This window comes from Haemaphysalis longicornis, unplaced genomic scaffold (genome assembly GCF_048455015.1).
Source record: "Haemaphysalis longicornis isolate Haplotype H1 unplaced genomic scaffold, Haemaphysalis longicornis Haplotype H1 scaffold_8, whole genome shotgun sequence".
NCBI classification, from domain to species: domain Eukaryota; kingdom Metazoa; phylum Arthropoda; class Arachnida; order Ixodida; family Ixodidae; genus Haemaphysalis; species Haemaphysalis longicornis.
Genome location: NW_027526445.1, coordinates 139,955,393 through 140,026,938, shown reverse-complemented (window position 1 = coordinate 140,026,938; position 71,546 = coordinate 139,955,393). Strand labels below are relative to the sequence as shown.

Here is a 71,546-nt window from a genome sequence, read left to right as displayed (position 1 = left end):
CACAATCGATGCAGCTCGTTTCGCAGTCGTTTTTTATGACCTCGTGCTGCGCCCTTGACGGCTGCGCAAGCTTCCTTTGTCGTTCATTCCGAAATTGCGATGGGCAGTTATCTACAACAGCGAACTGTTCGAAACTTAGCAGTACGAAGCCTTCTCGGAGGTCAGGCCCAGCATTCACTCCAAGAGCATAGATGAGAGCGAGAAAATGCGGCTGGTCTTGTGGCCCTCGACGGCGTGCGTCCCAAGCGGGCTCGCTGCCTGCAGGCCGAGCGAGGATAGGAAAATGGCGGTCTCACCGGTTCAGACCCCTTCACTTTGGCGCACCTTGCCTAATCACCCTAGTCTTAACGCATCAGCCTAAATGTGAATACACCTGAGATTACTTCACCCACACGCCAGTGGTGTTACCTTCGAGACGTGGCGCCATAGCGTGGACACAGCAACGCAAACTAAGCGTGCAAAAAGGTCAAAATCCAGCGCAATATCCCCACGTTATCACCTAAGTATGAGCCCTCATTCACACAGCCGTCACCTTCTCCGGCACGGCACCGTCACGTCAAGAAACCGCGACGGAGACGTAAACGGGTAGCGTTCGTACTGGAGCTCTCCGTCAGTGTACAGGGTCGTCTGCCTAGTGATCAGTTTAGCCTAGAATTGAGCGTGCTTAATCTGAAAAGTAAAAAAAAAATGGCTTAGATTTTTACGTGTGATCTTTTCGCTAAATTTAGCCGTAAAAAGTTGTTTTCTGATTGGTTGGTTTACCACGGGGCGTAGTCCCGTCACGTTGACGGAACGGAAACGTAGAGCTCGGCTTCCCGTCACCGCCGCACCGTTTTCGGAGAGAAATCGCCAGAGAAACCATCGCCCATGACGGAAGACGGTGACGTGACGGTGACGTGACGGGGTGAAAAACAGCTGTGTGAATGAGGGCTAACGCGTCACTTCGCATGCTATCGCGTTATCGTCCCACATTCCCCCCACCCCTCCCTGCCGTCCGCCGAGTCTCCAGAAACTTCCTACTTTAAGATAACGGGTGACTAGAGGTGTCTTTATTTTTCTAAAAAAAAACTGTTGTTGATTCCTCTGTCATAGGAATAGGTAAAACACGGAAGTAAAATGTGCAGCAAAATTTGCAACTGAGCATGATTTTCGGGTCGGCGGCTGTCTTGTGGGTGTGCTTGGCGAGCGACGTCCTGCTGGCGGGTCGCTTTGGCAAAGGTGTATTGGCGTCATTTCCGTGACGGATATGACGTCAGTGAAATCTTGGGTATCCCGGCATAAAACACTGTCGTGTTAGAAAATAAAACCCGAGAACGAACAACCCGAAGTATAACGTATTGTTTAGTACTAAAGGCTGCTTCCCCGCAAGAAGACCCTGTGTGCAGGGGTGCACCCTTTACAGGCCGCTTGCTTCGTTGTACTGGCGTCACTTCCGTGGCGGATATGACGTAGATAAAATTTTTGTGAATCCCGGAATGAAACACTTTCGTGTTAAAAATAAGGCTGACGATTACTACACTCCCTAATGCGAAATTACAGCGCCGAGAAGACTCTCGGCGACGGCACATAGCTGCTGCTTCGGCGAGTTAGTGAGAAACTATATTTGCTTCGGCGACACGCACCTCTAGATTCTGGCGTCAGCGGCGCTGAGTGTATGCGCGGGGACTCGTTTAGCTGAAACAACAGACGAAGCATTTCCTTCGTCTCCGACAGTGCGCCAGCGAACGCACGACGGCCCGTCTGGCGTTATCTCGTAGAGGTTTACCGCCGCGGAGCACGCCTCACGCGGCCCAGTTTGCATACCTCCTTCCCCCTCACACTTTTGCCATTTTCACCTTCCGCGATTTCCCCCTCACTCTCTCTACGGTGTTGTCTCTACGGCGGCGCAATTGGCATACCTTCAACCTCCTCAAACTTTCGCCATTCCCTCTTTCCGCGCTTTCCCCCTCACTCTCTCTACGGTGTTGTCTCTACGGCGGCGCAATTGGCATGCCTCCATCCTCCTCACAATTTCGCCCTTCTCTCCTTCCGCGCTTTCCCCCTCACTCTCTCTACGGTGTTGTCTCTACGGAGGCATACCTCCTTCCTCTTCATACTTTCGCCATTCTCTCCTCCCGCGCTTTCCCCCTCACTCTCTCTACGGTGTCCTCCTTGTTCCCTTGGTTACGACGGAACCAACGGAGAGGGACGCCGCGAAACCAGAGGAGCGGGCGCTAAAGGCCAATTGCAGTCGAATTATCGCCAACCTAAAAATAATGTCGTCTAATAGTACACATAAAAATAGTGCTAACTACGAAACACTGCGCTTCAAACACGAACGTGGGAGGCGCAAACGCCTCGTGAAGATTGCCGTTTTCGGAAGCGAAACTGGACGAAAACGCGGCCATTACGGCGGCCGGACGTGACGTAGGTGATGGAACGGAAGCGGACGTGCCGGTGCCAGCGGCCGCTGTTAGCAGCCTCCGAATGCGCGTGGTAGCGTCGCCTTGCGCACTGTTACTTCCACAGATGTTCCACTAACATTTTGCCGATGCTAATGACGTAAGGCGCAATTCTGATTCTTTGGTGCTATCAACCGAGAGGAAGTATAACTATCGGCAGTTATTTTTGCCTTAGAATTCCTGCCGGAGTAGCAATCCTAGGCATTGCGAGTAAAGAAGTGGGCCCAGCTTTTCAAGGCTGTTTGATCGTAACATGTCGAAAAGCAGCTTTGGTTAGCAGGAGCTTTGGATGTCAGGCCGGTTTTTTTTTCTTTTCTTTTTGACGGGAACGAACTGCGCACGGGCGGTGATCACTCATAAAACTGCTTGCGATGTGTATTTCCGTGCAGGCAGCTTTGTGAATATTTGTTCAGTAACTTTTATTTCACTGTACATCTAGTATCGAATTGTAAAATCTATTTGGAACCGTATGGCAGCTTCTAAAGGTAAATGAGGCGCTGAAACACGAAAAAGTTACCTATCTCCCACACTTAGGTACTTTCACCGGAGAGATGTGCATTTGATAACATTTTAATTTCAGACAACATAAATTTAACCCTCCCCGCCACGGTGGCTCAGTGCCTGTGGAGCTGAGCCCAACGACGCGGGTTCGATGCCCGGCCACTGCGGTCGCTTTTCTGATGGATGCGTAAAGGGAAAACGCCAGTGCGTTCGAGATTTTGGCGCACGATAAAGACCCCCAGGTGGTCAAAATTAATCCTCAGCCCTTCACTACGGCGGCCTCACCGCCTCTGTAGCGTCGGCGTGTTCAAACCCATAATCAATCACATCTAACACTCATAAAAAGCAAGTTATTTCTTTCTGGAAATAAAAAATGATGTGATTTACCATTTACAGAGGAGCAGTTTCCTCAGCTTCCACATTTCGCCAAAATTATGGCCAATCCTTGTGCGGATATATATTTTCACCAAGAGCAAGGCTGGTTTTAGTTTACTTAGCGAGGGAGGAAAAAGTAGCACTGAATGTTGATACCGGCGCGTAGAACAACTAAAGTTAAGACTTCCAACGTAACTTTTGGGGCTTTCTAATACCCTATTCACGGAAAGGGGGGGGGGGGGGTGATAAGACAAGCTCAGATACAGGAAATATTGCTCACGGCATTGCAAGAGGTGAAAGATTTATAAGAATTTATAAAATATTTTTGTGGCAGATGCAATATTAATGATAAATGGACAGGCGAGTGCGCGTTTAAAGCTGTTTTTCTAAGTAAACATATTATTTCCTAATAAAAAAAGTTTTGCTAACTTCCGAAGCACCGCACGCGTGCACAGTTTGTTTGCTTCTAATATCTTTTATTGCACTGACAAATTGCGGGTATTGCTACCTCTGCGGTTATTTCTAAAACATGTGATGCTGACGGCGGTTCAGCGCGGCGTTATAGCGGAGAAATCACCAGTGAGCACATCCCTGCGCACGGTAGCGCGCCGTGCCAACCCCCCAAGAAGCGCGAGCGCCACGGCACAAATTCCACTTCTCCCTCACAGTCACAGGCCACTCGGAACTTGTTTCGGAGACTCCGCCAGGTGCAAACGTCGTCTGCTCGAGCTACTTTGAACGCTTGCACTTATGCTTAGAAATTCGCCATGGTGATTTTTACAGCATAAAGAACTTATTGGGATCAAACTTGCGCAAAGAAAAATTTGAGTTCAGTTGGCCTTTACTGCGCTCTAAAAAACAAGCGTTAGCGGCCGTTATAGGCCATCTCCGTCGTGCGCCACGTCTTGTCGGTCCGCGGCCGCGCAGAGATCTGCTCGGCCCACTATTTATGCGACCCGGAAAGCGGTCATAAAATCCGCCCAACGCGTGGAATTCAATGGAGCCAAGAGAGCGCATGTTGTTAGCAATACATAATAAAAAGAACTATTTATCCTTTAGAAATTCGCCGAGTGAATGAACCTTGGGGCTGCGCAAGACATCAAGCAATTAGGCAAACAAGCAAACAAACGAGCCAGCGAGTCGACCCGCCGGGTTTACGGCGGTATGAATACGTTCGGCTTTCCGGCGCTCCACCGCCATGCCTCTCCGACAACTTTCCGCCATCGACACGCTGAAAATCTTCGTCGGCTAGGTGAAATGAGAATAAAGCCCAAACGAAATAACCTCGCCTCCGTAGGAGGAAGGAGGCAGAACACAGACGGTAAGCTTTGGGGTGGTTTAATGCTGCGGAGGAATTGTTAAATTTATCATCGTCACCCATGTTGTGTCTACTGCAGAACGACTGTGTTGATCAAAGATGTCAAGCCACGTCTATCGAGTGCTAGTTGAGTCCCCCCACTTGCACCCGAATTCCTGTAGTTCATCCCTAAATCGAGTCCTTGGTCGACCCCTATTTCGCTTATGGTCTGTTGGCAGCCACTCTGTTTAACGGATGTGGTCACACATCCCATGACTTGTCCCGCCCATGCCCATTTTGTTCACTAAAGTTAAGCTAGAATGTCCTCCAAAACCGTCTGTTTCCTAATCCAAGCAGCTGTTTTCTAAGCCCTTTCAAGTCTCTCAGTGAGACTAGTGTCACTAAAATAAGCTTATTTAGTGACACTAAGTGATACCACAAGTTTCTGTCCCACGCTTCATTACCGGAAGAACGCATTCGTTGTATACCAGCTTTTTGAGCGCTAAATTACTCGTTAAATATACATAGGCGTGCGTGGGTCTGCCTGGCGCGTCTCCGCACCGGAAGAGCGGCGGATTCGAGGCCCTCTTACTCAATCCGCAGCCCCGTACGAGGACGCAGATGATGATACCGCTAGTCGATGGGCCACCAAGTCGTGCTGGGTGGTACACACTATAGGTTCTCATCGCAGACCGCGCAATAGGCTTTACAGCTGAACTGACTCGAGTCTGGCGCAACAGCAACACGGTCCACAGAAGGACAATGGTGCACGTGCACCGCCAAACGAAGAGTGCGCTTGAAAGAGACCACCGGGAAAATGCTGTGTATGTACGCCGACGTTGAACATAAGGCGTGGGAGGAAATCATCTCTTATGTCAGGTTCACGTACAATACAGTTCCCAAGGAAATGATGCAGATAAACCACTTCAAGCTTGACTACGGAAGTCAGCCGACGACGATGCTCGACGCTGTGCTGCCTTACGTATACACATGGCGATGATCTCAACTCCGACCACCGAGTATACTTACAACGGGAGACCAACATCTTGCTGGCTAGCGCCTGTACAACGGACCAGCAGCTGGTGGATGTCCCACGCTACGGCATTTGAAGCCGAGACGCCATCCCTGGGATCGGGTGTGCGTTTGGACCGCAATCCGAGGACGCGACCTCAGCAAGAAGTTTCTGCATCTACATTTCGGACCGTACAGAATCCAACGACGTGTTGACCGACTTGTCAACGAAGGTGTCCCCGACGTTAATCACAGGGCATCACGACAACGCACGTGGCCCGACGTCGCCGTGGTCCGCCTCAAGCCTTACTAAGCCACATAACGAACTTTCTTTTGTTTTCTGAGAAATTTCGTTTCAGCATCCGACGATGAGGCCTTAATTGAGGGGTGGGGGTGGAGGGGATAATGGAGCGCTGAAAGCAGGGAATACGTAGGTTCGTTCTGTCATTTAGCCACACCCAGCTTTTCTTCTTGAAAGGAATCTCTGCCACTGTTATCGGTTTCCTGAATACCTGTGATTCTTGTAGCGTCTCTCTCTCTCTCTCTCTCTCTTGCTTTTTTACTTTCTTCTGCTTATCGTGCTTTCATACTTTCTTATCTCTTCCCACCTTCAAACGTTCTCTCATATGACGCGTGGCAAAACACCGAGCGAAAAAAAAGCAGATCTGCACTCGCCAAGACTGTTCTTCTCTATAAGTTACCGATATTGTCTAAGTTATCATGTTACCGATCTGATTGTATGTTTCCGGAGGTAGTTGCGCTTTCACATAAATGCTTGCAGACGCAACACCGCGGAATTCGATTCGCCCACGTTCGACCGTGCAGGTCACTTTATTTGTCTACTTCTTCGACCCTTGAACTTTCGCTCCAGTTTTTCACGGCGCAAGTTTGCCCCGGTAAAGTTTAATTAGCGCCAAAACCTTGCGTCGTTCTCGACTGTGCGTACGTGGGCTAGAAAAAATATAATGCATCCGTTTGACCTTACTGCGTTTCCCGCACCCTATAACGCAGCAATCTACGCACCCTCCGGCTCTCCCGTCGGGCATGCCAGCGCACACAGAGCCGCTTTTAGAGTGCCGCGTAGTAGTATGCGCTATTCTCCCCTACTCTCCCCTACTCTCTCCTCCAGCGGGGTCTCCCGCATCTTCCCGCCCATCTTCCACGCTCCCTTCCCGTCTTCCCTTCTCGCCTCGTTTCCTCGCGAAATCCTCTCCGTGACAGCAATAAAGCGGCGCCCGAGGGAGTGGTTGATGCGGGGGAGGAGGGCTGGAGAGCTCGCGAATCGTGAATCAGCCTGGCACGTAAACTGCGCCACCCACCCGGCCGATCTCCTTCTCCGCGAGCGAGCACGTTGCCGGAGAGACGGAGTTGCGTCCGCGGCGCGCATGGCCATCGATTTTTCTGGACGCCGTCGCCATAGCGACGAGGTAGTGAGCGCGCTTGGGGCAACTGGGTTAGCGGGTGTTGTTATCCCGGGAGCCCTCCGCGATGCCTCTTTCCTCTCGACCAGATGGAGTCGAAGTTCCGCGGTTTCCTCGAACATTACACGCGTACGCATACGCAAGCTCACCGATGATTGAAAAGTGAAGACACGGAAATATGAATCGTAACACGCAAAATGGAAGATTATGGTTCGCGGAGATCGCATGGTGAAGCAGGGTTGTGTATATTTGGAGAGTCACTTTTGGATACTGGAACCATGCGGCAATTTTACTGGCATGGTCTACGTGGTTTAATTTGTTAAAGTGAACCAAGTGTCGTCATCAATGTTAGGCATAAAAATGGTGTACCCCAGGGATCCATACATGGGCCATTGCTGTTCATCATATACATAAATGATCTGTGTCGTATTCCTGACTCCCCAAATTTATCACCCATGCCGATGGCACCAATATATTTTTACAGCATCTTCGCTTACCCAAACCCAATTGCCCGGTTTATATTTTTGCGTTCGCGTTTCATTTGTCTATTACAGTGAATGCTAAGACGAAAATATCAACCAGAACTTAAATAGCCCGATTTCTGTCCATGCAAGGGAAAATGACGGATAGCTTAGCACAAAAACAAAGTTGGGAAATGTGGCTTTCCAAATTACAAATAGACGCCATCATTGAACCTCAACGAACAGTATTTTTCATTCTTCTAACAGCGCCAAGACGACGAGCACAAAGAAAAGCAGCGTCTGTGTTTGTCCTTCTTTCTCTGTCCCCGTCGTCTTAGCGCTGTTGGAAGAATGCAATCATGGCATCTAGCTCGACTTTCATTACTGCCACAGTATTTTTCAATTTTGCGTCGTCTGGTTCTCATATTTTCGTGTTCACAGTTCATTTGTCCATGATTGTATTTACGCGCCTAAAGTACATATTCTCTCGCAGTTGTGGCGTCTTCAGCGAGGCCCGCTGAAGTGTGCGATATGGGAGGTCGTCCCACGCGTGCCTCGGGCACAGGAAGAAAGGGATATCACAGAGAAAAGAAAACTATGAGATATGGAAGCGCCAAATATAGAAACCCAGTCAGGTACTCCCCTCTTCTGTGGTCGGTCGCCTTGCTGGTAGAGCAGCCGTTGGATGCTAACGTGGGAATCGGAGACGAACTCCTTGATCTGCTGATGGCACCGTGCGGATACGACAGTTTCGGCATCTGGTATTAGAGAACGTTTTAGTACGCTTCCTCCTTTATTTACAACCTATTTACACGAGGTTTTATAGACATTTTTAACACAAAGGGTACTTTGCAGCCCAGTCAGGAAGCAGCTATTTCCCTCGGTTTAACATCCGATTGATTGCGGACGAAATTTGGCCAGTTACCCGGTGCACAACGGCCCCTCTCAAGGCGATCATTCGTCGCCGGGGTCCTTGCCCCGTCTCTTCGAAATCCGGAGGTCCACGGCTGCTTGCATGAGGACCCTGCAACGTGACAACGATTTGCCAACGTGGTGCAAATTTTAAAGATGCAAGTTTTAACGAAATTTCGAGGGGGGGGGGGGAGTTTTTACGTATTTTTTTGGACAAAAATATGAAAAATTGAAAAAAAAAACATTATTCCGCACCGATCTAGAAAATTTTTGACATACTTCTTCAGGCTAAATCCTTAGATGCCTCATTAAACGCGAAAAGTGACCGTAGTTGGTGGCGACATACGCCAATGATACCAAATTAAGGTCGCTGTAAAAAGAAAATAAGTAAACAAAACACACAGAAACTTATTTAGGTTCGAATGGGATCGGTCCCAGGTCGTCAAGAGCCGCAGCCAAGTGCGGCAACTACAGTCCTAACCCTGTATTTTTTTTAATGCATGGAAAATTTAGGCCCACTTGCGACCACAAATAACTACTAAAAGACAATACAAAATCTAGCAGGTATCGGTGGAGAAGCACTAAATCCAACTGCGTTTTGCGTCCTTCAAAAGTCGGGCAAGCAGATACACGCATCCAAAAAGATTCAAGCTGACTGGCGGACCATTCTGCGCCGCATAAACACTCTTCACCAACGCAGCCAGCTCACGAAAAATGGACTTAGTTGGCCCAGAAGGTTCCGCATGCAGGTCAGTCATGCGGTACTGCCACAAGCTATACAAACACAGCACTACAAATACGTCATAAGGTACCCTATTAACATCATGAAAAGGCAGGAACCGAGTGGTGTAAGGAGTAATTTCAATGTCCTTCTTGAGAGTCCGCTGCAAAACTTCCCAGAAGAACGCAGCGTCACGGCAAAACACAAAACAAGGATCAATTGTCTCTGGTTGATTGCATTGGCGACAATTACTACTGTGCAGTGCCCCTATAGCTCGCCTGTTTTATCAGTGTACCACCTTAGTTTTGTGCATTTTCTGGTTTTGTGTACGTCCTTTGTACTGCCTTTGTAGTTGCCATAACCATGGCTTGTGCTTTTCCTCATTTTCTTCCTCTCATTTTCTCCTTTAATATGTACCGCTGTCCTTTCTTTCCCTTTCATTTCCCGTATCCCCTCCCCCTGAGTAGGGTAGCCAACCGGACAGTATCATGGTTAACCTCCCTGCATTTCCTGTACTGTTCCTTCCTTCCTTCCTTCCTACATTGCCCGACCAAGGAATAGACGTTCCATTTTCGCGGAGCCACATGTCGTAACTGGGAGTTTGGAAGAATGAAGCTTGAAGAAAAACGTTTTTGCATTTGGGGAAACACGTATACTCATTACACGCTTTAAAACATTGGTTTTCTGATGGCCTAAGTAAGGCTGGCGATAAATAGGCCCCGGGAATAGACTCTCAACAAGAGTGCTCATCATAGTTTTCCTTGACAAGGAAAACGGCACGGTAAGAAAGTTAAAAGATTCCACAAACTTCTCGAGAAATCCTCATGGAGGCTTCGTGTTAACTTCGCCCGTACATATAAGCAAAAAAAAAGGCAAATGGAAACTTATGCGCTGCTGAAGTACAGTAAGTACAAGTGAGTGATCAACCAATTTGCAGAAGAAAAAACAAGACATAAGTTAATGCACAAACCAATGCATGAGCACAACACCCCCTGCCTTTAAAGGAAGAAACAAGCTGTCCCTGCGCATAGGTTCCCATTGAGAACCCCACACAAATGTTGCAAAAAGTTTATGTAGAGGCTGAACTTTTGATCGCGCAAAGTGAAGCACTTGAAGCGCATAAAGGACTACATGTATCGCGCCAGGATGGAACTAGAATTAACCGGATGCGTGCCACGTGACAAGTGAACGTGAAGGCATCGCAAACACGATGCAGCCATGGAAAAATCTTCGATAATCACTGGCCTTCGCCTTCAAATCACTTTGGAGACTTAATTGCCCGAGAAAATTTAATTGTTACATGGTGCATCACAAAAGTTCCACAAGAGCTTCCGCTCTCAAAATCAGCGCTCAATTTCACGTGAAGGCTTTGATTTTAGAAATCGTTTCCTTCACCGCAGATTGGTGGCATCGCAACAAAGTTCTGCGGAGAAGCGTTTTTTTTTTTTTTAATGCGTAGCATTCTTTGCCGAGTACACCCACAGCCAGGACTGAGTAACTCCCTGCATTTCCGCAAAAATGGCGATATCGCAGAAGTTACACCTGTAATCGCTATAATGGCGTAAATGGAGATGACTGGTCGCACGAAATTTTTAAAACTATAAAATAAGATAAATACTAAACAATTACGGAAAATGGCAAGACGTATAACGCATGACATTTCCACAATATTGCCGATTTAGCAGTAGTTCCACTTCTAATCGTTAATTATACTAGTATAATTGGTCGGACAGGATTTAGGAAAACCAAAACATTTGGCTGGAAAAAACTTACACTCAAGACAAGTGCATAAGAACGCCACGGATTAGTAGGAAATTCTCTGAATTTCTGCAGAATTTTTTAAAATATTATCCTGGTTGAAAAAAAACAAAATCTGTTTTATTACTACTGCATGATTTCTGGTTTTTTTTTACAATCGCTCACATTTCTTGGTGCGATCGCCACACCACCCGGAGATGCGCCATACTTCCCATCGTGCACTGGCATTGTTGGTTGCGCCGGGTACTGCCTTCCCTGGGAGAATCAAATGTCCGCGGAGCGGTTGCGCGGGTAGCTCGCAACCATGCAACAATCCGTCAACGCCGCGCAATTCCATCGCATGTTCAGCCGATGAGCCACCCTGCCGTCGCCCGGTCGCCCTACGCGTACAAATTAAACGAAACTATGCGGTTCGCTCTGCTAACATTTTAAAAGTTCTTTAAGGCACATCTTGATACCTCCCACCACCCTTCGTTTTTTCTTTCCCAATGAAGAGGGGGGACGACCGTCCGTGATTGTGAGTGACCGCCGAATCATTTAAGCCACCGTGACGATCTCTGTTGGCCAAATATTAACTTTGCAGTGTTGTAAATCAATCCTTAAAACATTCCTATGAATAAATATCTTAATAGTATAGCGAAAGTAACGCTTATGGACGGGAAACGGTCGTAACGCCCGTGAAGATGGCGGCCTAGCTCAGACTGAGCGGAAGTGGAGTTCGGCCGGGCATCTTACAAGGAGTATAACAGAATGGTAAGCAATAAGCTGGGTGAGGAGTAGGGGACGAGGCTCATTTGCATCCATTAAACGGGTGCAAACGGGTCTTATTTGTTCTCCCCAACGTTTGTGCGTCAAACTCAGCACTATCTCTCCTTATGAGGCGTTTGCCAATCTGGGCGTGGTACGCATCGGTATGTCCTCCACAGCACAACGTATCACACAACAGCATTCACAACCCATTAACATATTTCCTGAAGCCAACCCTCATAGTTCTTGCGCACTGATTTATTCAGGAGTGATTGGTTTATTTTGTTTTATAAAGCGTTTTTAATAAATTGCTGTAGATATGTGCTACTCTATGGGTAGGTGCTCAACTTCAGAGTGTGGGCACAGATGTCTTCTGGTTGACCCTCTTAGTGCTTGCACACCAAAAATTCGGCGGTAAAGAATGCACACGGACAATTAACGCAAGACAAGAGCAGTTTGAAGTACACAGGGGAGGATTCGTCCTGCAGTAAGCATAAATAGGTTGATGATGATTAAATATGATGTTACCTCAGATCCGGCCATGTAGCAACCATCGCTGTAGCCTTTCCAGAATAGGTGATAAAAGAAAGTGAATGAATGACTTTAATTAAAGAAAACATGAAAAGCAGGCATCAAGTTGAAAGCTAGATCATTGTCATGTTCTTCATTACCACCATCATTGTCAGCCGTTGTTCCCAAATGCAGGAACACAGTCCCTCCCAATGACGGCAGCCGCTTTGATCTGTTTCGGCTAAATGCATCCATTTACCCCCTTTCTAACTGTTTTCTCGCATATCGCTTCAGTAATCAGCTTCCTTCGGTAATCACTTTGTTCTTTATGCCAGCAATCGAAGACATCTATAATGCGTATTAGAACTTAGAAGCCTCTCCAAATTCCGTTTATCAATCTAAGTCAAATGCATACCGCTTCAATACATGCTACCTTGATGCGTCCTTCGTGTGTGTTCAGATTTCTGCCTTTTCATGGCATGTTGAGCGTAGGGCTGCTAGTTTATTATGCCCAAACGCTCACAATGTTCTGAGACAAGTAAAACACGTGTGGTCTTCACTTGCTTCCGAGAAATAGATACAAGGATGGGCCCAGACACACCTCTTGGAACGAAGTTATAACCTCTGAGCCGTGTGGACATGTGAAGGCAGTCGTATGGTCATGCAGAGCTCTTAGTTAAAGCGGAAAAATGATGCCGTCAGCCGTTAAAATAGTTTGTTCCAGGCAAAGAAGCTACCCATTTGCTAACGTTCTCGTGGTACTTACTACTTGCTGTTGACACCAATACATAAACGGACGATGTGCGCGAAGTTTGAACACATACTCCGTGAACGGCTAAGACGTATTGTTGGATTTATTTATTCCATTTTTGCTCGGAATTGATGCAATACGAGGTCGGCGTTACTTGGGTGGTATTATGAACAAGGCTACTAAGTGGGATAAGAAACGCCAATTTGGCGAGCTTTTGCGGTCGGCGTTATGTTGTTGAAACAGTCGACCAACTAGTTAATTATAAAGCGTTCATGACAGTCTTCTTTTATTTCTTCCTTTCTTCGTAGACCTCTTCCTAACATCAGCTAACTTTTAGTCTTTTTTAAGATTTTTTTTCTCGCGTGTCTCTGTCTTAAGTTATCTCGTTTGCTCGCGCTCTTTGTGAGTTTTTTGTTTTGTTTTTTTGCGAAAGTGGAGAAAAACATGCCCACCGGGTGGGATCCGAAACCACCATCTCCCACTTTATCCACTTTGTTTTTCCACTTTCCTTCTCTAAAAAGGCAGTAGCTTCCTCAAGGATAATAAATGACGTACCGCATTTTCCCCTTTGCTTTCCTTGGCTTTCTTGACTGCCTATCCTTATTTATGTTCTTATTCAACGAGCCCCTCATTTCCCATTCTGATGCGGTAGAGAAAAATGTATTTACGTATTTGCACTATTCACAGGAGGAAAGGCTGGGCTGCCGCCAACATTCAGAATGGATCACCAACAAAACCTCGTCGTCTTCTTCCACCAACACCCTTCGCTGAACGTCCCGTTATTCATTGTGCAGCAATCTTTCGTCTATTTTCTCCTCGTTTGCCCCGTGCGATATACTTACTCCGGCGCATCACAAATTGCGTTCTTTTGCGTTCTTTATTTTGTTGCTCCTGCCGCCTTATAGTTCTTCCTTTCCGTTCGCTTGGCTAATCTTTTGCAGCTGTATATAAGAAAATAGAAAAAAGCTAGAAACGACAGAATGCAATAGAAAACACACACACACACACACACACACACACACACACACACGCACACGCACACACGCGCGCGCGCACGCACTTACCCAAGCGCTTCCATCTGGGCCAATTTAATGAGTTTTCAGGAATCTGACATCAACAAAATTGTGAGGGGAAACTTGGGCTCACCGACACATTTTTAAAACCCACAAAACTCCGTTTTTCCGGAATACGATACACCTGTGAGCTTTGCTTCTGTATCCATTCCACCTCTTCTTTCTGACCTAAAAGGACATCTGCAAAAAAAAAAAAAGAGAGAGAGAGAGAGAGAGAGAGAGAGAGAGAGAGAGAGAGAGAGAGAGAGAGAGAGAGAGAGAGAGAGAGAGATGGCACTGGCGCATGCCCCCTCCACATCAAACTGGGGGTCTGTTTTCCACAAAACGATTAACACCGAGGAATCGGCGGCCCTCGTAGAGTCCCCCATTGTCATTTTAAAAGGATTCTGTTTCCTTTACTTTTCTCGTTTCTGTTTTTCTCGCTGCTTTATTTATTTCCCATTCTCAATAGTCATTTTTACGGGTGAAGAAGGAGGGATGAAATCGAGGGTGCGCCACTGGCTGCAGGAATATAACGTACAGTCCATGGATAAATGAAATGCGAACACAGAAATATCAACCACAACACACGAAATTGAAAAATAATGTACGTGCCGGCTAAATAATGGCGCGCTGTTGGTTTATATGGAAAGCCACATTTCCCGACTTTGTTACTGTAACTAATACACGCGACGATTTGACTTGCATCGAAAGAAATCACGCTTCTTTTGTGATCGAGTTCCATTCGTACAAGACTGAAAACAGTTATACTTTTAATAAAGGTAGCATATGTTGATGATGTCTCCAGAGAAATTAATCGGTCGCTAAGAGACTCGATTACAAACAATGAGTTGAAAGAAAATTTCTGTTGTTATTAAACAGACTTTCGGGAAAGCATAGCCTAATGCAACGTCCATAAACTATTTAATTTTGCGTAACAGCTGTTGGCGAACATTTCTTTCATTCAGAAAGGTAATAAAATTGAGCGCCGGTCTTCATTACATTTTGGAATAACACTAGGATGAAATGAATCTCCATGTGGACGTTTTGTTGGGTTTTGTGAGTAGCTTGCCAGTTGAAAAGCGGTTTCGTTGTTACATCACTCTGCAGATGCTGAAATTAAATTAGTTAAAAATGGAGTAAAAGCACGGGCAATACAGATTGTTATACCCCACGTTTTCACCGGAAACACGCCATAACCCGTTTTTTAGAGTTAGAAATGTTAAAAAATGTAATTGAAAGTGATGGACACGTTCTTCAATTCCGTTCCCATTCTGATATGACATACGTGGGCTCAGAAACGCTTTTGCTGGAGCGAAAAAACCCGCAAGTGCGACGTCTTCCTTTGTGATATAGTATTCTTCACTGCGCTCGCATTTGTAACTCATCATTCGAAATGTGAAAAACGTCATACATCTCGTCCGGTTCGCACACCCATCTGCACCCGCGGTTGGCGCGCGCTCATGCGCACGTCACATTCCGCCGCAGCGTGCAGCAATGTTCAGTTTGTTTACACGGCAGAGCGTTGACTCGGCGAGTCGCGCACGATGTAAAAACGAGGGCGTCATCTACCTCAACATCTGGTCGACAAACAACGCGCCAAATTTTGGCTCTTCCACCAAGGACTGCTCGTAGCAGTGACGCAACTTCTACAGCGCTTGAGAGCCGTGAGAGCGTGCTCCGGTCACGCAGGATGTGGCGGCGACCACGGCGAAGAGTAAAAGAAAGAAAAAAAGAGCTGGAAAGAGGAGGAGGTGAATAGAAGGGAGGAGGTGGTGGTTCTGTGACCGGTGGCGCGCCCTGGCGAGCACCGAAAAATGAGTCGAAGAGCCCGGTTTTGATAGAAAACAAACATGGAGGATCGCGGTCTGCAAGCGGAGTTTACGTTTAATTGTCGTGGCCAGACTGTGCGCTTCAAGGACTAAATCGCTGCGAGAACGGAGCAAGAACGAAGGATTGGCTTCGGGCGGTGGATTTGACGACGTTTCTGCGGCACTTGGCGTTGCTTAGGCCTAGCCGTGAGGCGAAATGGCTGCTGCTACTTTCTCGCGGAGCTCGGCACGATGGAGTTTTCCGCTCTTATGAGGTAAGGACTGGCGCTTCATCGTGGCGATCATCGGCGCAAATGACACGCCAAACGAGTGACTTGCTCCTAGGCTAAGCCGGGTTTGCGGGAATCGCAACACTGGGCCGTCAACGGAGGCGGAAGAAACGCCACTCGGTGACGTGGTAGGAAAAAAAAATGCTATCGATTTAGCCGTGATCCGATGTTTTCGGCAAGCTCAATCTCTGGTCGCAACCCCTCAAACTTACGAGGAAATGCTTAAATACTAATCAGTGAAAATCTAGTGAGAGGAGTCTGAAAATCGGCGAAGAAAATCGCGAGTTCCCGCTGGCCAGCCACGGCGAACGCCTCTAGCATCCTAATCAGATTTTCCGTTGCGCCTTACCTAACTACGTGCTCCTTGGCATTTAACAGGTAACAGCAGCAGCACTCAGACAACCCAGTTACAAATTTTCGCGTGCACGGAAACAGGTTAGAGTATAGATTTTCTCTGCTTCGCTGACCGACGTGATCCTAATTAACGTGGTAAGCTAAGCGTGACTCCGTCGACATAATAATGACATCTCGCAAAACAATAATACGAAGAAAAAACCCGCGGCGCCTTCTCCGCTGTCTTCACGGCAACTGATCGTTTCTTTCAAAACGGCCTGATGTGTGTGGCGCTGTAAGCCTTTTTCCCAGCGACGGTGATGGCCGAGCGTTCGCGAAAGTTCGAGCTTTCTCCTGTGGCCATGGTTGCAGGGTGCGCGCTGGGCTGTGTTGGACCGACTGGCGACGTTTGAATCAGTTCAGTTGAGAGTGTGGACAATTGTGTCGGTTTGCCGTACGCTTGTTGCTACGGCACCCCCTTTTCTGACATTTCATTCAACGTCACATTGAGGTCAGCCGTGTGCCGTCAGACGTTTTCTTACGCCATATTATACTCGGTAGGCCGAGGTTGCCGTAAAATGACCACGCTATTGCTGCTGTTATATATGCAACATAATTTTGTTATTTGGATTGGTTATTTCATTAGTTCCACACACCGCATTCGCTAAGCTTGCCTTGACAGTAGGGACATTGCAAGATGAATTGGTAACTGCCGATGGGCCTTTCAAAGCTTCAGCTTGATGGGCACCAGAAATAGGCGGAATCTTCTTGCCTCGTGGTAATGTCCGAAGCATATCACTTCTCTTTGACGGGTGGCTTGTGGTTAATCCTGAGCTGTCAAATTTGCCCATACATTTACAGGTTTGTTGCTTAATGCCATTAGCACTGCGGCGACTATACTAACTGCATTAATGCAATCTGTAGCTCAGCACTGATTCCAGAGTTTGTTTTCTTTCTCCAACTGCTTTTCCTTTTAGGTGGATGAAATCTGGAAGGGGCCAGCATCATTTAGATTCTGGTTCCCAACTTAATTGGTATTCAGTCCTTCCAGTTAATGATTTATCACACAAGGATGCCATTCAAATGGCCCAGAGTTTTTAGAAATGTTAACATTACTCTGGGAGCAATAAACACTCGTAAGGTGGGGGCAAAAAAAGTCCATGGGTTCAAGGTATCGGCACACATTAAAGGTCCCCAGGCGGTCAAAATTAATCCGGAGCCCTCCACTATGGCAACGCCTCATTGCCTGTGTAGCGTTGGTGTATTAAACCCAAATCAAATCAATAGACACTCGTGGAACACAAATTTGCTTAAAGAAATCTATGACTATGCCCTTATTTTGGCCTAGAAAGTGACTTGGCAGACGTTTCAATGATGGAACGGCCTGCTCGGTCGGCCAGAAGTTTGGCAATTTAAAGGGTCAGTTTGGAAAAAGTCTTGGCCTGCCAAGTTCAGCTGCACCTTATTTGCCATAAAGTGAAAAATAATCCATGGTGACTGATATGAATGAGAAGCTCTGCCCTATGAAGCACCTTATCGGCCAGGTGCCGATTTAACTACTTATTGTAATAATAATTGTTTAGCCCTACCCTTGGAGAGGGGCCACACCCATATGGCGACAGGAGTGAAGTTTCTGATAAAAGTGCTTGCAAATCGAGTGGCTTTGGAAACGACACATATGCTGGTTTTGCAGCATAAGTCATTCTGCGAGGCAATACAAAAGGGCCTTTTATCATCCAATTGGAAATCCATTATGTTCCATTTCTTCAATTGTAGGGCGTGCTTGTTGTGCACAGTAAAGGTTGCCATATGTTTCATGGACATTACAACCCTTTTGGTTGGTGTTCAAGCGGGTATAGTTTAGACCTGTCATCGTCGTTTACTGCAGGCTTTTTGGTTCCTCTGCCAGTTATAGTAATCCATCTTCGTCATCGGTGGTGAATGTTGCTAGAGCACAATGTTGAACCAAATGTTGCTGAACCCATTGTTGCTAGAGACAGTTGGCAGCCAGCACTCTGGTGTATGGGCTCCTGCCTTTTGGCTGCCTCAGGCTCTCAGCTGTATGGAAGTTATGCCAATAAACTCCTATTGAACCTATTAATATTAAAATCAACCATTAGTTTCTACATGAGATGCTCAGCAAATCGAAAACGTTGTCCCCACCACAAGCGTGTCTTCTCATTTGGGTGATAGCCTTGTCTAGGGTAGCCATTGTCGTCACAGCCCAATCAAGCTGCTCCTGTAGATTCACGTGACTCTTGTTGGAACACAAGTGGACGTTGCTTGTACTCTGCAAGTTAAATAGGTTGTCAGTGTGCTCATCAAAGTTACCATTGTCGCATCGTTAGCTGAATCTAACGATGCGAATCTTGGATAATAATATATAAAAAAAAACTTTGCGGTTTCAACTCGTAGCCAACCTTGCGCAATGAGAGCTTGCTTCTGGGTTAGTTGGTACATTACTTCTTACAAAACACTGCTCTAAATTGACATTGACAAGGACAGAATGGCAGAACGCAATGTTGGGGTTTCGACACCGCGGTATTCATTTTATGAAATTGGCCTACCTGGTTGAAGTTTCAGCCTCTGCTTGTGATTTGACCTGTATGTGTCCAGAGTAGATGCCATTCTGGCCTTTGCCACACAGTGTGAGATTGCTAATTCATTTAATGTGCATGGCATGGGCTGGAGTGTCAATCTTTTGGGTTGCCTATTTTGGGTGTGCATATAACAACCAGATTGGGAATATTTTTTTAAGCTGGAATAGTTTCAGGTAGCATTACTTACCCCTGATGCCATATAATAAACATGTCCACAAAGGCTGCTAAACTTAAAGCTAACTAATTGTTTTTGTAATTCTGTGCTCGCATATAATCTCTGGCTGGGCCAACAAGCCGTCATCAAAAACATTACATGGTAGTGAAACAGCGCAGCGTGGTTGTATCAAGGAGGAAGGATAAAAACAGATTGAGCACCATGCTCCTGCGTCTTCATCCCCCAGTGCCCAAGGAGGCACACTTACGGTGACTGAATGCTGTGGCGTATGGGTGGACATATTCTTGCTTGGAGTCCAACCCGCCGTGGTGGCTCAGTGGCTAAGGCGTTTTGCTGCTGAGCACGAGGACGCGGGTTTGATTCCCGGCCGCAGCGTCCGCTTTTCTGGTGGAGGCAAAAAGCAAAAATGCCCGTGTGTACGAGATTTCGGTGCACGTTAGCGATACCCATGTGGTCTAAATTAATCCGCAGCCCTCCACTGCGGTGCACCTCATCTCCTGCGTTGCGTTGGCGCGTTAAACACTACAATCAATCAATCAATTGCTTGGAGTCCGGTGTACGTTGTATCCCGTGAGGAGAGTGTGGTGGCCACTGTTTGCCAACCTGCCTGACCTTCTTTTCCCCCCCTCTTGTCTTCCCCAAATCCAGGGGCCGGCAGGCGTAGCGGATGGCAGCTCCCCCGCCACTGGTTGGGGGCGCCCCTCCCTCTCCTCCAGGAGGGGGAGGGGGAGGCGACACTGGCAGCCCCACCACCCCCAAAGGCGGAGGAGGGGGAGGTGGTGGGGTGCCGGGCCCGCCCCTCCTGCTGCCCCGTCCTGGGGTGGCCAGCCTCAACGCCCACCTCAGCTGCCCCCTGTGCAAGGGCTACCTGGTGGACGCCACGACGCTGCTCAAGTGTCTCCACTCCTGTGAGTTGCCCCCCCTTGCCCCAAATCCTCACTTAAAGGCTTTGTATCGGGGTAGAACTCCCTGCTCGGCTAGTTGGGCAGTCGTTTCGGGAATATAACTTCATGTCAAGTGGGATTACTTTGTTGGAAGTTAGTGCCAGTCACACAGAGCAAGAATTATTGAGGAGGTGCAACAGGGCTTGCTCCGGCGGCGCGATAAAGTCACGGAGCCGGGCACTTACCAGGCACGGCACCGACGCACCCTCTGTCACGAGGCGCCAGTGGGAAAAGACTCGCCGGTTCACGGTCTGTCGGTGCATAGCCGGCTGCCGCCGTGGGCAGATGGTGCCGACAAATCCCTCGCGCGACTGGACTTTCAGAATCGGTTTGCGGCGGAAATATAGTTGTCATGAGACGAAGGAGTTTTGATTTTTTTAGGACGCAAAACCTACAATAAAAAAAAACGGGGTTGAAAATCTAGGTTGATTAGTTCGAGTGAATGATCGTTCTTCTCCTCTATGCCATTAGTTAATATTTAGACTGTCCTAACTTCGTTGCCTTGCCTGTGCAACATAAAAAGCACGCGCAAATCTGAGAAGCCCGCGAGAGGCGAGAGCGGCGAGAGTAAATCACTCGTGGCGGGAAGGCGGTGACGAATTCTGCTCCGGGATTCCTTCTAGCGCTGCGTTTCAAGCGTGGTGCGGCTTGTAACTAGGGCAGTATTTATGAATAACTGCTGCTGAAATGTCCAGGACTTCTATTTCTTTATTTTACAGAAAGAAATCTGGCAATTCTAGCAGTATATTCGATGCTATTACGATTTTTGTGCGTCGCGCCCGTAGAACAACATGTAAACTACGGCAACGTGCTTGATGCGTCATCTGTTGTGCTGCTCCGCAAGTTACATTTTCTCTTCGCCAGACAGTGACATTAACGCACCGCCCGCCCGCGCTGTCCCAGCCCAGTGGATTCCCGTCCTCAAATACTTCTTTCTCCGTGGCCTGTCCCGTCTAGTGTTTGCCATCCGCACCTTTTCATTGTGTTTCGAAATGATGGGAGCCTTGTGTAATGTTTTAGGGGGTTTTACCTGTGGCAAACAAAGATGGAAAGAAGCAGCCCCTCGTATGTTTTCCAAGCTCAGGTCTGTTGCATGCACCCCTTTTCTCTTGTTTTATCTTTTTGTTGTTCTTTTCCTTTTTTCTTTTTTTGAAACAAAATGTTGCCCAGTGGGAGTGCTGGGTGAATGAAGAGGCACGACTCCTTCGCTTCAGAAACTGGGAAGCCACCATCTGAAAGTCTGAGGAGGGTAGAAGCTGGCAGTTCACAAATCTTTGCAGATTGAGTATCTCGACGAGTTGTTACTGCGGAGAAGTATGTGTAACCTTTGATTATTTTCACGTCTCAGTCAAGTGAGATACGAGAACCTTAGGGTAGCGTTGGAGAGAAACCAACGGACTCGGACGATTTCAATTTTGAGACTTGCGAGTGTGACGTGTAGGACAGGAGAAGGTGAAAGAAGGCATTCTGAACTCGCCCCGCTGTATCTTCACAGAAAGTGGCCCAATATTTCTTTTTTTACAAATGTCATTTACCAGCTGCCAAATTGCTTTTAGCCGTAAGTTACACATGTTGACATTGTTTGGACATTTTTTCTTGTTGGTTGTGTCAAGACAGGCTTTGGGAGAGTGTTTAACAATGTGCTATTGATCTGAATGACACATAGATGTTACAGCAAGTATCTTGATTTTTCACTTCATTCGAATAGTTTGTAGTTGAAGAAAAGTACTTTTTGCAGTATTGCAAATATTTCATCTGCAGTACGATGCATTGATTTTTCACTGCACTGAGTTTATATTCCGTCTTTCAAACACCTTTAAAAATAAATGTGGCGACATGAAGAATAAAATTTGAGAAAGAAATAACAATGCCAAAAAGTTTTGTGAGGCACATAAGGGTGTGGCTGCATCACAAGTGGCTAACAATGTTTTTTGTCTATAGTAAAATGTAAACAATGTTTGTAAACATTAGAATGAACACATTTATGTAGAAACAATGAGTTGTGGTTGTTCTTCAGGGTGTTTTGTTTTCTTTGGATCAATTTTGCCGTGGCTATTGTGAACAAATCGAAGGTTGTCCGAATTCTCGGAAAATGCCGAGGGAGCTAGATTTAGTGGAACACGCAGATAGAGATCAGTCAAAAATTTCCAGCGCTTTCCAAGAGATCCACTTTATACCTACATGTCTATTTTCGCAAGGTATAATATCTGCTCGTGTACCCAACCGTCTCTTCTTCAGTTTATTTTTTCGTCTTTGTTTCAGAGGCAGTAAAAAAAGCAGACAGACGGGTTGTTTGTGGTAGGCCATTTAAAACGCGCGGGAATTACTGGGGAAAAGCGTTTCGCTGCCACTGTAAGGGAGGTTTTAGTGCGGGCTGCTGTAACAATGGCCTCCCATCACGTACGTCAATATGTCAGTAGGAGCTCGCTCACATGGGAATAAACAATGGGTGCCTGAATCAGGTCGTGACAGCTTCTTGGAACAGCGCAGTGGGTCGGGGTCGATGGCACCAAGCATGCGTTCATCTTAGTATTTCTTTTTTGCTCTGCTCGCGATGTTCCAGAGATGGAAATACTTAAGGTCTAAACACCGGAGCACTTTAAGGGAGAGAGGCGAAGCTGTTAAAAGTGGGTAGGCAATTGCTACAAAGAACACATCAGTTGTGTTAATCATTGCAGCATTTTGTTTAAACTCCAAGTCCAGGGGAGCAATCTTCCTTTATACCTCACTCACATCTTGATCATTGGGTTTTAATTCTAATTCTAGCATGCACCGTGTGTCGAAGTGCTTTCTGTCTCAGTGGTTAGAAAAAGAAGATAAAACCGTTAAATTACGAACATTGTGGACATGTGTTGGCGAAAAAAAATCCCGTTAGTTCGCGGTGCTGGGCCTTAGCTCGTTTGCTGTGATAGCTGTTACAGGTGGGACAATGGCGACAGGTGTGATTGAGCTGTGGGCTTTGGAGGGCGCGGATGGTGTAGTTTTTGACGTGTGCCAACACGAACTATCGTAGGTAAGATAAAAGAACACTGATGGGGAAATGAAAGAGTGGAGCCAGGGCACGACAGAGTGGAGCATTCTGTCCGTACACGACCTCTGCACGTGTCGTATTACTCTAAAAATAACCGATACAGAAATAATACCGGCGGGAAGAATAAGAAAACAACGGCAACTGTTCTGTTGTGCGCGACCTCTACTTAATGTTTGAACGTGACAGGTTGCAAAATTTTTTATCTTTGTTCCTGTCATAGGGGATATGCAAAAAATAACAGCATTTTAAGTCAATAAATGAGACAGCCATCTCGAAAGGTCAGAAGCAGCATGTCGCAATGTCGTTCTGCCGTCAGTTGTGACGTAGGTTCAGTTTGTTTTTGCGTCTGATTGCGACAGCCATTTTGTTCTTTGAAAAAGGGTTGGGGCTTGTTCGGTGCGCTCTGGAATCGGGGAAATTTGGTTCAGACTAGCAGCAACGCTCGTGTATTCCAAGGGCTTCATTAGTGCACTGCTTTCTGTGCAACGGAAAAGCTTGAGCTGGCATTGAAGTCATCATTGAAATGGACGAGCAGTCTGTTTAGTGTCTGGTAGGCTAAGAATGTTTGGTCGCGGGATGTGATCATATATAATCTGGCTACAAAGACTTCTCTGTAAGTACGTTCCTTCCATTTGGTATTTCCTCCTTTGTGTAGAAGCCAAGTAAAGCTAAAAAAAAAGCATAACAGCATTACACAGGGACTAAAACTAAATTGTTTTAAAACTGTTAAAAGGATGGTATAAGGCCAAATGCCATGTAAGCATGCATTGCCGTGGTTTGTACTGAGCAGACCATCAGACTAGTGTGCCCCAATTTCTGTTTGGCACAGTGCATCCAAAGCTAGCTCACCTTTTACTTTAATAAAGGAATACTTAAGAAGCTTGGTGTGACATTGACATTGATCCCATCAGCGTTTCGGAGAAAAAAAAAAAAAGATATAAAAGGGCATCTTCAGTTACTCGGAATCATTATTGGAAGTCAAAAGTTGTGTTTTGCATTTGCCCTGCACCAACAAACGTTTCTCAAGATGTTTTATTTTGCTACTGCATTTCATATGCGCTTAGAACTTGCCACATGTGACAAGGTCCAATGCCTCTTGTGGCTTTCTTAACCTCGGTTGCTGCGATGTAGATGTTTAATTCATCTGTCTGTGGGTCTTTAAAAAAGCATTTCTTGTGTGCCGTGATTAGTATGCCGTGACCAATATAAGTACGTTGAAATTTGCCAGTAGTTCAATGACTTTGCACAGGGGATACAACAACTTTTTTGTCTCCTTTTTGAACAATGCTGAGTTAAGATGCATCTATTTGGATATAGCCTTTGATGAGTTTTTCACAAAAGGTTGAACTTTCCTAGTCTTCTGGGAACACCTTTCTTTATACAGCGGAGGGGTGGTTAAAAGGTTGTTTGGGTCTGTCTCTGCTGCATTTTGTGCATAAAGAAATGGTTAAGAACTTGAAACCGTTCTCGTTCAAACAATTTGTCAATAAATTACACTTGGCTCTACTTTTCAAATAATACGTATTACAGCGTTATATAGTGGCTTGAAGTTAGCAGCAATAGGCTTCATTTTCTTTCGTCCGAGTATATTTTAAAGCTTGCCACAAAATACAAAAGGTGTGAGACTGAGCAATCAAAATTAGACCAAGCAAGCATAAGGGTTTAAATGTTGTATTTATAGCGGAGTTCCTCGACGCCTCTTTTCAACTCCTAACGGGCTTTTGGAGCTAAGCTTTGAAATGGCTGAGTTTTAAGGTCGATGAAATTTAATGTATGTGCCGTACCTAATGGGCACATTGTCCTCGTATTCTAAACGAACGGGTTGCAGACAAAGCGATGATAGCAACTTGAATGCGGCTTTCGCAGCTGCGTCATGCCCCAACTCTTTGATTGCTACATTTCCAGTTTGTGTTTGTGGTGATGAGTAACAGGCGTCAATTATTTGTAACTGGCCAGCTTTAATGAAGAAATTAAAAAAGAATCTCGTACTGCGTGAATCTCTTACTACGCAAAGTTGAATTGGGATATTCGTTGATGCATTTTGCGACTTTGTCTCTGCTTTCACCGTATGTGATTGATGAACTAACTTCTGGTGTTGAGAGTGCACAATGGCCAAGAAACGATTGTCAATCGCGAGACAATGCATCTGACTGCACGACCCTAAACATCATCCCTGGCCTAGAAAGAGCTTTTGCACGTAAAAATTTTAAACGTATTTAGTATGCTAAAGGCATATTTACCATTGAATGCTTGGCCATCGGTTCATCACCTTGTGTAACTGGAAGTGTGCAAGCAATATGAGAGAGAGCATTCTTTTCACAGGTAGATTTTAATGATCATCTGTCTAGGGCCATGGATTGGTTCTAGGGCTTTGATAAGCATACTAGGTTCAAATGTATGTAGATTCGCAGGTACAAGTGTGTGTCTTATAGCCTGTGATGAACAAACTCGGTCAAGTCTTGTAATTTGTCATGCTGGGAATGCCTACTGTTTTGGAGATTGTGTGTCCTGTCATTGTAATGTAACATTCAGGATTCTTTAACGTAACAGGTAAAACGTGCCTGCAGAAATGCACACATGCCTTTTAAAGGGACACTAAAGGGTGGGAACAGGTTGGCTTGTATTGGTAGATTGCGGTGCCGAGAATCTAAATACACTATTCTCGCAACCAGCAGTTGTATTATGAGGCAGAAAACGCCATAAATGGAAAATGAGTGTAGACGCCCCATGCGCTTTTGGGTACTGTGGTTTGTGACGTCGCAAAAGTTGTGAACGGCGAGAGCTCATTGGAGAAGCATCTGTTAAGGTTTTCCTTGAACAAACAGTTCCTAAATGGTTGAGCAAACGAAATAAATGTAAATTAAAACTTTCTGTGAGCTTATCTTACTGAACAAGCACAGACTAGAGCCGCTATACTTTGCAAGGCAGGCAGCTTTCCTCGCTATTCATTCAGCCATCATGCTTTCAGTTTCATTTTGGAAAGACATGGGTGCTCAATTAGTGAAGTCAGTAACCTACGATGGTGAATGCACGAACTTCATCAGCAATACCCCCAGCAGGAAGCAGCTAAGGTCCCTTCAGTAGAATCGGCGAAAGGAACAAGATGAACTGCAGGTGGTTAAGCGACCTGCCCGAGCTTGTAATGTCCCGCTCTCTGCACACAGCAGAGGAGGAGGAGGAAAAGGAGGGAAACCTTTTTTAAAATGTTGCTGTCGGTAGAGTGCTTATCTTCCCGGAACGTACCTTATCGCCCACGAAAAGGTACAGTACTTACCTTGGGTAGTTAGCTAACCGATCCGAGTTCGGGCTCTTCGTGGCGAGCAGGTGTTGGTAATCCGTAAAGCGCGTGTCGCTCTGCCCTTGTTATGCCTGGGGTGGGGGGACCGTGGGCAACTACTTAACACGGCTGCCGTGAAGAGAGTTCATTTCACTCTGGAGAAGATAATATGAGACGGCTGCGATGGCCAGGACGAGGTGAGGCTAAGGCGCCAGCCTGAACCGCACTGACCGGGACGCCACGCTTGATATCCGAAACGGCGCTTGTCGCTTCGCTCGCAGCTGGCTAATGGGGCCTGGAAGGCCGCGTGAGCATTATCGTTCCACCATTCAAAAATAATAACAGTCCAAGCCAGCCTCCTCGGCCCCAAAAAATAAGGTCGGGGTCGGCCATGGCTTGGGAACATAACGGCGACCGTCCAGCGTGAGAGCGCCTAGACAGCACCAGTGCGTGGCTCCTACTTTCGCTCCTACGAAAAAATGAAACGGAAACGGGAGAGAGGAATGCCAGTTTTGTTTGCTTATTTCTTAGCAAATAAGGCATCATTGCTTGTCAAACAAAAAAAGCTCGTCGAACAAATAATGGATCGTTGCTCGTCGAACAAACAAAAGCTACAGAATGTATGGTCTTTCAGTTAGACAAAATTTTATTGAGCCTGTCCCTTTAACGATAGCTATTTCATTCGGACACAGCTTATCAGGATACGCAGAAGTCAAAGCTTTCCCAGCTTGCATACAATAAAGTGCCCAGATGAGAGTGCAGAAATTACGAAAGATCAAAACACCCCTTTTGACCTCTCTGGTTTCTTGCACCCCTTACGGATGGACTGGCTATGTATTAAAAGGCAGTTGTGCACTGGGCCCGTTGTTGTGCGGGCGTGGAACTTTTGGAGCGAGAAAGCGTAATTTCAACTTGCCGTTCCACCTTTACTCATGGCCGTGTGTTTTCTCCTGCGTCTTCTGCAGTCTGCAGGTCGTGCATCCTGAAGCACCTGGACAGCGGCCACCACAACTGCCCCGTCTGCGATGTGCGGCTGTCTAAGATGAACATGGAAGGACTGCTCATGTCAGTCTCCCTCCCTTCCCCTTCCTCTTTCTCTTCCTTGCCGTCTGTTTATCTTGCTGTCTCCCTCTCCCTCTGTGTCTCTTTATCTAGTTATCTCTGTCTTCTTTCTAAAGCGAAGCGTTAGTGTCCTCTCTGATCCTGTTGTCTGCCAATATGGCCTTCAGGAAAACCAACTTTCTTCGACAATGATGATGAATGATCGCGGGTGAAGTGGAAGAAAAAACACTTTCCGTGGCCAGAATCAAATCTGGGTCTTTCACGTTATGAAGCCAGCGTCTGCCCAATTGCTCCATTTCGACATGGTCGAAACTGAGCCTGAACTCGGACGACAACCAAGGAATCCAGTTCCTCGTTTCCGAAATGGCCGCCATGCCTGGGAAAACGTAGTGTTATTTATTACGTGCTGCAGGCCCACTTTAAGGACCCAGACAGGAGGGGTGTAACATCAGGATGTTGACATAAAAGCGGAGACACTGATCAAAAGAAACTTAAAAACTTTAAAAAGTTAAGAAACTTTAGAAAACAACAAAGAAGGCATTTCAGCTTCGCTATGGAAGCCTTGTTCACAAGACTTCCGTGAACAAGGCTTCCGTAGTGAGGCCAAAATGTCTTGTTTGTTGTTTTCGTAAGTTTCTTCAAATTTTTTAAAGTTTTTAAGTTTCTTTTGATCGGTGTCTCCGCTTTTACTTCAACATGTCTCCCAACCAAACGGGCTTCCGTCAAACCCTGGACTTCAACATCAGGATGTAGATTAAAGTATGTCGTGGTGGCTCAGTGGCTACGTCATTGCACTGCTGAGCCCATGGATCTGGGTTCGACCCCGGCCACAGCGGCAGCTTTTCTGATGGAGGCGAATAGCAAAACCACCTGAAAGTCGATGTTTCGACACCCATTAAAGATCCCCAGGTGGTTAAAAAGAATTCGGAGCCCTCCACTACGCCACGCCCATAGCCCCTATGTAGCTTTAGTGCATTACACCCTACAGTCAATCAACTACATAAAAGTGCATGTCAGCAAGGAATTTGTTGGATGGCGTCAAGGCTTGCTGGTTCCACTCTGACAGTTCGAGGATATAAAGAGTATTTGAAGATGTTCTCGTAACGTAAGGTGTAAGTGATTCGAGGTGTTTGTGTGAATGGATGGAATGCTGCTTACCTTTGTATAAGGTTTTGGGACCTAGCCAGGTACCGGTGTGTACCTTCTCCTCCCCTTCCCTTGGTTTTTCTGTGTTTGAAAAACCTGAAAATGAATTTCAAATACAGTGGAATCTCGGTGATACGAATCTCAGGGGGCGGCAAAAATATTCGTATCACCCGAAAATTCGTATCACCAGAAAGCGAGAAAAAAATAAAGTTTCTGCCCTTTGAAACGCGCCGCGCACGCGACAGGCAGCGGCAACATGGCGTCGGCTCCTGCCGCGAAGTGGTGCAGGACGCTCCAAACCCCATGCAGCGTATTTTCCGCGTCGCGCGAGCGTCAGCGTCGTTCGGCGTCGACGAGCGTCAGCGCGCGCGCCAAAATGCATGGCGACGCGGGCTGGCGCTCGGGCGACGCCGATATCTACGCTCGCCAGATATCGCGCGAGCGGCGGAAGCGGCGCTGGTGCCAGTTCTTTAGAATGCCGCTCAAGGATCATGGTCATTGCTCATGCGGGAAAGGAGCTGATAATATGGGCGAAAACTGCCCTATAAAATGTCATCCGCGCCAAATATCTGTCGCGGAGGTGGCCCAGCAAGCTCCCCATTGGCGCAAGCCGTAAGGCTCCTCCCACTGCCGCGCGCAGCAACGGAGGCGAAAGCTGCCGTGGTACAGTAAACAGCCGGGGTGCCGAATTGCAGTCAACGCGAGCGTCCGAAGAACGTGCCCATCGCCGACGCACACGTACGAACCTCGTGCAAAAATGAGCCATGCGGTTTACGCATTAGGCAAGGGGCCTACACACAAGATTTATTTCCGCGCAAAGAACTGCCGGATGTCGGATTGCGTCTTCTTTTCTGCCAGGTCAGCCAGCAAAGAATTTTGGAAGGAAAAGAACTGTGCAGAAGTGTTTTCGCGCACAGTGTCCGATGCCACCGCACGCCGGAGAACGTCCAGTGCGTGCATTGTTTCCGCTGCCGTCGGCGGCTGATCGTCGCAGCTGTTGCCGTTGTCTTCGTCATCGCTGCTCGCAACTTCAACCTGCGACGTTTGCACGTCATCCGCAATGTCTGCAACACTTCGCAGGCCGCAAGTGGCGAGGTCGTCATCCGCGGTCACGAAGTCGTCGGCGGTACAGTCCACGCCAAGTTGGTCCCAGTTTTCGATCTCGACGGAATCCGGCTCTTGCGAAGCGGTGGCCAAACAGGATCTGGAGATACCACACTTAGCGAAGCAGTTGGCAATCGTCGTAGGCAACACACGCTGCCAAGCCATCGCAATGAAATGTAGAGCATCGAGGAGGTTGATGTGCAAGTCTTCATCCTTGCGGTCAATTTTCGCCAGGAGACGGCGCACCAACAAGCTCTTGTAGTGGTGTTTGGCATTTTTGATGATGCCAGCATCAAGCGGCTGCAAGTGACTGGTTGCATTTGCCGGTAAAAATACAACTTTAACGTTCTGCAGCGTCATCTCCTTTGGGTGCGCTGGGCACTGGTCCAAAATCAAAACAATCTTCCTGTTTTGAGAGCTCATCTTTCTGTCCAGGTAGGTCACGAACTCCAAAAACAACGACGACGTCATCCACGCCTTCTTGTTTGCCTTATAAAGGCAAGGTAACCGCCCGGCTACCTTGAAGCACCGCGGCTTCTGCGACTTGCCGATGACTGTGAGTTGCACCTTCTCCGATCCGTCGGAGTTGCAGCAGAACAGCACGGTCACTCGCTGCTTGCTCTTCTGCCCACCATGGCAAGCTTCGCCTTTGAAGCACAAGCTCTTCTCGGGCTGCAGGTTATAAAATAGCCCAGCCTCGTCCACATTAAAAATGTCTCGAGGTTCGTATCCCTCAATTAACGCGGGCAGTGCTGTTGATATCCAATCCTCAACGACGGAGGCGTCGACCTTTTTGCCTTCGCCGCAGACAGTCTTGTAGGCAAGGCCATGCCTGGCCTTGAACCTATGGATCCATCCTCCGGAAGCCTGGAAGTCGTCGATGCCGAGCGAAAGTGCTACGTCCGCAGCTTTTTCGCGCAGCACTTTACCGTCAATGTTGACGCCCGCTGCTGTGACCTCTTTAAACCACGTCAGAAGAACTTCTTCTAACTTCACGTGATGGGACGTTTTTGCCTCCTTCTTGTGTAACCCGAAGAGCTGCACATTGCGCATTATCTGGTCGCGCTGACCGACAAGCGTTGAGAGTGTGGACGCCGCTAGACCCAACTCTTTGGCGAGGTCTGCGCGCTTTTTCTTCGGCTCCTCATCCACTTTCCTCAAAATTTCTAGTTTTTCCTTAAAAGAAAGCGCCTTTCGCTTTCGCGACGTCGTACCTTGGGGTGCTGACATGGCTCTTGCGGGTCGGTGCTTGGGAAGACACAAGTGCGAACAGACGCGCGCACTGGAACTCCACACACGTAATCGACGGACAAGTGGCGCAGGAAACACGGCAAGACGACAAGCAAGGCGACGACAGGACAGTCAGAGCAGTCAGCGCGGGGCAAAAAGGGAAGCGAGGAGTGCGGAGAAGGCGAAACAGCGAATACTCACCATCAGAAACAAGAGGGAAGGCCTGGTTTCCACCCCCGGCCGTGCTTTATTGACAAAGTGTAATACAAAAAGGAAGCTAAACAGCGAATACTCACCATCAGAAACAAGAGGGAAGGCCTGGTTTCCACCCCCGGCCGTGCTTTATTGACAAAGTGTAATACAAAAAGGAAGCTAGAGGCACCCGAGCTGCAGGCAGCGCAAACGAAAGTCGCAGCGAGAAGAGAACGGGGCGGGAGAGATACGAGAGGGGAGAGAGAATAGTCGTAGGGAGGGTGAAACGTTCGCCTCGTTCGGAGCACCTCTCTCCGTCGGCGGGGGAGAACTATAAAAAAAAAAAAAAACGCTTTTGGGCCCGCAAGCCGCCAAGGCCGCGCGGCCGCACCAAAACTCCCTCTTCCCGTCCTCCCGTCCACGCCGCGGTCGGCTGCTCGCGGCTCGCGTGTTCGTATCACCCGCACCGGAGTAATAAATGTGTACGGATCATCCGAATTTTTTTACATTGCATACAATGCATTTTGGCCGGGGAATTTTGAAAATTCGTATCACAGCGAAATTCGTATCAGCCGAATTCGTATCACCGAGATTCCACTGTAGTTTGTTGTTCTTGAGTAAGAAGAAGGAATTATAGTCTCTTTTCATCTTCCACGCCCCTGATCACCCTGTTGCTGTTGTTCTGCTTTGCCGTTTCCAGGAAGGATGACACTTTGCAGAATGTCGTGTACAAGGCTGTCCCAGGGCTCTACCAGAGTGAGTGTGCGGGATGCTGCGTGTTTGTCTGCTTTGGGGGGTTTTAAAGGGACACTGAGAGGATTTGTAAACATTGCGGAATTACTAGTGCAAATTGTAGCCTGGAGCCTCAAGGCCATGTTTCAACCACTCTCGCTCCATTTACATGACTTAGTTCAGTAGAAAAATCAATTCGAAAATGTTGTCCTCTGTACATCCTCCTTGCTGATTTTCTATGGCATTTCGTATGACGTCAAAAGGAGGTGGCTTGACGGCACTACTGCACAGCTCGCCGACCCTCCGACGGAATCGTTCGGCAGCCAGCGGGTCGTCGCAATTCGTTTGCTCAGTTGAAGCCACAGCTTGTTTGCCCCAGGAAGAATGTACCTTTACTTTGTTAGTTTGTAGATTGTATCAAGCTTTAAGTCCAAGTCTCTCCACTCGGGTGCACATGGGACGCTTCGCTGACTGGTGCGCTAATAGAAAAATCTGAGGCCAATTGAAGGCGGTAGAAGAGTCAGCGAAGTCAATATAGGTACTGAAGAATTAAAATCAACCGAAACTTTTATCTTACAGCGTAAAACCAAGGTGCGGGAAGCAGTTCTGTGCTGGGCAAACTAGCACAGCGGGTCAGCAGCACAGCCATGCATTTTTGATCGAATGTGTGCCTAAGGAATGCTATTGCTGGAGATAGATATTTGTGGGAATTTGTGGGCGCCTACGGCGCAAGCGTTATTCAAGAAATAGTCATCTAAGCTGCTTGGAATGTTAAAACTAAATAGAAATCTATATTTGTGCCCCTGACAGCGCTGGTACATGGTTGAGTGGTCTGGAGCATTACGTTCATTGTTTTGTAATTCGTAAGTTCAATTCCCTGATAGCGTGTCTTTTTCTTTTTTTTTTTTTTTAAGTGCAGAGAACTTCAGGCGTTTGCCTTGTCGTCATAGCTCGCTCGTTGGACCCAAGTAGAACCACAGGGCGTTCCGTCGTAGCCGCTGTCGTCGCGACGTAAACCAGAGGTTTCGAAAGCCACGCGCTTTATATAAGCATGAGCGTTCGAAACTCAGGAACCGCTGGTGCTTGGCTTACATCTTGCCGTTGTTTAGCGCAAAGAAAACGGCAGGTACAGTTGAGGCAAAATATACGTAATTAACCGGCAGCACCCACGTTCATTTAGTTAGGAACGCTTGTTGGGTTTGTTTCTGTGATAGTAAGCGAGATAAAGTTGCAGTGCAACACCGGCACGTGCGGGAGGAAAAGCAAGCACAAAAAGAGAACTCCCACTGTGAAGGCGGGAAATTTAACTTTTTATTGGGTGGTAGCAGTTAGCGGATAACGGCGCTACAGCCCATTATGGCGAATGACTGCTCTGCACTTCCGACAGCTTTTACATATAGTGGAACTGCTTTAATTTTTTTAAATTGATTTGTTTTTGGGCAATGTTTTCTATACTTAATTCGCCGGTTTGCTGCTCCACGAGCAAATTTGCAGAACGCGTGCACACTGATGCGCTGGTGAGTTCTCGTTGGTTTGGTGTTGCCATAAACACCGACTGCTTGTAGGCACAGTCCCGAATCAGCCGACCCTTGGCCTGGTGCGAACATGCCTCTTACGACACTGGCACAAGCCAGTGCAAGCTCCAAATATGGGAGAAAAGTGCATCGCACTTGAGCGTCTCCGGTGACGTGGAGGGCGTTCATCCACTGCGTACGGCTTGGCTAGTGATTGTTACCATTCCAAGCTGTGCTGGTAGGCTTATCTGACGCATTTTACAGCCGACAACATGGCAGATGCGCGGTATGCCGATTACTGAGATATCGAGAATGCCCAGCCAGTGATAAAGTTAAATGCCAAGCATGTCGTTTCACGGAACCGAAACTGAAATTGGTTTGAATTCTAATCTTGGACGTCATCCAATCACGTACCACCTTGTATTGACGTCACTGCTGCTAGTTGTTGCCGCCGCTGCAAATGTCGCTTAGTATTATTTCTTATTTCAGGCTTTATAAATTAAATGCTGCTTTATCGACTAGATAAACACTGAAAGGTGTGTTCATTTGAACCAGTCCATGCAATGGAAACAAAAGCAAGTTTGGCAAATTCTTCTCAGTGTCTTTTTAAATGTACGTCATGAAGGAAAGTGCCTCATGGTTTGAGCTTGTTCACAAGATTTAATGACTAGGCTAACCATCTGATACGCATGAACATGATGAGCCATCTGATACGTTCTTCCTAAAACGTTTGCTTTGTTGTGGAGAAAAGTAGCAGATTAGCAGGGCAGATTACTCCCGCTTCAGTATCTTCAGTCTATTTTGCATACAGAGGACTGACTCTGCGCCTCACCCCCCCCTCTGTTTTTTTTTTTTTTTTACTGTGTAAGCGTAGAGGAGGCTCAAACACGTTAATTTCTTTGTCAGGGTTATTGAATCTGACAAAGCATCTTCTGGAGTGGAGGGCCGCGGAGTTAGCTGGAGTGGAAGCATGCTGTGTGCAAAAAAAGTGATGTTGCATGGCGTGGCCAGTGGTGGAAGTTGGGGAAAGGGGGCGTCTTAAAGAAAGCGTCTCTGAAGCGTCATGATGAATCGTGTCTCAATGGGAGCCCCAAACTGTGCTCACGTACCTATAATGCATCTGCAACAGATCATCCCTTAATTTACCTTTTAAACTTTTCCTTGTTTGCAGAGGAAATGAAGCGGCGGCGTGACTTCTACAGTTCCAAGGGCAGCAAGGGTAAGTCTCCTGGCATACCTTCAGTTCTATTCCCTATTCTGTGCCACAAAATGCGGTGTTTGGTCAAGCTCTTGGGTGGGAAGTGTTTGCCGTGTGGGACATTTGAGGGGGCCCAGTACGTTCCCTGTTTTCAAGCATTTTAGCCCTGCCAAGGTGTTTTTGTTTTCTTGGTTGATTTGTGCATCCTCGTTTTTTCCTTAAAAATTGCTGGGGTATTTATAATTACATCGAGCAATGAGCCGACTAAAACACTGGGCGAGAGTGGGGTGGCATGCTTTCTGTCCCTTACTGAGGAGCTTCTGCGGTGTTGTCCCAGGCCGGATCTGACCATTGTCGGCAGCGCAATCGTAAACCCCGTGCCCTTCCTTTTTCTCACCTTGGATGTGTGCCGTGTCTAGGGCAGAGTTACTCAGCATGCACCAGTTGTGAAACTCCCCACAGGCCCCATGTATCAAAAGCTGGTCTCCGGTTGGCCCCCCTGTGCTGGGAGCAAGCGTGGGGTATGCTGACTAGCCTGCCATCTGTCGACAGAAACTCGTAGTAGTACTCCAGTGCTTGCGGCTGCTTTCTAAGTCGCAAAAAGAAAATCCGTTAAAACACAAGTACTTATTACCTACCTTTATTTTGAAAAAGCAAGTTTTATTTTGTCAACTGGTGTTATTGAAATAATGTCCAGCAAAGTCCAGTTTTTATCCGCCACGTGCTGTGCCAATATGCGTGCCCCTCAGCTTCTCAGCTCAGTTTTGAAGCGGAGTTCCACAACTGGTGTATATTGAAGAACTGTGGGGAAAAAGAAAAGAATTGTGGCCTAGTCTCTGAGCAGTACAAAATGAATTTCAGAGAGCAAGGGATTTTAAGAATTTGTAGTTTCTGTGTGTGTGTGTTTGTTTGTTTACAAATGATGCAGATGCACCAACTAGCGCAGAGTGGTGTGAGGGGGGTCGTCTCTGGTGTCTGCGTAATATTCCCATGTCTCTTGCCTCTTCTCGAAAAAGAGGCAACAACGCAGTATTTTTTTTTTTTTTTTGCATTTGTGCTTCGTGTTTTGTGAGATGCTTTCGGTGCGTGCCTGTGGGCTTTGTCGCCATCATTGCAGGGGATCAGGGATCGCTGACGCCAGAGCAGAAGGGCGAACTGGACAGCTCCAGCTCGGGCCGCATCATCTTCAGTCCTGACGAGGCCGTCAGCTTGTCCCTGGAGTACAAGCCCATGTGAGTTTGCTCACTGGGGATCGTGGTGTTTATCTTCACCGTGCCTTCAGCCCAAAGTCTTGCTTTGCAGACATGATCATACTTTGTAGTGTTTTGAGTTGTATCCCCCGGTGACCACCCATTTGCCCTGATAACCTCTTCAGTACGGTGCGGTGCGCAAGTGTATTTTCCTACTCGACCACGGGCGGATATGAATTCATTTTGTCTGTTTTCCTTTTTTTTGGCAAACCAACCATTGCGAAATCTTTGTGGATCATGGTGGTACCTTTTGATGAATGTTTAACCTAGAAACTACAGACAGATATACAAGAATGAATAGATCCAGGGGAAATTGCTGCCACTCACACAAAAAGGTCTGCTTTTTTTTTCTAACTCTAGTTGGACCTGATCATGTCAGGAGGAAGCTGTCTCATGACAGTGGACGGTGGTTTGACCTTTGGGAGGTCATGTGAAAGTATGATGTTATAAACTATATTTGGAGCGTGCAAAAGTACCTGACATTAGCACAGAAATTCTTGTGCATTTTCATTTTCATCGCGGAAATTACACCCGTGCACACTGGTGCATGTTACATTCGGCTGTCGGTATGTAACCCCCCCCCCCCCTCAGACCGAATGGAGCAGTTTATGCTGATGGTGAAAAAGACTGTTAATTCCCACCTTAACTTCTGATGCCACGTTTGTGGCTTTCGTTTAAGGGGGGACGTGGCTTTCAACTTCAGAAAAATGTCCAAAACATTGTTTTTTTGAAATCCACATATTCGTCTTCTATGTTTCCTAATCTGTATGTCTGCGAAGTTTTTCCGCTGAAAAGCGTCGCAAAGTGGCATAAAAAAATAGTTTTGCCAGGCGCGGTGACAAACTATCAGCGCAAAAGGGCGAAAAAACGGCGATTTTCGGAGCGCTGTATCTCCGCAACGGTGCCACCGGGCGCGGCCATTTTGATATCGTTAGATAGGCCGAGCGTTCATCTTTCCGGTTCCCCTCGTCTCTTTTATCTTCGTTCATTCACAAACGCACGAACAGCAGAAAAGAAATGACGCACAAACGAAGCTAGAAATAGATGCTGAAGCGCTACTCGTCCTCCGGTCGGGCCGCGCCAAGACGGCCCTCCTGATTGGGTGTCACGGCGCAATGCAAGATGGCGGCCGCCAGAACTGCGTAGCGTGCGGTTTGAGTTCATTTTCGGTGCTTCGCTCGGCCAAGTTTCTATTCAATCGGTGGTATTCATCACAGACGTTATCGCAATAGGAATGCCTGAGATCACGAGCCAGATTACGGGAAGTTGTGTGGCTCGAAAGGCGGAGGTCATCGAACGCTTCGCGGGGCGCGTGACTCTACCGTCGCCAGACCCCGGAGGGTGACGCGGTGTGCGCGCTTGCGATAGCGGTTCGTGAAGTGATCTTTTAGTCGGATTTGCGATGTTTACACGCTTAGTTATTACTGTGATTTGATTGTGGGCTCGCTAGCCTTGGGAAAGAAACGGTCGACGCGTCAAACGCTGCGGCGCGCACGGCATAGCCGACGCGCATTGCAGCATCACATGTCTGCGCAACCGGTTACAATTGAACGCCAGTAGTTGTAATTAATGCCTGCGACGTTAGATTTAATCTTAAAAGCGACCTGACAAGCTATATCAGGGATAATCAAAGTACGATATGTCGCGGTAAGCGTGCGATGCGCGCGAGCCATATCGCCTTTCTTGCGCAACGTTTCTCGTGCGCTTCTAATAATCATGCAAACAGGTTTGATTTAGGAATATAGGAATAAAAATATGTTCTCTGCGTTAAAAATTTGCCTTACTGTCGCAGTATTTAACAGTGATTTCTGTAGGGAAATGATTGACACCAATGCATATAATCATGGCTTAGGGCATACTGACTGTGCTGCGAGAAATGTTTGATGCCATCAAAAGTAGTGAAAAAAAAACCCTTCCATCAAAGTTGGAGTTATGCGCAGTATTATACCAAGCTTCAAAGTAGCTCATTTGCACCCTTATGGTATGCAAACTTTTGGCAATAAACACCTGCACGTATGAGTACTGAATTGCTGCGCCAGGCAAAGTAATAAAACATAAAAGAAGCCAGAAATTTTCAAATTTAAGTAAAAAAAAACGCTTCACTTTTTGCCATGGGGACAACACTGCAAATGGAAGTAGTGCAGTGCGATACTGCCAACCAGCTAACCTACTTTTCATTGAAAGCCCATTGAAAGCCATCTCCCCCTCCGTTTGGTCTGCTAACTGGGCTATGTACTGTTCACAGAGGAGCTGAAAATGATGTTTTGGGGAAAAAGAAAGGCTGTAAAAGGCACTCCAATTTCAAGGCAAGGCCTTCCAGAAGCCCCATGTTCAAAAGGACATGAAAGGCTACAACCGTGACAACTTTTGATAAGTGAAACCTATGTTGCAACTTCGGAAGCCGTTTTCTCAAAACAGTTTTTTTTGCCACCTGTGACGCTTGTACCAGGGATTTCTTTGTGACCGCTGGGTCTATTTTGATTCCGTTTCTTGCATTACATTCCTTGATGAACAGTTCAGGTCGTGACACTCTTGGTTTTCCAGATTTATTTTTTGTGATTTTTTAATTCAAATAGTCGTTCGCAGTCGACATGCCTGTTGCTCATTAACCTCTAAAAAAATGAAAACTAAAAAACATTGCGTTGTAAAAAAAAAATTCTAAAACTGTCACGACCTCGTCCATTCATTTGGGAATGCAAAGCACTCCGAACAAGTTTTCTGTCATGTTTTATAAGTCGCTCAAGCTTGGTACAAGCGGAACAGAAAGAAAATTTAATAAATGAAAAAGTTATCAAAATATTACCTTGAAATTTTTATGGTGTTACCACAGAAGCATTTCCAGTTGCTGTGCCAATTTTCATCAAAATCCACTCAGAAATAAAAAAGTTGATTTTGAAAGCCACGTCCCCCCTTAGGCGCCATGCTCAAGTGTCGCGCAGCTGTGGGCAAGCAAGCTGTTGGTGGTAATGGTTTGGGCCACAACGACAGTGCCAGGTGATCTGAGATTTGATCAGAGAGGTCTCTTGTTGCACCTGATCGTGTTGAACTCAGTTTTGGTGGTCTTTTTGCGGTCTGTGCTGACGGATGACTTTTTAACGCATTAGAAAATGCCTTCACAGGAAAGGTGGTGTGACAGTGAGGGAGAGAGCTTTCAAGGAGAGAAGCGTTACATCTAATTACGCAGTTAAAACTTCATATTACCGCAGAAAACACTCTTTTGCTTGTTTTCCTAAATACTGGAATGCACTGAGCACACGTTAAAGAAACAAAGCTGGTAGTGCAAGTATTTTGAGATTTGCAGCCGTGCCATCAAACTATGACCTCGGTCCTTGGGGTCACCCTGGTGTCTGTTTGGTCTTCACGGCAATGTCTTCTTCCTAGCATTAAGCTTTAGCGAAAATGAACATTGGTGACATCTATCGAAAGGGGCATCCTTGAAGAACTGTTTCCCAGAACACTAGCTGTGTTGGTGTTGTTCTGAAATTGCTAGAAGACTTTTGGTTATTGTCCTAAATATGGGAAGGACGCCAGGGCCAAAAAGGTTAATAGGGCCGTAGGCTTAATTGATCTCCGAGGTGACTAAGTGCATGTCAAAATGCGAGAAGTCGTGCATGTGGTACAGAATGGGGTCAGGTGGTTCAGGACAGGAGCGCAGGGTGTAAGAGTGAAACGAGACCTGGGACTGAAAAACTAAAGGAAGATATTTCTGGCCGGGACAAAAACGAATTATAAACGTCCATGGAGCAAAGTTCGATATGGCTGTCGGTTGCTGCTATAAAATTGCATCTTGTCTCACTGGCGCGTTCTTTCCTTTGTAAGGCTAGCTCTCCTCCATCCGTCTCGATTATCAGTGCTAAGCTCCCCATGGGATCGGCGCGCATATCTGGCTACGATGCAGACGTTGCAGCCTTATTTATTGTTGTGGGGGGTGTTCTGAAATATTCTGAAACACGGCATAACAATAAAAATGCAATGGTTGGCATGAAAAGCAGCTTACACAATTAGCACCGAAAACAGCAGATTACAGCCGCACACTCAGTGAAAGCAGCTGCAAGTCATTTTGAGCTTGTATGCAAGTGCTGTGAGGGCAGCCGAAAGCATTTCATAAGAGGCAGAAAAGAATAGTGCTGGGCAGGGCATTTTATCTTTTATACTTTCTAGAAAGTGGCGCTTGGAATGTGGATGTGCGTCATGAATATTGACCAATTTTGGTGCTGTTATCTCTTCATCTGGATGTATACGTGGGGGGCTGAAAGTACTCGTGTTGATCCGTTGCTACCTGCGCTAAAAAAATCGGTTTTCAGATTAAACACAGAGAAAAGGTGTGCCAGAGTTTTAGAGTGTTTCATGAGACAGAGCTTTTTAAACTTGTAATGGTAATATCACAACTTAAAGAGTTAGTTACGAAGCGCACAGTCGGATTTTTAATTGCCTCAAATTCACTCGTAGGAGTTTTAGTGTTCGGGTCCCAGACCAAGGTGGAGTACTCAAGAATCTGGCGTAGGCGCGCAGCATGCTGGTTTCCTGGAGGCTTGAAGTGTTTGCATCTAACATTTGTACACTTCACCCCAATATGGGGCTCCACAAAACAAGTGGCACTTGAGGATTTTTCATCTACGACAGCGTCTCAATGAAATTTTGGTGGCCAGGTTGAGGGCTGCAGTGCCGGCATGTATTTCTGGGGGCCGGATAATAAGCAGAGTGACAGTGCAGAATGTTGAAGAAGTATTGGGCGAGTTGGTGATTCATCTTAACAATACAGCGCAACAGAAACAAAGACTTAAAGCAGAGGCACACAGGACAAGCGCTGAAAACATTCGACCCGATAAGTTGTCTATATCAACTGTGCCGAAAAGGTGAGATGCAAAACAAAACCCAAAATGATTACCACTCCCCTTGCACTAAGCGCGCGTGTGTGCATTGAGATGGCTAGCTATGTTGTGTCTTTTCGCTCGATAATCAAGTTCCTTTGTGGACAGGGCTATGGGTGGAGTGCTGACACAGTCTTCGCCTAGCCTTGCGATTTCCGCAGCCTCCACAGTTTCTCTTGTCATTTGCAGCTGCGCCATCGAGAGGCGCACTGCAAGGAGAGCTTATGCGTCCTCTGATTTTTGTGTGTATGCAGTTGAAATATATTTAAGAAATATTTTTTGCTCGAAATAATAGGCACCACTTAATTTTCTTACCTTAATTTCATAATTCTCAATGTTTTTTAACAAAATTTTACGAACCTCAAGTTTTTTGTGCACTAACACAAATAATTATGAGTTGTTACAAACCATTTTTTTTTTTTCGTTTTGGAGCTCAACCAGAACGGAACGTTTGGTTATAGAATGAAACAGAAACTGGAACAAAAAAAATTTTGTTCCTACACCCTGCAGGACTAGTTCAAAATCTATGGGAGGGGCATGCAGTGGGACTTACGGTGATGATGGTCATGACAGTGCAGAATGTTGATGGATGTGCCCCCCGGACGTCCAGATCAATCCTGGGAATCTTACCATCTGCCATGTGGCCACACGGCCTGTTTTCTTCTTCTTTCTTCGTTGTTGGTATATTTGAATTTGGACCTGCAGCCAAGGCACACGAAGTGTTTGTTCTGTCTCGCTCGCAGTTCTTGCGAAGTTCTGATGGCGGTAGTCGGAGCCGTGGCTGTGGTAATCACTCTGTGCCTCCCTTTCTCCTCTCCCAGTGTTGCTGTGAAGACAGAGGCGGAGGCAGCCACAGCCGGGACCAGCACTGCCCAGGTGTTCAAGGTGAGGGAGCTTCAGGTGGCGCTGCCTGACGCCATAAGCAGAACAGGAATCTATCTAAGACATCACTGAGCTGCACAAAAAGTGTTCAGGGAAACGTGCAGAGATTTGTTGAGAAACCAGCGGGGGAAGGGCTAAATATAGGGATTTTCTGCATTGAGAGATGGGAATTCTTGTTGGCAGTATGGAACGCGACTGTGTGAAGGCAAGGCTGGTGAGCCCTTTTTGCACTCGCCACTTGCAAGCAACATGTGGGAAAGGGTAGCGGTGTGGTTGGTCAAGTTGGAGAAACCAGGGAAAGGGGGAGAATGTACAAGGTGGGAAAATAACCAGGAATTGATTACTTTTCTCTTTGTAAGTGAATATTATTTTTTTCAAAAATTGAAGGAAACATGCTTCTGTGACCAACGAAACCGAGCAATTTGTTGGGAGAGAATTGTACGTCGTTGTCAGGTTTGTTGTGCTGGCATACAAGTTATCCTGTTATAACTAACCTGTATCGTATTTGCCCATGCAGCATTGCCGTCACAGTTAGCGCCTTGTGTGTGTCGACTCGCTTGTCTCGTTGTCCCAGCACTTCAATTCTTTGTCATGTTCTACCAAGAGGCCCAAACCAGCACCGTCGTGCCGTCACAAATTGACGCATGTTTTGCGGGGAGGTGTTCGCTACCCATTGTCCTTCCCATCTGCTCTCTTCGTCATGACGATTTTGCTCTTATGCCTCAGTGTTCTATGTGTTTGCACACGGCCAATGGATTGCCCACAAAACTCACACCGTAGGCGCTAAAATAGTTGCTGAAATTCAACTACGTACTGCTTTGATACAACGCCGGATGCAAACATAATTGTGAAAAAAAAATTGTTTGAGTAACCATATGAGAATCAAACAGCATACCATGGTAAAAGCTTTGCTATGCTACGAAACTTTGTTAAGAAAAAATTGGGAGCTCACCGGTAACTATACCTGTAGAAGATTTCCTTCATGCGTAGTTAATGTATTTTTGACAGAAGCTTGCTCTCTTCTGTTCAGTGGTCCCATAATGCCACGATGGAAGTAGGAAGTGTCAAATATGGTGATATAACAGAACTGTGCACCAAACTGGCCTCCTTGTTGTTGTTGTGACCAGCTCTGGTAACTGTGTGTCCCCAATTGTCTCGTCTCGCCCGCCCAGCGGTACCTCAACTGTCCTGCTGCTGTGACGATTGGACTGCTCCAGAAATTTCTACGAATGAAGTACAGCATCAGTAGCCGGTACAAGGTACGACTGTTCGCTTGTCAATTCCTTCCTGTGCTGCGGCTATTTGGGCTCATCGAAGTGTTTTGTGCAAAATTTTCAGCAGACGAGCCTCACTTGTGTAGGAGATGCAGTCTGCTGTCGTTAGTGGCTTGGACCGTTTCTTTCACTGGTAGCGTGGATGACGATCCTTAGCCGAAGCTTTGTCTGCGCTGCTGCCCCCATTTCACGTGTGTTCAACTTTGGTTTCGCCATGATTGCCATTTCGGCTAGCAGTGACAAGCTGTATCTGCGGCTACCCCCGTAGGTTTGCTGCGTCTTGCGGGCAGGTGGTGGTGTGTACGCAGCCAGAATGCGAGCAGAACCTTTCACTGTACAGAAAATGCATCATGCTTTCCCACTTTATTAATTTCTTGCAAATTACGCGTGAAATGATCAACTCTGCGAAGCTGTCCATAGCCCGCAATTTTGACGCGGAACAGGAGCAGCAGCCTTCACTTCAGCATAGCTGGATTAGACCACAGCAAAGGGTCGAGGTGGACGGAAAGTACATGTGGAGCTACCCCTTACTGCTAATGGCGGAGCGAAAAGGAAGAAAAATGTCTGATGATTACTGTACTCCGTAACGGGAAATTTGTGCGCAGTGCAAACTGCAGTCTTCTCGGTCAAAGCGCATAGCTGCTGCATCTCGGGAAGTGATCGCGTGATCAGCGGACGCACGGCGGTGCGCGTCCCTCTGCTGTTATCACACAGCGCATCGCCGCCGCTGAGCATGTTGAAAATCGTTTTTGAACCTCCTGCGCAAATGTCAGCGATGATAAGTAAGTCTCTGCATTGGCAGTGCACTCTGCGTCTCAGGAAGTGAACGTGTCATCGACGAGCGCACAACGACAAGCACTGCTATGGCGTTATCTCGCAACGCGGCGCAGCGCCACCACCCAGCATGCCCATGTGGGCTTGGCATACCGCCCTCCTTCTCACACTTCTACCACACGTTCCTTTTCCGTTTTCCTTCTGTATTCAGTGTTTCCTTCGTTCGCTCAGTTATCAGACCAGCGAGGATGCCAAACCACAGCAGCGGACGCTTAAGTGCTGCACTCCAAAAGGGGGGCTAACTGCAGCTGCTTTAGGAGGCCTATCCACGTGGGTTACCAAAGTTGCATGGGCTGGCATTGCTTTCCTGTTGGCTCTCACTGTCGGGATGAAATTGGCTTTCTGGGAGAATTTTCTTAACGTCCGTTTGTTTCATTTGCTACTGAGATTAAATGTTCATGGTTTCTGATGGGCATGCAGTTACTTTATATACCCTGTAATGTATACTAGTTGTGAAACTTAAAAACTTGGTGCCCTTATACACACCCCTTTTAAGGTATTGTTTGCAATTCCTAAAGGCGTGATGACTGCAGAGTTCTCAAGACAAAAAATTTTTTAGCCATCAAAAGCTGGCCTTCTGGATAATTGTAGCAATTTTAATTGAATTGGGAAATGTGATAAATGTTATTACGTATTGCCTGCTAGTTAGCTTTCTGACGAGCTTTCTGTCGATAATGTCAGCGTGATGTGCATTTGTGTCACCTTGGAAACCAGGGGTGTAAGCCAGGAGTTACTTTTAAAGGGGTCATGAAGATGAAATAAAAGCTTCATTCATTAAAAAGGCTCTTTTGTCCTAATAACAATTGCACCAATTTTATCGCAAACTTCAATCAAGTAATTAAGACATTAAAAAAAAATCAGAAACAGTGGCGACTGCCCAGTTACATTTTGGCAGTTCCTCTATGATGTCACTGACCGCCTCATCTTGTCCTTGCAGGTGGACATATTGTACATGGACGACGTGCTCTGGAGCAAGTACACCCTCATGGACGTGGCCTACATCTACACGTGGAAGCGGGTGAGTTGGGGCTGGCAATGCTGTGCCACACGTGGCGACCTGGCATTTGATGATTGCGAAAGGAAAAGGAACTTCAGACGGAACTTAGTTTCTAGTGATTGCTTCCTTGAGAGCGAGATCTGGATGGATAAAACTACAATCTGCGTCTCGGTAGGTTTCTAATTTCGAATCTTCTGTAGAAGTTGTTGTGGCGGACGTGTATTCTCTTGTAGTTCCGTACAGCCGCCTGCTGGTAGCAAATGTGCTGAACATCAAAAAGTGACCCCCATATTCTGAATTCCTCCTTCACTTGAGTCTCCAGTTGAGGGTATCCTTGAAAGTGATTTTCGCATATACGGTGTAGTCCGCTTATAACAATATTCAAGTTTCAAGGAAATCCCATTGTTATAACTGATACATGTTATAAGTGGGTTGTGCTAAAGAAGACACAAACAGAGATCAAAACATTTTATTCGCATGCAGGCAAGGACGTACTACTACTTATTTGCAGAAAAGATGCCATAGTCGGTGGGCTTTTTTTGCTTCACGCGAAGCTGGCGCACATCTTTTTCAAGAGCATCTTTGTAGGTGCTTCGCTCAGGTAAGCCAAAGGTCCTAGGCAGAAACAAAGTCCCTGAGGGACTGTATCATGCGCCGGGCGTTTGTTTCTGCAAATGCTGTAAATCCATTAAATGCCAGGTCATCGATTACTAAAGTTTTCATAAAATGAACTGCGTAAAAAATTGTGCTAGCAAAAAGATATTCTGTATTTTTGTCGTTTTATTGCACTATTCAGTTCATGAGCTTTCTAATGCAGCAAGAATGATACAAATCTCATGAGTACATCCCAAGATATTGTACCTGACAGTTGACCTCGTAGAAAAAAAGTTGGTCCTGAGAAAACAAGGCATGAAGTTTGGAAACATGCCGTATTTACTCGAATCTAACGCGCCCTCGGTTGTAACGCGCACCCGTTTTTCGCGGTCTGAAGAAAAAAAAAATGCTATGTTCTCGATTGTAATGTGCACTAACCTTTGATTATATAATAGAGAAATTCAACTTTTTCTCACTTGAAAAAGCATGTTCTATTTTAAAGGTGGCACGAAATGAAATTTGCTAGTTATTGCCGGCAAGACAGTCACCGTGACGACGGTCTGGGGCAGCGCCAAAGGGCTGCACCGGCGGCATGTTATCACTCATCGTCACTGTCGGACGACTCCTTCTCGCTCTCGATAGCCCAAAGCATGTCGTCTTTGGTGCCGTCCATAGCATTGGAAATTCCGCACTTCTTAAACATCTTGCCCACCATGGTAGGCGGAATTGTGCACCATGCATCCTTCGCCCATCCGGCGAAGTCATGCAGAGAAGCACGCTTAATTCGGTTGCTAGGCGCCAGTTCATGGACGTCACCAACAGCCACTCTGTGTAGAGCACCCAAATCCGGTCTTTGACCGGTTTGTCTAGTGGAACGTCCAGTGGCTGCAGTTGCGAGGTCATGCCATCAGGAATCACAACAAGGTCAGGGTTGCAAGCGGCGAGCTTGTCCTTGATGCGCTCATCGAGGTGACGCCTGAACACGTCCAGAACAAGCATCGCGCGCAGGCCCAAGCTTGTGCCAGGTCGCTTCCGCCACACGGGGTCGATCCAATCGGCCACCAAGTCCGTCGTCATCCACCCCTTCTTTGCACACACAATCACGCCATTGGGGAACACGATTTTTTTTTCGGGAGCAACTTGCGTTTAAATATGAGGTAAAGGGGGAGTTTGTATGTCAAAACCTTCAAAAAGCACAACATTTTAAAAAACGCGACACAAACGAAGGGAACACAGGAAGTTTGTGCCCGTCCGCAGTGTAGCAAAGCATTGCCGTCACTCCCGTTTTTTTTTGTGGCCAGATGACAGCACACGAACTCGCTTGGCGCCCTTCTTGTCCATCGTTATGTTGGTGCGCATGTCGAAGTATACCGGTGTTTCATCCACGTTGCTGATTTGCTCGAGCACGTAGTTGTAGTTGTTCTTACGGCGCAAATTCAAGACGTATCGCTGAAATGCATCCAGTTTTTCCTCAAACTTCACCAGCAACTTCTGGCATATGCCTGTCCGCCGGCGAAGTGAGAAACCTTTTTTTCGTCATGAAATTTTTTATCCAGCACCTGCTGGCCCTGAAATCCCTCCGCGTTATTCCTTGCTGCAACACCGACTGCATTGCTCGAATCTTCAGCAGCTCTGTTGTTACGGGTCTCTGAGCCGCTCGCTGCTGCTGCACGTACTCCGCCAGCAGGTCCTCTATTTGGGGATATCGTCTCTGAACCCTTTCCATGACCCCTTGCTTGCGAAAATTTTCTCTTTCTGCTTGCGCCAGGCGCACGTGACGCGGCCCGATTTTCGTCGCTTTCCGTGCACAAGATTACTTTCTTCTTAAACGCAGCATCATGGTGAACCTGCCGTGTCTCCGCAATGGGAAATTCCATGGCGGAAAGAACAGAGGATCGCAAAAAAAAAAAGACTACGCAGACAACGAAGGCAAAGATGTGCCGGCTACTAAGTGCTGGCTGCGTGTTCAGTAGTCAAGTGGCCATCTTGAAACGTCGATGGTGGTACGGCCATACGGCGCCGCAGTTTTGAGTCGTACTCGACTTCAATGTGCATGCGATTTTGGGACCTATTTTCCCGGAAAAAAGGTGCGCGTTAGATTCGAGTAAATACGGAATGTGGAAATGGTTATTTAGGCAACTTGAAAGGGCAACAGCTTTTTAAATACTTATGGTACAGCTATAATGTTTTGCAGTTACATTCTTTGAAGGCTGCAGACTGCACATAATTAATATAGAAAATGGATATTTTTGGGAAATTTTCGATACTCAAAACTAGTGTACCCCCTTAATAAAAGGCATCAACCTTCGTGCACATGAGTTGTAAACTGCCTTCGTGCACATGAGTTGTAAACTGGGAAATACGGGATGCATAACAAAAATCGGGCCAGTAAGTGGCCGAGGTCGTGCGAAATCAACCAAGGCGGGAAAACAGTGCTGCTGCCCTAAAAATAACCACCACATTTCCGTGCTATGACACGTTTCTGCGCATTTGTGCCAATGTGGCTGCCCACGCATGAAGGAATGCCCGCGTGTTCCTTCACCCTCGGCGCATTTTGCTGACTTGATTCTCATCGCACCACGATTCACTACTACAGTCTAAACCCGCTACAACGAAGTCCGCTTTAGTGAAATTTCCGCTTCAATGAAATATTTCCAATTCCCCGTCAGCTAGCCATAGAAGTCAATGCAACGAAGTACTCGCCACAACGAACCATTTGTCTGGCTTGCTTTCGCTTCAACGAAATTTTCGGTGACTTGGGCTGGGTTTGAACAATTAATTTACAATAAAATAAGCATAGCGCCAGCTATCTGTAACTTTTTATACATTCAGGACGCTTAGTTTCACCGAAAACATGCACGGTGCGCCCACACTGCCACCCAAAACAAAAACAAACTCATAGGTGGACGCCATTGTTTGCTGGTGATAACGATGTGGCTGGCTATCTCTGCGCGAGGCACAGCACCGGTTCGCCAAGCCGGAGCTATAGCCGATCCATATCCAGTTGAAATTGCGCGAATGTGCTCTGCTGCTGGCGCAGCGCCGTCATGTATGGGTTGTGAGCAGTTGACCTTGCAGTTTTCCTTAAATTCTTCAAAGTCAAAAGCAAAAATAATGTTGTAGTGTTTAATCTTGATCAAGCATCATCCTATCTTAGTAGCGAGCGTGCGGTCGCTTTAAATGCTAGAGTGCGCGGCTTGCCCGCCAAGGTCAGTTGCTGCCGTGCCTAGTCAGAGGATAAGATAACGGCGCTGTTCCTGCCACAAGCGAGAGGGGGGCTTCCAACCTCCTAGCAGCTATCTGCAAGTAATCAGCGCAGTGGAAACACCTTGTTGTACAGCAATACACTTTGCGCCTGCATTTCTTCATTTCTTCACCTCTCCCGTCCTCCTCAGTATCGCGCTCTTTGCGTGCTATTAAAAAAACAGGTAACCATTGGTATGTTTGTTATCTGAATAAACACGGTGTTACTGCGCGTCACTGCTTTTTCTAAACATTCCATTATGCTGCCAATGATGCGGAAATATCCGGGGTCATTTTTCTTGCCCTTTCATGCGTTGTGGGGCAGATTTCGCCTCAACAAATTTTCGCTTCAACGAAATTTTTTGCACGTCCCGTCAATTTCGTTGTAGCGGGATTCGACTGTACTCAAATTCACTACTATTCACTTCTACTATTTGATGGTGGCAGGGAAATCCGGCAGACATCTTCCGCAAGGTGTGACCACCTTAGAGGAATGAATGACCCTGACAACAAACAAGATAGAGACTTTGCTTTCATTTATGGCACTTTGCTTGCGAGACCGCCGTAGTTGAACTTGCGTAGCTGTCCTCCCTCCCCACTTTCCCTCTCTCAATAAACTCTTTCCCCCTCCCCCTCCTCTTCGATTGTGTCGGAGCAGGATATGCCGCTGCAGCTGTTCTACCGGGTGACAGAGAACACTCCAAAGCCTGCGGCCGCAGTCGCCTCCGTGGTGATGGTGGGGAGGACTTCGGCCTCTGATTTGGAGCAGAGTCCGGCGCAACAGGGCATAGGACCCGCCGCATCCGGCGTCGAGTCCAGCATCAGTGCAAAGAGCGCGGCTACGTTGAGCCAGAGGTGAGCGGTCTCTCTCAGTATGTGAGGGTTTGAAGCAGGGGTGGGGTGTAAAAGTGAGGTGCAGTGTGCACACTTTAGCTTGTGGAGGCGTTGTATGTATTCAGTTATGAAGTAGAGTGAGGCTTATACGGCCAAAGTTTCGTTTATTTTTCACATTGGCAAAGAAAAACTCGAGGCTGCATGCGCCTTTGAAGTCAGCGTTGATGTTTGGGCGAGTTGGTGTTTTGTATTCTTGAATTGACAGTACATACAAGAAACAAACAAGGACAAGAAGGAGAGCAAGACGCACGGTGTCGGTGTGACTTGCTCTCCCTCTCATCCTTGCTTGTTTGTTTGTGCCGAGAATTTAAGAGTGTGCCTTTGAAGTGCAACCAATTCCAAAAAGAGACGTTCCACAATGTGGGTCGTTGAAGTGCCTCTAAAGTGCAACCCATTCCATAGTACGGAACGTTCCATAATGCGGGGCACCGAAAAAACAAACGTCGTGGTGTGTGTGCCCCCTCATGTTTCAAACTGCCTATTTATTTATTTGTTTAGAGTACCCCTAAATGCCCCGATTTTGGTTGTGACCGCACAGCTATAGAACACACCAGGATGTTCGTCTTGTTCAAAAAGGAACTCGAGACGTGGTCTTGACAGTGGCACATGTCCAGTGCACATGTGTAAGTTCAGACTGGATTGATTGGTGGCTGACCTTGCTGGGTTACTTCATCTTTGAGCTGCATTAGCTTCTAACGTTTCAAATGAACTGGCAGGTAACTGGTTTTTGGGATGAAGGCATTCTGACGACGATTGTGAGAGTTGGTTTACACGTGGATGTTTGAGTTCTGTGCCACCGGTTTTCATCAATGCGTGTGCTGATTTTGTGCTGAAAAATCGTCTTTCTTTCCCCGTTTTTGCAGTGCGAGCGTCATGCAGGAAAGCAGGGGGTGCAAGGAGGAGGAGAAGGTGAAGGAGGAGGAGGAGGAGACAAGTGAGCTTGGCACGACGAAACCACCCAAGCTGGAAGCGGCGGGAAAGTTGCCCGAAGACAAAGCCAGCGTAGATAGTGCGAGCATCGTAGAGGCAAAAGTACAAAGCAAAACTGACGCTGCACCCGCATCCACAGTGGTTTCGGGCGCAACAACCACAGAAAGCAAGTTTGCCGAACAAGTACCTGACATTAGCGGGGCCCCGAACAAACCCTGTTCATTGCCAACGACCTCAAAGAGGCCTCTCCCGAAAGCTGAAGAAGTCGGTGAAGCGAGGACAGATGACGCCCCAGAAGCAAGAGATGTCGCCATTTCCCTGGCGAGCAAGCCGGTAACGACGACGGCTCCAAACCATCCCAAAGATCAGCGCGCCTCGGACAAGCCTGCATTGTGTATACCGGTGAAAGTGCTACCTCCGGGCTTACCGAGAGACGTTGGGTGTGCGAGTGGGAGCGGCGGGGAAACGACGCTATGTGAAGACCCGAACGCTCCGTCGCTGATGGATGACGAGGCCACTAGTGTAGAAGACTCCACGGCTACTGTATCAGTGAAAGCCAGTGTCAGAGTCGAAGGTGGTTCAAGTGCGCGGACAGCAGGTTTTGTCCTGAGACAGCCGCCTTCTACAAAGGTCACACGCCCACTCAACGGCCTTGACAAAGGGATCTCGCAAGCTTTGGCCAACTGTGCGACGGAGGAAAGGAGTCCAGTCCCGGAACAAGCAGCTACAAAGAAGGACAGCTCTGATGATAGTTTATGTGTCGCCTTGCCGGAAGATGATAAGGCCCCGACAAAGCCGTTGGACTTTGTTCTGGATATTCGGAAGGCTGTCGAGGACGAAGCGCCCGAGACGAAGAACGTGCAGACCTGCATAAGCCGCGCCGCACACAAGGCGGAAGCGAAACTGAATGCCTTGAAAGCGGCAGCGGCTGCCCAGGTGAAGGACGCCAGCCAGACGGAGAAAGACCATAAGGATACCGGCGGTCTCTCCGTGACGCTAAGGGCGAACCGAATATCCGGCAGGAGTCATAGCGAAGACTCTACAGACAAGCGACTCCAGAGGAGCGGCAGCCAAGGCGACCTGGGGAAGACCGACCCGCCCATCTCGAAGACCCCTCCGGCAAGGGTCGCGACCCCACCGCTGCCAGTCGTTCAGACCTACCTTACCATGAGCAAGTCGCACCCGTCGCTCTTCCACCTGTCTCCGCGCAAGCGGGGTCGTCCCAAGCTCGCGACGGTGAACAGCCTCAACGAGGAGATCGAGCGAGCGCACATGCTGGCTCAGAGTGAGCCCAAGCCACCGCCGCCGCCGATACCCGTGATCACGAGCCTCAAAATAAAGCCCATTCCTCCCCCTCCTCCACCGGCCCAGCAGCAGGCTGAAGCGGCATCATCGACCGATCTGCCGAAAGAACCCGCGTATAGGTGCCGTTCCAAAAGCCAAGGGGACCTCTCCGAAGAGAAGTCGGACGCCGAGGACTCGACGGGTCGCCGCTCGAGTAGGCGGAGGGTGAAGACGATTGCGACGCGGCTGGAGGAGCTGAGCGCGGAGAAGGGACAGGCAGCGACGCAGGAGCCTCTTCTGAGCCCCTCAGGCAGCACGTCGGCGTCCAGGGCCCCTCCGACCCAGGGGCAAGAGAAGATCACGCTGCGAGTGACTCGCGACGAGAAGTGCAACCTGAAGGTGGAGAAGCAGCTGCGGCCGGCCGTCGTCTCCGAGACGCTGCACGACTCCGGTTTCTGCGAGGACGTCGTCACAGACCCCACCCCCCCAGTGGCCGACCAGAAGGAGAAGACGGGGCACCACAAGGTGGGCCAGAATCAGGACACTGCGTCGAGCACAAACAGGGAGCTCGGTGAGATTGGGAGCCCCCGGCACATTCACCACGGGACCAAGAAGGACTTGCGCAAGAGCAAGCGCAAGTCTGTCGAAGACTGGGTCAACGAGCAGAGCAAGTGGGTGCGCACCCACGAAGAGGAGGCGGCGAAGCAGCAGCAGGGCCAGATGAGCCCGCCCGAGGGGAAAGCCAGGAAGGTCGGAGAAAATCCTCCTCAGAAACCGGCCTCTTCTGTGGTCACGAAGGAACCTCCTCTTCCGGTGAAAGCAACGCAGCGGAGGGGTCGCAAGCGGACGAATCCTGTTAAGATCGCGAAGCCGGGAACGCCGGCTGATGCTCAACAGGAGAAGTCTGTAGGTGCACCTCCTCCGCGCAGTCAGGGTTCTTCAGAGGCAGCAGAGGTCATGTCTGTGCCTCCTGGTCTTGTCATCGACAAGGAACAAGGTTCAGATGGGGTGCCAAAACCTCATGGCAGCTGTCATAGTCCGCGAGGAAAGAACAGACAGGAGCCAGAGCATCCGAAGAAATCGCCGGAGCTCGTCATACCGCGGTACATTCCTAATGCCGCAAGTAGTGTACCGCTTACGGTCACCCATGCTCGGAACAAGCGGCTCCGCGAGACGGACCACCGGTCAGCGCTTTCCGGTCAGGACACCTCTGGACGTACCTGTGCGGCTGCAGCAAGCGAGTCACCAGAGAAAGACTCAGAAAAAAGTAAATTCTTCAAGGAAGCCCTAAATCTATCAATGAAGGAAACCGATGCGGTTCCCATGCAGTGTGAGGAATCTTCTGCGGCAAAACTGCCAGAAGGAGTCCAAAAGAGCTCATTGGAGGGGTCGCAAAACACGTCCCCAGCACCAGTAAATCAAAGTAAAATGGTCACAAGGGGGGAAGGGCCTCCTCCAAAGGATGGGATGGCATTGCAGTCGAGAACAACGCACCGGGTGGCAGAGAAAGCAGCATTTCACAATTCAACTAAAGTGCCTGAGAAACAACAAGATACCGCGTCGAGGAATACAGCGGTGGAAGATATTGCAAGGCAAAAGGATTCCCATGTGGAGGGAAGTGTTCAGAAAGGCGGGCGGAGCTTGCGAAGCCCTCCTAACTTGTGCAAGAACAAGACAGCACCTGTACTGGGCAGGGCAGGCACCACTTCGGCGGACAAGAACTCTTCCACTGAAACGCCACCTAGCACAGGCAGCAAAGCAACCGTCACATCCATGAATACTACGGCAGTTGCTGAGGCGCAAAACTTCGTACAGGCACCGTCGTCGACCCCGGCCTGTAATGCAAAAGCTCCCGTCGTGGTTGCCTCAGTTACCGAGGTGCAGGCCTCAGAACAAGCGCAAAGCTCGATTCACACTTCATCCTTACGTGCAACGAGCGGAGTAAAAGCGCTTCTTAATGTCACCACTGTTGATGCGAGGCCTTTGGAACAAGCGTTAAAGTTTCCGCAAACACAGATCTCAAGCAGCATTTCGCCGACTGTCACCGTAGGGCCGGAGATCCTGCCGCGGATCAACGAGACGGGCGTGTTCAGGCTGGAATTCCCAGTAGCAGAACCTCCAAGGAAATCGCCCACACCGGAGGCAAAGGGCAACCAGCGTGAAGCTGCGAGTTCTGCGCACAATCTGGTGGAGCAGCGACAGCAGGTTAGCCGAACACCGCCGTGTGTGGGAAGGGAAATGTCAGAGAGTGTGCGAAACATCGTGCTTGTTCAGGAAAGCATGATGGAGAGCCGGCAGACATCACGCGGGCTGCCTTGCCTCCGCAAAGAGCCCAGTGGGGATGCGAAAGCCTCTCAGAGACCATCCCCTCGAGCGAGTCCGGCATCAAATGCGACGAGCGTTTCGGGGGAAAGTTCTGTGGCTTTGAAAACCGAGCCGCCGGCCAGTAAGAACGCCGTGCGAAATGTCTCTCATTCCCCTGTCCCGCATTCACGGCCGCAGTCATCCCCCAAGCCGCCTTTTGGAAGTGACGTGAAGGTTCCAGTGCATGAGTTGGGCAGCTTGTTCAACGTCTCAACCACCAAGGGCGTTGTGGGCAGCTCTGTTGCACGCGATTTTTCTAGAGTTAGTGATGTCAGCATGGTGAACGCCCAAATGGCACAGCGCCTCTTGGCCCTCGCAAACCTGCCCATGTTAAAAGTGCCTAATGACACCGCTGGCTGTCGGAAAGAAAAGGCGGAATTGACGAGAATTGAAAACGAGCGGGTGCGGGGATCACCAAGTCCCGTGCGGTCTCCAGTGGCATCGTTTGACTCCCGAGGAACAAACGCAAACACGGCAAGTCCCTACAGTGTGGCCAGTTTGGTGAGGACCGCAGACGTGAGGGTTGGCAACCAGAAGGGCTTCTGGCGGCCGGTCGACATTGGCGCAGCACGGGAACGGCTCCCCGCGGAAGCCGCCCTCCAGAAGATTGCGGCCAACAGGCACATTTCCATTGGACGGCCAAAGGACACCAGACCACAGGCAGCCGCACGAAACGAGCACAAAGTTTCTTCACGAGTTCCCCCACAGTCCTTGTCTGTCAGTATTGTCACGTGTAGTTCCTCAACGAAAGTCCGCACGCAATCAAACCACGTGTCGCACATTCCACACCCCAGTGCACATCTAAACGTGCCTCGGCAGCTGAACGTTGGCAGCGAGCATCAAGAACTTTGCGGGAAGCCAGTGATGCAGCGCAGCTCTGGTGCACGGATGGCCGATGGCTTTCCGCCCCTTGGTCACCTGCCGCCCCACAGGCTCCAGGATGCATTTAGGACATCGAAGACCGACCGCAAGGGTGGTGTTCATGTCCCGGCTTCTTTGACCGTTTGTCCGGCCAGTCCACAGAAGGGCAGCCCGTCACCTCCCACTGCCCATTCACCGGCCAAAAGCAGCGTTGTTTTGGAGGACCGGTTTTCTCCGAGCATGCGGATCGACCGGTTGGACCAGCCGTGCATTTCTCCGAGACCTTTACGCAAGGAGTTGCTGAGCCCAGTCGGTGTAGCCTCCGCTAGGCCTGAAGTGCACAGTTCTTCCAGCGAAGAGCTGGGCGTTGCAAGGATCAGCGAGACCGCCACCATGGTGAGCCCGAAAGCGAGTGAGAACATGTACAGGACGACGGTCGCCGAAATTGACCTGTTTACGACGCTCAGCATCATCGACACAATGAAGGGCAAGGCCACGGTGCACGACATCATTGACGACTACATCACCAACCTGGGCAGCTTTTTCTGCACTCTCGAGGCTGCGAGTGGGGAGAGCCGACAATTGGTGGAGGATGCGCTCGTCTCCAAGCGCGATGTGCTCCTGAAGGTCATTGGGCTGCTAAAGAAGCTGACCAGTGGCTTGGCCTCCGGCCAGCTGACGCGTGTCCTCGCCCTTGAAGCCCTCGTCGATCGGTTCTTTTTACGGCGCCGGACGCCGGCTGCGCCTTTGGCGACCGAAGAATTCCCGATCAGGTTGCCGGAGTGGGGAGTGTCGACCACGAGTGCAGTGCTGCAGCAGGTACGCCTTGTGGAGGTCAAGGAGGAGCCACTGGCTGAGGAACTGTACGTTGACTCCGACGCGCTGGCTGTCCTCGGCGAGCACTTCAGCTACGCCATGATGAGGAAGCGGACGCTGAAGAGGCTGAAGTGCGGTCTGAAGCTGAGGGATTTGCTGGGGCCTCGGAGGCAACCAGTCTCCGTAATACTGCCACCTCAAGTCAGCATTTGCAGGAGGTTCCTGCCACGGAGACCGGGGGGATGCTTTCCCGCCGGACCGCTGTTCAGGCGAGATAGGATGAGGTGGGTTTTATACTTTGCTCCGTTTCTGCGCATTTCTGACAACATTTAGGCTTCTTTGATACTTTTGGGATGCCGGGTAGCGAGAATGGGTAATTTGTTGTTCTCGGGTAGCTCTATGTGATATCTGGCTCTGGGTGGTCCCTCAGCACCAGCGGGTGGTTTCTTGGTCGGGCAGCCAGCTGACTGCCTGGATGCTGTACAGTCAAACCTCGATGGTGTTTGAAATGGGCACTCAAAATGGCTCCTTGCCACTGGTGCTACCAAAGTTTAATGAGCTGTAAAATTAGTTACAAGCGATGCATCAAAAAACTGCTTCGATTATTGCACTCACCAGGGTTCATAGTATTGGAAAATATAAAGATTACAGTTTTATGACCAACACTGTTTTGTCTATTGCTTGACTAAAAATGGCTAATTAGTGCTAATTATCTTGGGAACTGATTGACCTACTGAGAAAATAATGGCATATCTGAAATCAGTGAGAGAAAAGCAGCAAGACTGACAAGTTTTACAAAGTTCACTAGAAAATTAAGAGAGGCTGTTTTAAGACCAGTGTCCCCCCTTAAGCCCCAACAGAAACAGTGCGCCAGCCATGTATGTGCGCCGCGTTTTCGTTTGCAGGAAGCGCTTCACGCGGTGAACACTTCATTTTAACCGCAAATTTCAATGTAACGAAGTAAGCTATGAATTTTGCCGACCTTGTTATTAATAACATCGAGGTTTGACTGTATATCGAAGAAGCAGATTGAGAAGTTTGCAGGATATTTAACCTTGTGTTTGTAGATAACCCATGTGTGATGCAATTTAGTTTAGTTTAGTTTAGTTAAGGTTAACCTGCTCGTTGATTGAAGTGTAGCGAAAGAGCATCACTTGTTTTTGGGGAGAAGCGCTCCTTGAGAAAACTTTTAATAATAATGTAACGGGTCTGAAGCTTGCACTCTCCTGAAATATTCTGCACCTCGTATCGTTTATGCAGTTAGTTTTCTGATAATTGCTCTGTCGGAATTTTTACACTGCATGACATGCGGAAAAATGCCATTTTTGCGAACTCTTTTTTTTTTTGCTGAGTGAAAGGCGGTTAGGGTTTCAGAGGTAGCCTAGATGGTTACTTACGAACTGAGAAGTGAGCAGATCGACCCGAGAAAAATTATTCACTATTATTTTCAGCAGGAAGAAACGGAAGGTAGTTTGCCACTATTTTTATAGTTTTGTCTTATTGTGTTAGGTATATTTAGAAGAACAGGGTGTGTAATTACTCTACATGTCATAACGAATATTTGTGTAAAATTTTACTGTAAAGAACCTGAACTGGGTAAAATAGGGCACACAGACTTAGAATACGAACAGAAGCACCGATTTAAAAAAGAAAATGCAATATAAAGTGTCTTTCTATTTTGCCCAAATTGTGAATTAACCCTTTGAGGGTCAAATTTTTTTGCCAAATGTGATCCCCCAGGGTCGATTTAATTTTAATGCTGATTTAAATTCTTCGGATGAATCTATTTCGATAAAAAATTATCGTAATTTTTTTAGGGTGACCATAAAGTGACAAAAAAACGTTTGTGTTGTTACATATATGTGGTTTATTCAAGCGTAAGGCAACGAAATCCTATATAAAACTGAGAGAGTAACAAGCCGGCACCTTTTGAGCGAATCAAAATCAGATAGACATCAGTTTCGCGGGCGCAAAAAGTGGGAAGCGCCCGGAGGACGATACCGAAACCAGCCGCTGTGCGCGTGCGGCTGCGCGGGGCCGGATGCGGGAGCGATAGACGGCGCACCACCCATAAAATACAAAAAAAAAGGAAAAAAGCGCCTCATCAGTTTCGCAGGTGACCTTGGTCTGTGGCAGGCACAAGAATCAAGAGGCGCCTGGTGGGCGATACCCAGCGCGCCCCCTCGTTAGCAGATGCGCAAGCGATAGCCGGAGTGCCGCTGAAGTAAAGCATAAAAAAATAAAAAGAAGAGCCATCACCGCAAGAAAAAAATTTGGCGTATTTCCGAAGTGTGGCAGCACATGCCAAGCAAGAGAAGTTGGCGAAAAAGGCGCGCTTTTTAAAGATACAAACAATGCCGTACATGTACATCCTTGACCATTTTGAAAGTGTTTGCCGATGCCGTGCATGTACGGCCGTGACCCTCAAAGGGTTAAAAACGTGAGAGTTGGTGGTAATATAGTCTGAAAAGTTCACAAGTAGGCACCCAGACCTTGTGCTGCTGAGCAAGAGTACGTACGCGGGTTCGAGTCCAGGCCCGGGGTGGCTACTTTTCTGATGGAGGCGAAAAGCAAAAACGTCCGTGTGTACGCGATTTCGGTGCACGTTAAAGATCCTGAGAAGGTCAAAATTAATCCAGAGCTCCCCACTACGGCGCGCCTGATCGCCTGCATAGCATGCGTTAAACCCTGCAATTAATCAATCAGGCACCCAGACCGGAACTTGCCGAGGGTTGCAACCTTAAGGTCCCATCGAAACATAACATCGATGTCATCATGTTTGAAAATAGTTGCTCGCTTTTGCAAAGGATTCGCAGATAGCTTGAGTGGCCATAACACGCAGTTCCTTGTAGTAGTTGTGGACTGTCTTGAGGCTAGGTGGCTGGGGTAGATGACAGATATCACGCAAAGCTTCAGCATGGATCACATCCAATGCCAGTAATGCATGCCGAAAGTAACGGTTTCACGTTGATCGCAAAACCAAAGGACAACAGACATTTGTACCTTAGTAACGGTTTCACGTTGATCGCAAAACCAAAGGACAACAGACATTTGTACCTTAGTTCTGAAGGTTTCGTTCATCTCGCATTCTCCTTTTAAAGGGACAGACAACCTATTCTTGTTGAGTCCACGTTTTTCGGCTTTGGTAAAATGCAGTGTTTTATATAGTGGGTAACCAAAAGGAATTTCTGAATAAAGTCTTGGCTATAATGCTAATTTAGCACCAAGCTTCCTGAAATCTGAAACGGGGTGCCAAGTAGTGTCTGAACATAATCATATACAAACTGCTTTATTGGTATTAATGCGCGATTCAAAAACCGCATAAAGGAACGGGGAAGACTGAATTTTATTGTTGCTTTAGCTGGGGACGAGTTTTCGAATACCTGTTTTATGTCGCATACAAAGAAAAGCATGTTGGCCCACTCACTGTCTTGGTTTCCAGCATTTTTTTTGACAGCATACATAAGGCTAGTGAATCTAAACATTTTGCTTCCAAATGTTCTAGGGCCCTGTGAGGAAAACCGTTTGTGTTCAATGTGTTTCGAGTGATGCCCTTTCATTTGGGATGGAGGCACAAGAATCTTGTCTGTACCTTCAACACCCTGCTCTTGGTGTTCTAAAGACCCTATGTGTCAGTGTCATTGTGAAGGTTATCTTACATAAGCCCAGCTTCTTGTCCATTGAAAACGTTAATGTGCAGTGCACAACACACTTGTCTATAACAGTGAGTTCAAATTCAGCTGGTTACATCTGAAAACTGTTGAAGCAAGCTTTTTACAAAATTGTGGCAGACAGGAGGAGTGGTGGGCTTGGACTTCAGAATACCGTAGTAGTGTTCTTCAAATCTAGCTTGAGCAGGACAGGATAAGGCTGAATGTATGAAAGCTGTGTTAGACAAGTACGTTGCCCTCTCTGCATGAAGTGCAGCAGCTTACTTTTGCCTCATCCCTTTCGCAGCTGCCTGGCTCCTCGCCCTGCCGCGTCCATGTGCCTACCAGCGCGGCGTCTTTCCGGACTCCTGCCCTGCGGCAGCTTTAGTCTTCCTCCGAGTACTGTGATTGTGGATGCGCTGTCCTCCCTGTTGACTGGGCTCCTGCCCAACCTAGTCAACCCCAGCGCTCCCACTCCCCGCAATGGGCAGCATTTAATTGAGCCTACTACTGTTACTACAACTACTACTGCTATGTCGGCTCTCACCCTGGTGGATGAGGGGGCAGTGGGATGCCTTGAGGAACGGCGCTGTCGGAATTTCGAGCGCACGCTGTTTACCGCCTTGTCTAGGTTCCTGTCCGGCCAGCAGAACAGCCATGGGCAGCTTCCCCAGACCCCGGTGCATTTCTGGAACCAGCTGACCGAACTTGTCCCGAACCGTCAGCGGTCGAAGGAGCTTGCGTGCCTCTCTCGTTGCACGCTGCTCGTGGAAGCCACCAGCGAAAGCTCACTAGTCATCTCGTCGCCGCAGTCGAGTAGCAAGCTTGTAATCGGGCCTGAAGTCAATGGGCAGCTACTGTCGACGCTGCTCGACGGACTACAGTTTATACCAAAGAGCCACGGAAGAGGAGTCGACGTGCGGTCCTGGCTGAGCAACAATGCGACACTGGCGGTCGGTAGTCAGAGGGGCCGTTGCCGCCGCATGCTGACCAATTGTGCTGAAGCGTCTGACCAAAGATTGCCCGCCGTGGCACTCGGCGGCAGCAGCAACGCCTGCGTGGCTGAGCCGTTGTCCAAGCCGTTGTCCAAGCCATTGCCCAAGCCGCTGGCAAAGCCGGAAGGCACAGTGACCAGGAGGTTTCTGCGGAAGCGAGCACTGGCTGCCGTATCGGAGGCTCCCATTGTGGACAAGCGGAGGCGCCTAACGTCGAGTGTAGTGGAGCAAACTTCGGTACAAAGCCAGCCGGCTAGCGTTGGCGCGCCTGAGAAGCCACAAGCCGTTTCGAAGGACTGCGTCGTCGTGCTGCGTCGGTTGGAGCTCCTGGATATGAAGGAGATCATGCTTAAGAGGCGCAGGAGTCTGAGGTTCAGAGGTGGCAGTGCACAGCCCAAGAAGAAACCAAAGTTGTCCGTGTTTCCAAAAGCCTTGTCGGGTGTCCAGAGGTAGTAGCTTGGAGGCCCAGTGGACGCGTTTGCAATTCGTTTCTGTTCTGCCGTCTCTGTTGGTTGTTTTTGTTGTACAAAAGCTTTCCTTTCTCTCTCCCCATCCCCTTTTCTGTGCACCTGTTTTCTTGCAATGTTTTTTTGTTTCCCTAAACCAGTGAAAAGAGGCATTGGACATTGTTCCACGCTTAGCAACAGTGATTTCTAGCTTATTTAAATTATGCAAGGATATTTTCTTTGTTGTAAACATGTATTATAATGCTGTTCCCTCTTCCCGCTATGTGGAAGGAGGACTTCCTGTACATAGTGTATGATAAATAAATTTTGTATAATTTAAACAGCCTAATCCGTGTGTGTGTCCAGTGAGCTTGCATGTCCTGGTGTCTGCAAATCATAGCTTAGGTCTCTCTGATGTACCCGGTGGCACCAAATGGCACCTAACGTACACCCAAGAGCGAAAGTTTACGGACCACGAAAGCAGCAATTTTGGGTTATTTCTCTGTTGCATGGCAGTCAGTAACTTACTTTAGTAACTTAAGCATTCAGTAACTTCAGTAATTTTTCGTTACTTCAGTAACATCTCGCATCCACACGGCAGTGTGTCCACCTGCTACCGGAAGAGAAATACCTAAAATTGCCATTTTCCTGGTCTATGAACTTTTGGTCGTGGCTGTATGGCTGTACATTGCACGAGAAAGTGGAGGACAGGGTTTGAAAAATGATGAGTGCAAAGAGGCAGACCTATTGGCAATGGAGTTCAAGGGCGCCCATACTGCGGAACAATCAAAAAATAGAATGCTGTACCACGTTAGCTTTTTTTTCTCGAATTTTTCTCCAATAAAGAGCTTACTGGAGCATGTCTGGGGCTGGCGTAGTAGAAAGGCTAGAGCTGGAGGTGCGAAAGTGCAGTATTAAAAATTTGTTCATGCTGGTGTGTTTGAAAAAAAATATTCATGAATTATCCGAAACATTTGTGAACACCAGGGGGGATTTGTTTGACGTCAGCATATTTGAGCTAAGAAAAGATTTTAGGCCAAGGGGACCATCATAAAAAAAAAAAAAAGGTGATCGCTGAAAAAAAGAAGTCAGTGTTCTTAAAAAAATTTATTCATTATTTCAAATTTCACAGCATACATTGTGTTCACAGTGTACATACAAACTTGCTTCCTCCATAACGGTAACATACAGTTTGCAGTTTTTTGCATGTTAGGACACATTAACTAGTCGTGCTTTGCGAAAGTCTCTGATAAAAATTCAGCAGTGCACAGTGAATTTTGTCCAAAATTTCACCAAAGAACAGTAGACAATTGGGAAGTTGACAGTTTATATATCAAATTTTGACCATGAGCACGGCTGATGGCAGGTCCATTGCTGAAGGCGGCATAAATATGCAAGTACGACAGCGTAGAGGAAAACAGAGTGGTCATGTGCTTGAAAAGCCCCAATGAGATCATGGTAATTATGTGACTGCAGTGGAGGTTGTAACTTCCTTGAAACCGCTTCTACAATGAAAACATACTGCTTCTCCTCCAGCTGCACCTAAAGTCCCTCTAACAGAACTGGCAGGAATTCCTAAACTTTACTCAGCTTGTTTGCAGATAATTCGGTTATGAAAAGGAGCCATGAAGAGAAAACACAAGTTTGGTTCATTCAAAAGATTGTCTCGTTAGAATCATACTGACACCACTTTTAACGCAAACTTCGCTCAAATAAGCTACATAATTAGGAAAAACGGGAATGGTCATGCGACCCACCAGCTCATTTCCCGCAACAGAACCTATGTCTTCACATGAGCTAAGCTCTGCGATTGGCGGAGGCTGGCAGAAGCAGACGCAAATTAGGTAGAGCTTACAAACTAGACGAACGAGCGATTTGCGCTTAAATTTAGGGCACATTCTTTACAAAGCAATAAGAATGATGGGACAAACAGTGGAAGTTACGAAAGCACATGTAAACATAGAACTACTGATGCGTTCTGCTGTTCGTACTGCGCACAGCAAGCTTGGTTCAGCTGTACAGCACTACGGAGCTTGGGGTTGTCTCAGACGACACTGGCCGATTGACGCAAGCAACGGTGTCTTACGTGACCCCATTTGTCGAGCGAGCACTGTTTCAGGGAACGAATATTTTCTCCCAGAACAAAAACAAGCCAGGTTTAAATGCGGGCAAAAACAAACCAAACGCTTGCCACGGTATGGTGGCGCCATCTAGGTTACGGAACGTAAAGAAACGCGGGAACAAAACAACACCGCTGTACAGGGTGGAGACAACCTTTGAACGGTCCCGTGCCGCCGCAATTGGGCCAACGGGCTCAACGCGTTATTCTTTTCGTTTCCCACGAGACCTAGCAACGCGTAACAGACAATATGATTCAAACTTCTTCAGTAAACCGCGTTGCGGCGATAATTTTAGCGCGGTTTTGACACAATGACTTGCTTCGGCGGCGAGCGAGCAACCGAAAATGGCGGCGCCAGCGTATACGTGTCTCTACCCTGTACGGCAGATGCGTGAATGAAGGTACTCTAGGCTGCAGAGCGGTCGGTTCCTGTGATGTCACTTGGGACCACGAAAACGCACGATTGAGCGGGAAAATCAAAATTTTAACCTAAATTGTTTAATTTCTCAGTGAATAAAGCACCGTTTGTATCCGGACAAGCGCTGGGGGCACTATAAAACACGAAATCTTTCGAATAAAACCAACTTGCATTTTCTCTTCATGGCTCCTTTAAACTTGATTGAATCAAACTACCGAGAAGCCATTGGCAAATTAAATGAACCCCACAATAAGTTCTCGAGTAGAAGTGTCTATTGTGAGACCGCAGCTTCCAAATCAAGCCTTCATCAGGTGGCTGCTGACACAGGTGTGCAATACTACTGGAGGCTTCAACTATGTCACAGGCAATCCGGCAAACTTGGATATCGTAAAACACATAATAGAAGAGTCAAGATGCGCATATAGATCGCATAATTTAGGATTATCTTGAAAACCAGCACAATACGACTACGTTAATTCAAGAGCCAGGATGCCCGTAGTATAATTGAAGGTTAATGTAAATGGCGACACTAACGATACAAAGGCGTTAATACCAGAGCCAAGACGCCCATAGAGATAGTGTGATCGAGCATAACTGCAAATATAAACGCAATACGAAGTCAATAATTACGCCATCTACGTACTTCCACTCAACGAATGACGTAGTTGGAACGGCTGCAGGCGTGGATTCCGGCAGCGGGTGGCGGCGTACACGCACGCGCTGCAGTCCCTGCTGGCCGGGTATGTTCATGCCGAGGTCCATTTGGGGGAGTCCAACAAACAAAGTCGTGCTGTCCCATCCGAAATCCATGGTGCTGCTGCTGTGGTGGTCGTTCCCACCCGCCAACGACAGCATCGTGATGGTGGGGCGATGCTAGCGTGGTTCGAGGGCTGTTCTTTAAGCCCAGACGAAACACCTGCCGGTTAGGCCCCCTGGTTGACCCTCCTCGTCATCTCCGAGATGGAGGGCTGCGGCGGGTGGGGAAGTTGGCGCCGCCGCGGGGGGCCACGGCGCACTCGTCACGGCCGACCACGCCGCCCTTCGAGCAGCAGTGGCGGTGCACCACGGGAGCCGGGTCGTGATGGCCGGGTCATCATCCCCCCGCGGTCGATGGGTGGACGCGGGTTGCGAGCCCACCACATGCCCCGTGGTTACCGTGGTAGTACGTACGCTCGGTGGGGACCTTGGCGTTCGCTCGGGGTGCTTGCGGCAGGCGCGCACAGGGAAGTCTGCCGCTGTTGCAGGCGGAGGGCCCACTTCCCCACCCGCGAGGCTGGAGAGCAGCGCGAAGGTTGGACGGCGCTGGGGCGACCGCCAGGTGAGTGTTCCAGGGCTGGGCTTCAAAGGCCCGGGGTCACTTGGCCAAGGAGTCTTCCGTGGACCCCTGGTTGGCTCGCCTCGGCTGAGGACTGCGGCGGCTGGTGAAGGTCGCGGGCCGGCACAGCGCACCCACGGACTCGTCGCAGCGCTACAAGCAACACAGAGCTGTTACAGCGCCCGGTCGTCGTCTTCTGGCTCGGCCTCGTGGATGGGCGTGGTTTGCGTGCCCGCCGCACGCCCCGTGTGTGGCGGCCCGGTGGGGGTCGAAGCCGGGGCGTGCGTTTCGGGTGCTGACGTCAAGTGTTTGCCACTGCGGCAGGCGGAGGGCCGACGGAGCGTGGCGGCGGCGTGGTGGGTCCGCCGGGCGCCTGCATCTGCCTGGGAAGCCGAAATTCGAAGCGGCGGTGTTGAGGAGCCCTCGGAGTGGAAGTGATGACTGGTAAAAAAATCGCGCCAGAACGGAAGAATCATATGGGCTTTTGCTGACGAAGTGGGCCTGCATCCGAGCACCCGCTTTTACTACTGGTCGCCTGGCTGTGGTAGCGCCGCGGAAAATGACGCCACAGGCAACATCACTGCCAAATATGGCCACATTCGGGCAGGGTTTCAGGTGACGTCACAGCTCCAATGTGGTCGTCCATGATTGGCCAATCACGCTGACACGCGTCAACTCGCCGTACGAGGAGCACGGGAAGCGCGGAAATGTGGGCGTGATGATGATGGCTCTGAAGATGTGGCCGCATACCCCCCGAAGACGAATTGGCCAAGAAGAGCGAGTTTCGAGCAATGCCACAAAGGTAGGAAGGGGGTATGAGAAAACGAAACGACTGTAATATGCTTAGAAAGACAAATAACACGTCAAAGATAGTGCTCGGAATATATACGCGTCTCCTAAGGGGAATCGGTGCTTAAAAAAGATAATTGACGGGGATCTGCACGTGGATTGATTTTAAGCGTTGTGCTCCTTTCGTTCAGGGCCACATCTCTGGGGTTTTGTCATAGAGGATTATTGCGGCCATTCACGCATACATATCGGAGACCATACGCATGTCCTGCTAACCCGGTCAAGATTTTTTAGCCTTTTCTCCCCAAAATGACATCATTCACTGATTCTTCTCTAGATCTATTATATAATTCGGTGACCGTTTCCCCAATTCCTACACGCTGATTATATAGGGGTATGAGGTGGGCGTTTTAGCCCCAAAAAGCCACCCCGTTTCTTGGCCAATCCTTCACGTAGGTATGTGCCACACGAAGAGGAACAACAACAAATAAGCGTTGTTATGAGCTAACACAAAATGTCGTTAAAGCGTTGATTTGGAAAATACATCGTACGAAGCAGATTTTCGACCAAGTTAGACGCACGTACTACGATTTTCGGACAGTCCGATTTATTTAGGCCTCGAAATTCGTCAAAAAGGCGCACTTTTGGATTCCTGTATTACCTCAGCGCTGTTGCCGTGTTTTCAACGTGGGAAACATCACAGAGTTATTCCGTCCTGATGATTCGCCAAATAGACCTTTTAAGTGCAATGCACTTCTTAAGCGACCCTGAACCTGCGTCCACCGGCGATGTCCGCGCACGTGGAGATGGGCGCGCGCAGCCTGGCCGCTGACATAGCACATACCCACGTGGGGGATTGGCCAAGAATCGGGCGTGAGAAGGGCTAATGCACCTGCTTAAAGGAGTACTGACACGAAATTTCAAAGCTGAGATCCGCTCTAGCAATCAAGTACAACGACAACACAAATAGGTGTCTGTGAATAAATGCATCTTTCTTTCTTTGTAGTTGTGTGTGTGTGTGTGAGATCTCTCTTTCGCGAACATTACCGAACCGCGCAAATTCAACTCGTGCATTCGCACTTTCACATTCTTCCCCTCGGGGAAATGCGGGGAATTTTTTAGAAATGGTGCGTTTTCGATCCGGGGAAAACCAGCGGCGCCAGTGGCATAGCGCAGGGTCATGTCATTGGCGAGGGGGTGGGCTACAGCGCATGCTCAGAACGCTTCCATGGACAAAGGAAAAGTAGTCCTGTAACGGAGAGCGCATTGCAAGCGCGAGCGCTCTGCAAGCGGCGCAGTCCGGCGACGACACACGACGCCGGCCACGACGCCGTCGGATGACGGCGCACTGACATTCGCTTTAATTTGCTCAGAATTATTGTTCTTTTCTTAGGGCGCAGCCCTTTGGCTTCCGTTCGTGGGCTGCGGGGCTTTGCCGTCGGTGTTATCGAGCGAACGGTGGCAAGTCCGAAGAGTGAAAGAAAGCAGAGGAGGAGATCTGCGAGAAATTGTGAGAGGAAGGCGGTTCGCCGTTGCGACGCGAGACGCTTCTCCGAAAGTGTGCGGGGTGGGGTGGGGGAGGGGGCAGTATGCTGTCCCGCACGAGACGCTGGACTGCGCGACGCTTGGCGAAAACGTGAAGGGGGCGGCGGCGCGTGACGATGTGCGCTCGCTTCCTAGGACGCAGTTCGCGGTCCCTTCCTGAGACGCACTTCGCGCCGCCGACGCAGCTGCCATAGCTGCCGCCGAGAGAACCCACGAGTGAGTACTGCCTCAGCGCACTGCAGCTATCGGGAGTGAGTGATGAACTGCGAGTGAGGCAACCGGTATTGTGCTTCGTCAGCCGCTGCAGCCAAACGAGCTGCCAGAGCGGAGGCGGCGGAGGCTCAGCACCGCCGACGCCAGAACCCCGAGTGAGGTCGGAACAATGAGCGAGGCAACCGATGCATGTGGTTTTCTGTAACCATACAAATAGGTCCGTCTGAAATCCTTTGGCTCAACACATTTTGCACAGTCAAAACAGCTAAACAGCTGAGACCAAATATCGCATAAGGGGGTATTGTAATCGGCAGCCAATTTTTTAAAGCAAAGCTTTCTACCTCTACGTGCCAACGGTTCTTTCGTGGTGTGCGGAACAAGAAACCCCAGCGCAGCTGGGGATGGGGAGGGTGCTTTTCACTCACGGAGCACAGTGGAGATGGCGCGGCGATAGTTACCCGGTGTTCCCCGCACGCAGGTGACTGCTCGCACCGGCGGGCGGGTCGGCGGGACGCCTTTGTCGTCTGCTTTAGCGGCAGTTGTTTTGGGCTTGTTTTGGCGCTGCTTCGCGGCAATAGCGCGCTTTCTCCACACGTTTGATTAACTTTTTCGACAGCACCTGCTGGGTAACCCGGACCCGACGAAATTAAGTGAGCGTATGGCGAAGATACGGTAAGAATTGGTTTTCAGGGCGGGAAAACAAAATGTAGAGACCACATACAGGCATCTGGCCGCTAGAGCAACGCTATCTTTTACGCACTGCTTACCACGAATGGGACTCCGTTTTCTAACAGGGTGAATACCAATTCGGTTGTGTTTTAAGAAGTGTTACAAAATGCAAAAGGGGCAACTGGATTTGATAAATAGCGATTATAAAAGTTCCCTCAGCTTTCTCGCAATTCTCAAACTTATAAACTAACTAGTCTAAATCGATATAAATGGCAATCACTAAGTTCACATGCCGAATTGTTTCGGTGTATGCTCTTGTGTCGCGCGGTGGTGTAGCTCCAAGCTAGCACATCAGGGTGGCTAGGTTCCGCTGTTTCACCCTTCGAAAGAGGCTCCTCTGCGTTTTCTTCATCCAGCGGTACACCGGCGGCGTCCGCCGCTCTAGCTGCAGGCCGTGGCCGATGCTGCTGCTGCGTTCGGGACGCCGCCCCCGCGTATTCCAGGTAACGGCTGGCAGAATCTCTGGTTTCACTGTTTGTAGAGCCACGTGTGTGAAGTCAAGTGACGTTACATGGGCAATTGTTGCGGCTGTCGTTTAAAGAATTGCTTTCCAACCACTCTCACAGCGTGGATTGGAGCCATTTTTTTTTGTTCTCCCGTCTGCGTTGGTTGTTTCTGTTGTACGGAAGCTTTTCCTTCTCTCTCCCCATCTCCATTTCTGGGCACCTGTTTCCTTGCAATGTTTTTTTGTTTCCCTAAACCCGTGCAAAGAGGCATTGGTCATTGTTCCACGCTTAGCAACAATGATTTCTAGCTTATTTATGCTAGTACATTTTCTTTGTTATAAACATGTGTTACAGTTGAACCTCCATTTAACGAAGTCACCGGGGCCCACGAATTATTCCGTTAAATTGGAAACTTCGTAAAATTGAGGGAACGAAAAAAATTCGTTCGAGAGAACGACAAATTTATTGCCTAGTGAAAAAGCTGTGATTTTCGTCGGCGCGCTTAGTGAACAGCGGGAGCACACACATCTTGTAGCTGGCCGGTGAAATCAAAGCGTCCACGGCACCCTCGTGTGCCCCATCCAGCAAGCCGCGTCAGAAGGTCGACGGGGTCCATCACCTGGGTTGGTCTGGGCACGGGAGCTTCGAGAGTGTCCGGATCGTTCGCATCTTCAGACTCCTTTTGTGCGCCGGGAACAAGCTGCACTATCACCTCATCATCAGGAACTTCTGTTGTGTCAGTGTCCGCGTCTGCGTTCACGAAGTCGCCGGAGGTTTGATCTGCGGCCACCTCGCCACGCTGACTAAGCTCTTCCCAACAGGGCGGTGCCTTTTCCTGCTCGTGTTGCGCGCTTGTGGAGCCCGACGCAGCCTCGACAGTAGCAATTTGGAAGCTCCTTTGGAAGTGTGGAGGCAGTGTGCTTCCGCTCCCACACCGACAGAACACCGCCTGACATTCTGGACGCTATAAATTTGGAAAAAACGTCTTTTTCAATGCATCTTTTTCCCGGATTGCTTCGTTAAATCGGGTTTGGTGGCGAAGTTTGTTTGGTTATATCGAGTTCGTAAAACCATTAAGCCTATGGGAAACTGCACGGGGAATCCGAATTAGTTCGTTAAATCGGGGATTTCCTAAAATCGGGTTTCTTGAAATCGGGTTTCAATTATATAATACAGTTACCTCTTTCCCCTGTGTGGGAAGGACTTCCTGTGCATAGTGTACGATAAAGAAATTTTGTATAATTTAAACAGCCTAATCCGTGTGCGTGTCTAGTGAGATTTCATGTCGTGGTGTTTGCAACTCATGGCCGAGGTTTCGGTGATGCACCTGGAGGCACGAAAAGGCAACCAATGTACAATGCAAGTGATAGTGGAGGCCAGGGTTTGAAAAACGATAGGCGAAAGAGGCAGAGCTATTGGCAATAGAGTTCCTGGGCGCCCATACTGCGGAACCTTCAAAGAATAGAATGCTGTATCACGTTAGCTTTTTTTCTACAATAAACGGCATTCTGGAGCATGTCTGGGGCTGGCGGAGTAGAAAGGCTAGAGCTGGAGGTGCCAAAGCAAGCAGTATTAAAATTTGGTTTGTGCTGGTGTGTTTGAACAAAAGATATTCATGAATTATCCGAAACTGGGAACATCAGGGGAATTTCTTTGACCTCTTAGAACATTTGAGCTGAGGAAAGGTTTTTGGCCAAGGGGACAATCATGGAAAAAAACAAAGAAGGTGGGGGAGAGCACAAGAGCCCGCTTATGTACCTTGAGACGTTATAGTAAGCAAGTCCACCTCCCCCCCTCCCCCCCCCCCCCTTAATTTTCAGCCCGTGTGAATTCTACAGAGGATATCTTCTGGGGTTGGGATTGGCGCAGACAACTGGTTTAAGATGATAAGTTATGATCGTTTAAAAAGAAGAAGTCAGTGTTTAAAAAAATTATTCATTATTTCCAATGTCACAGTATACATTCTGTTAACAGGCAGTGTACGTACAAGCACAGAACTTGCTTCCTCGATAACAGGGTAACATACAGTTTGCAGTTTTTTACATGTTAAGACACAAAAGGTAATCGTGCTTTGCGGAAGTCTCTAATAAAAATCCAGCAGTGCACATTTAATTATTTCCGAAATTTCACCAAAGAACAGCAGACAATTGGGAAGTTGACAGTTCATATCCGCAGTTTTGACCATGAGCATGGGCGATGGCAGTTGCATTACTGAAGGCGGCACAAATATGCAAGCACCACAGCGTAGAGGAAAACAGAAAAGCCCCAATTAAATGGAAGTAATTATGTGACTGCAGTGGAGGCAGTAACTTTCTTGAAACCACTCCTACGATGCGTACAGTCGGTAAAACGCTTGTCTATAACAGCGATTTCAACTTCATCCAGCTACATCCGAAAATTGCCGGAACATACTCGTTCCAAACATGTCGGAGGCAAAAGCGAAGGGCTAAGACTTCAGAATTCCGCAGTAGTTTTATTCAAATCCCGCTCCGGCGGGGCAGGACAGGGCTGAGAGTACGAAAGCTGTGTTATAGACAAGCCTTTTACCGGCTGTACATATTGCTTCTCGTCAAGCTGCACCTAAAGTCCCTCTAAAAGTACTGGCAGGAATTCCTAAACTTTACTTAGCTTGTTTGCAGATAGCTCGGCTATGAACTGCGTTGCTTAAGCTTGATTAAAGCAGACTACCGAGAAGCCATTGGTCAATCTAATGAACCACACAATAAGTTCTCGAGTATAAACGCCTATTGTGAAACTACAGCTTCCAAATCAAAAAGTCATCAAGTGGCCACTGGCACTGGTCTGCAATAAGTTATACTGCAGGTAAATGTGCGTCAACTGTGCAACGGGCATGGCGACTAACTTGGATATCGTAACACACATAAATAGCCAAGATGCGCATATAGATCACATAATTTAGGATAATTTTGAAAACCAGCACAATAAGACGACGTTAATTCAAAAGCCAGGATGGCCATAGTATAATTGAAGTTTAATGTGAATGGCAACACTAGCGATACAAAGGCGTTAACGCAGGAGCCAAGACGCTGTCAGGTTCTTGGACAATAATAAATTAAAGAAGGAACTTCGTAAACGAGACTAGTTTATGTTATACACGAAACCCACACAAAATGCACGCGATAAACAGATACAACCTAAACAACTATAGAGGGCGGCGAAGACGCGGTAT

At 48.1% G+C, this 71,546-nt stretch overlaps 1 protein-coding gene across 1 annotated transcript; it reads left to right on the top strand.

The window, feature by feature from the left end:
• Window positions 1-15,744: 15,744 nt before the first annotated feature.
• Window positions 15,745-61,131, top strand: LOC144149281 (uncharacterized). The gene is made up of 12 exons (XM_077680833.1): window positions 15,745-16,044; window positions 19,816-20,075; window positions 27,385-27,484; window positions 31,854-31,909; window positions 34,571-34,618; window positions 35,715-35,829; window positions 41,540-41,603; window positions 42,773-42,859; window positions 44,646-44,726; window positions 49,201-49,397; window positions 50,300-55,975; window positions 59,649-61,131. The coding sequence occupies exons 2-12, from the start codon at window positions 19,835-19,837 to the stop codon at window positions 60,787-60,789; spliced, it is 7,806 nt and encodes a 2,601-aa protein (XP_077536959.1). The 5' UTR covers window positions 15,745-16,044; window positions 19,816-19,834; the 3' UTR covers window positions 60,790-61,131.
• Window positions 61,132-71,546: the final 10,415 nt, after the last annotated feature.

What these genes read in the sequence shown, in the direction of transcription:
- LOC144149281 (XM_077680833.1), top strand. Translation starts at nt 19,835, where the DNA reads ATGGCAGCTCCCCCGCCACTGGTTGGGGGCGCCCCTCCCTCTCCTCCA. An exon ending in GCTCAAGTGTCTCCACTCCT is followed by an intron (nt 20,076 to 27,384) that starts GTGAGTTGCCCC and finishes CGTCTTCTGCAG; the next exon opens with TCTGCAGGTCGTGCATCCTG. An exon ending in ACATCTACACGTGGAAGCGG is followed by an intron (nt 44,727 to 49,200) that starts GTGAGTTGGGGC and finishes GTGTCGGAGCAG; the next exon opens with GATATGCCGCTGCAGCTGTT.